Source organism: Dama dama, chromosome 2 (assembly GCF_033118175.1).
Source record: "Dama dama isolate Ldn47 chromosome 2, ASM3311817v1, whole genome shotgun sequence".
NCBI lineage: Eukaryota > Metazoa > Chordata > Mammalia > Artiodactyla > Cervidae > Dama > Dama dama.
This window is the reverse complement of record NC_083682.1, coordinates 7,190,547-7,259,333: the sequence shown is the minus strand read 5'-3', so window position 1 is coordinate 7,259,333 and position 68,787 is coordinate 7,190,547. Positions and strand designations below refer to the sequence as shown.

The 68,787-nt window shown below is 51.4% G+C and overlaps 3 protein-coding genes and 1 pseudogene across 6 annotated transcripts; 3 read left to right on the top strand and 1 right to left on the bottom strand.

The window, feature by feature from the left end:
• Window positions 1-23,232: 23,232 nt before the first annotated feature.
• On the top strand, window positions 23,233-23,716 carry LOC133065982 (large ribosomal subunit protein eL21-like; annotated as a pseudogene).
• Window positions 23,717-25,077: 1,361 nt separating this feature from the next.
• On the top strand, window positions 25,078-26,090 carry LOC133065976 (L-lactate dehydrogenase A chain-like). Its single transcript, XM_061156548.1, has one exon. It carries the CDS (start codon window positions 25,106-25,108, stop codon window positions 25,820-25,822), a length of 717 nt encoding a protein of 238 aa, XP_061012531.1. The 5' UTR covers window positions 25,078-25,105; the 3' UTR covers window positions 25,823-26,090.
• An 11,561-nt stretch (window positions 26,091-37,651) lies between these two features.
• Window positions 37,652-48,808, top strand: SCYL1 (SCY1 like pseudokinase 1). 3 transcript variants are annotated; one of them, XM_061163794.1, is made up of 18 exons: window positions 37,652-37,830; window positions 38,167-38,307; window positions 38,518-38,640; window positions 38,720-38,946; window positions 39,385-39,475; window positions 39,559-39,714; window positions 42,681-42,839; window positions 43,721-43,828; window positions 44,888-45,001; window positions 45,431-45,586; window positions 46,137-46,325; window positions 46,446-46,521; window positions 46,794-46,958; window positions 47,099-47,241; window positions 47,913-47,981; window positions 48,069-48,281; window positions 48,369-48,423; window positions 48,549-48,808. In XM_061163794.1, the coding sequence occupies exons 1-18, from the start codon at window positions 37,720-37,722 to the stop codon at window positions 48,671-48,673; spliced, it is 2,421 nt and encodes an 806-aa protein (XP_061019777.1). In that variant the 5' UTR covers window positions 37,652-37,719; the 3' UTR covers window positions 48,674-48,808. The 3 variants fall into 3 exon arrangements, with proteins under 3 accessions (XP_061019777.1, XP_061019768.1, XP_061019786.1); XM_061163785.1 differs by having other exon boundaries at window positions 47,910-47,981; XM_061163803.1 differs by lacking the exons at window positions 37,652-37,830; window positions 38,167-38,307 and having other exon boundaries at window positions 38,526-38,645; window positions 47,910-47,981.
• On the bottom strand, window positions 48,619-66,460 carry LTBP3 (latent transforming growth factor beta binding protein 3). 2 transcript variants are annotated; one of them, XM_061163765.1, is made up of 28 exons: window positions 65,732-66,460; window positions 62,553-62,882; window positions 62,192-62,394; window positions 61,915-62,020; window positions 61,627-61,719; window positions 61,393-61,515; window positions 60,736-60,894; window positions 60,460-60,645; window positions 59,895-59,911; window positions 59,746-59,818; window positions 59,478-59,567; window positions 57,311-57,436; window positions 57,095-57,226; window positions 56,847-56,975; window positions 56,486-56,608; window positions 56,151-56,273; window positions 53,491-53,613; window positions 53,126-53,245; window positions 51,825-51,953; window positions 51,359-51,526; window positions 51,093-51,176; window positions 50,660-50,788; window positions 50,425-50,562; window positions 50,190-50,330; window positions 49,883-50,044; window positions 49,703-49,783; window positions 49,490-49,621; window positions 48,619-49,339 (listed from the first exon to the last, which is right to left on the bottom strand). In XM_061163765.1, exons 1-28 carry the CDS (start codon window positions 66,051-66,053, stop codon window positions 49,188-49,190), a joined length of 3,894 nt encoding a protein of 1,297 aa, XP_061019748.1. In that variant the 5' UTR covers window positions 66,054-66,460; the 3' UTR covers window positions 48,619-49,187. The 2 variants fall into 2 exon arrangements, with proteins under 2 accessions (XP_061019748.1, XP_061019755.1); XM_061163772.1 differs by lacking the exon at window positions 59,895-59,911 and having other exon boundaries at window positions 59,746-59,819; window positions 60,459-60,645; window positions 65,732-65,931.
• Between the last annotated feature and the right edge of the window lie 2,327 nt (window positions 66,461-68,787).

Sequence of the window (68,787 nt, the reverse complement as noted above, 5' to 3'; positions counted from 1 at the left end):
CACAGGGAGAGTGCACAGCCTAGGAAAGGAAGGTCTGAAAGTGCTGGGTGAAGCCGGTGAAGGGCCCTTAAGCTGGGGATAAACAGGCTGAAACAGAGCTGCCTTCTGCCTCTTGTTGTCATTCTGTCCTCCTACATCCCATGATGCTACCGACTGGCCTTCCGGAAAGATCCACAAATAGGCTGCAGGGCCCAGGGCCAAGAACATTATGTGGCAAATAAATTAAAGAAGGGAACTAGCAGCATGGAGTTCTTGGACTGGAGACGAGAAACCTCTTTTTCAAGATACTTTCGCCTATATTCTCCCCCAGAAAGAGAATTCTATCCACACAGAATTCTTCCACTGCATCCTACACTTAAAGATGGATTCTTTTCTTTCTTGTTTAAATTATTTATTTATCTGGCTGTGCTGGGTCTTAGTTGTAGCATGTGGGATCTAGTTCCCTGATCAGGAAGCGAACCTAAGCCCCCTGCATTGGGAGCACAGAGTCTTAGCCACTGAACCACCAGGGGGTCCCTGGGTTCTTTTTTATTAATTTTTATTGAAGTATAATTGCTTTACAAAGGTGTGTTAGTTTCTGCTGTACAGCAAAGTGAATCAGCTACATGTTTATATACATATACGCCCTCTTTTTTGGATTTCCTTCCCATGTAGTTAGTTCACCACTGAGCTGTGAGAAGTTTCCTATGTCATACAACAGTTTATTAGTTATCCATTTTGCACATAGTGTAATAGCGTATATATGGCAATCCAAACTCCCAGTTCATCCCACCCTCTCACCCCTCTTTTTCCCTTGGTATCCATACGTTTGTTCTCTACATTTGTCTATTTCTGCTTTGCAAATAAGATCATCTATACCATTTTTCTAGGTCCCACTGTATTTCTCTTTCTTACTTCATCACCCTGTATGACAGTCTGTATGTCAAGTCACATCTCTGCAAACGTCACAATTTTGTTCCTTTAAGATGGCTGCTTTTCTAGGGAAGATAGGAGGAGAATGTTTCCCTTACTCTTCAGCCTAGTGATCTTCAGTGCCTGAGAGAGAGAGGCTCAGGCTTGCCTCTTCCCAACAATAGTTTGGGGAAGGCCGATGACACAGCCATTTTTAGTTTCTGTAACTTGTTTTTGCTAGAAATGCCCACAGTTCTCTGTGAGTTAACCGTGTCTGGTAGATTTCAGTGGTTGATTTTAGATTTTCTCTGGGTACATTTTTAGCTGTCCAAAATCCCCTAGAAAACAATGACCTCTCTTTTGCATAATGGAGCTCTGAGCTGCATCATCTCTGTGGTTTTTTCCTACAGTGGGAGTTGGCTGCTGTGCAGAGAGGAGGGAGCCAAACTTTTGCGCAGTCATCATTCCCAAGATCAGCTTGGGGAAGGTGGGCAGCAGGATGGAGCTGGGAACTGCAAATTTCTTGAGTCTTTAGAAAATGAGAAAGTTGTTCTCCGGGGTGGGGGTTGGGTGGGGATTCCCCTCGTCTTTTATCGTTGACTGGACTTCCTTGGTGGCTCAGATGGTAAAGTGTCTGCCTACAATGTGGGAGATCCGGGTTCAATCCCTCAGTCAGAAAGATCCCCTGGAGAAGGAAACGACAACCCACTCCAGTACTCTTGCCTGGAAAATTCCGTGGATGGAGGAGCCTGGTAGGTTACAGTCCATGGAGTCACGAAGAGTCGGACACGACTGAGTGACTTCACTTTACTTTATTGCTGATCAGCATTTCCAAAACTGTCTCTGGCAACAAAGGATTAGCTAAATAGCACAAGCTTAGAGGAAATAAAGAAAAGAGGTGTGGGGGGTTACCAGGTATCCCTGAAGACTCACTCAGACTGGTCTCTGAACCTTAGACCCAGAAAGAAAAGGCCTCAGAAACTTCTCTTGATTAAGCCCCTTGACTAAGCCCCACTGGCCTTATTAAAAAGAGGAGGTGGAGCAGATTCTAGCATTCTTTGGAGGTTTCTGACCTGACGTGATTCTGGAGGATTAGGTGACAGAAGCTCTAGAGGCCTGATTCTAAATTTGTGCTAAATTTGTCCGTCCTTTTCAGTGCCCCACCTCCTTGGAGCTACAGCCAGGAGGCCTAAAATCTTCCATGTTCCCTTCTCATCTCTTTGTTTACTGCATTTCATAGAAACCGCATCATCATTTCTTTCCTCGAATCTCCTCATTTTACACATAAGAATATTACCACTGAGAAGTTATTTGGGTTAGTACCCAAGGTCACACGCTGTCAGGAGAGTAATTGCCAGAAACCAGAACCAAGAGCCTCCTATTTTTAGCCTGGGCATTTTGAAGGTGTGGTGGGAGCACAAGGTGACCCATCAGCTAAAATGGATTAGCCCTCTTATACCTGTGCCCTTAGGCCCAAATAAAGACCAGGTTTCAGAACGAGGTAGAGGGGAATAAACAGGGTTTTGAGACCAGCTGCCTTAAAATGTTATGAAGTAAAAGGAACATGAACAAGGGCCAGAGAAAAGATGCCTTGAAGAAAATGTAGTTTTGTGTTAAAGAGAACCTTGGTTCAAAAGAATTGGAGAAAGGCTCATAATCAAATGTATTATCTCCTCACCAAAGAAAATGGCAAATCTAGGCCATCTTGTTTAAATTATCTTATAGAAAAAAAGAGACTCACCATGTCAAGAAGAAGAAGGAATTAGAGTATTTTGGAGACCTCTAATTTTGTGAAGCAAAAGCTAGGAAAGATGAGGGCAGTAAACCTTCAGGCGTAAATAGTAAAAAGGGGATCAGTGTTCATAACCTCTAAAATATTTTTTACTTACCAACTGGGAAAAAAAAAGGAAGAATTGTCTTTTTGGCAAGCCATACCTCCCACCGAAGTTTCCTGACTGCTGAGCTTCATTCAAATCTCCTTCCCCAAATTCGGGGGAATTAGTCAAATACAACACAGCCATTCTCACAGTATAAGGAAAATGCTACATCTATGTGTAAGGAGAATGGAAATGACTAGTTAGCTATGCTGACAACTACTTAAAGCACTTCAGGGCTCTTATTTCAGTGGCTCTAGAGTGGGAGAGAGATCCCAGACAAGACGGGGGCCTAGGTCTCCCATCCCCACCAAGACCTAGAGAAGGGCAGTCAAGGAGATTGACAGAAGCCCTTGGAGAAGGGGGGTTAGTGCTAAGAGGGAGTGGAAGAGAAAGGCAGGTGCCGCGAGGTTGGAATGCTTGGATTCAAGAATAACTACTGGTACTAATTAGCTGCGTCTTATTTTAAGCAAATCCCAAACTCCCCAGGCCCCCAAACCCCCACTTGTAAAATGAGGTGACCCAACTCACTTTTTCCTCCTTCCAGTCCTAAAAATCTACTAAAAATTTTCCAGTCCCTGAGCAAATATCAAAACTGCGTCTGAGGGGAACCATCGGCATCTCAGTAATATTCCACTGTTAGAAGGAAGAAGATTGCTTCAACAAGTACAGCTTCATTAACAACACTTTAATGCAGCCTCTTAAACTAACCCTGCTTTATTGGGGGGGGGGGGGGGGGGAGTCGGTAAAGTTATGAGATTAGCACAGGGTACAGAACCTTCACTTGCTAAAGGCCTCCAGGCCTGCTCCCTCACCATTCCACAACCAGTGCCCTTTGTAGGAACCAAAGGGGTTTTAAAAAAATACAGATTAGAGACTTTAAGAAGCCATCCTAACCTATACCGTGCCAACAGACTCCATTTACCTCTTTTGGAATGTACTGCCTGAACATCTGCACACATTCTAGAATTGAAAACCCTGGAGGTGAGAGAGGGCCAGAGAGTGGGTGTCACCCTGTCCTGGGGTCTAGGTTTTTTTTGGGGGGGTGTCTAGGTTTTAAATCACCATGTGCCCTGGAGCGCTCCACTTTATCTCACCACCACTATCCTCAAAAATAAAACCAACACCCCCTTCCAAAAAAACAAAAACAGGCAGCTGTGTTAGGTCAATCTCTGAGACCCCTTCTGTTTTAAGCAATCTAGATTAACAAGATTTGATGACGTACAAACACTCAATGGCTGTTACAATAAACAATTAAAGAGGAAGGATGATGTGCGAGAATTTTTAGTTAATGGATGACTTTGCGGTAATGAAGGAATGACAAAAGATGAAGGACGTGAAGGAAAGGCCCTTCCGGGCTGAAAATGAAGGCAACATCTCCCGGAAAAGAAGAGGAGCCCAAAAGTGGTGAAAAGTTGGAGGTGCAGCCAATAAACCCCGATCAGGGACAGCTGCCACCCTCCCCCACACACTTCCCTAGGCGAGGCATCTGCCTTGGTGGCGGGGCGCGCGCGCGCGCAGTGGCGCTCTGCGTCAACCGCCCCCGCCCCCGGAGGCGGCCGGGACCGGTTGGAGCCGGTTTGAACCGGCAGCACCGCCCGCGAGCCAACGCCTCACAAAGGGCTCACGGCCAGCATATCCCTGCGCCGTGCCGGCGTGGGGTGTGGGGAATCGAGCCCCACCCGCACCCGCACCCGCACCCCCACCCCGGACTCACTGACCGAGGGTTCTGGAGGTTGTACATCCCGCTCTGCCTCTCCCTAGTTTTTTGTCGCCGCAGTCGCTTTAGCTGCGTGGAAGGCGTGTCTGGAAGCCACCGGCGCCATTGTTTTTTAAATCCTCATCCCTCGCCCGAGAGACAGGTCCCCCTCGCAGTCGGGAGAATTGAGGCTTCTCTTCAAACATTAGAGACGCAACAGTACTCCTTTCCCGGTGCTTCCCTCTGATTTCCCTTTTGGTAGGACACAGGATGTGTTTTAAAAGTGGACTACTGGTTAACCTTCAGAAAAGGCTTTGAGTTTGGAAAAAAGATTTCTTTCTGGGCTCTGCTTTTTAAAGTCTTAAGGGGATCAAACCGGAGATAATACAAAATTTGTGGGGGGAAGAAAACCTAGTAAACCCTTAAGTAAAGGCTCACAAACATTTTAGAACACGTTCCTTTCCCGAGTGGTAGCCGAAGGTCGTTCTGTCTTTGACCGTGAAACCGTTGGCTTTTCCGGATACAGCACACGTTTGGAAAAGAACAAAAAGTCCAGGCTATGTCTAAACAGGCAACCAAAAGTGTAGGGGTCTAGCTGGTATTTAGTAAATACAAAATCAACAACAAAAGCCTGAAGCATGCCAAGTAACACAAGCCCACCCTAATGCCTAGGTTTGAATCAGCCTTTAAGATGGGTCCAGCACTATTGCAGGGACAACAGCAAACGGTGACTGTTGAGATATTTTCCGGAAGTGGATTTCTACAATTAGTAGAATTCTTAAGTGGATAACCCAGAGTAACTATATTTTACGAATAAGAGGCCAAATGAGCCGGGTGAGGTATAAACCTCAAAACCACCTCGCAGGACCTGGGACTGTTTTTTTTCGGGGGGGGGGGGGTAGGGGGGAACTCCCAAAACTTTACTTCTAAAATGGCTGCGGTCTGTAGTTGTGAGGCTGAAGTTCGGTTACCTAATGGGAAGGAAGGCTGTCAGGAAACTCAGTTTAACCTTCCTTCCAAAACCACTGACTTGTACCCAATGTACTCCAAGGAAACACGAAAAGTATTTTAAAAGCTACTAGAAACATTACCACGTAACGGCGCTTAGTTTTTATGAGCTATTCGATGTTTATTTAAATGTGATTCTCATTGTTTTTGCCCAAATTTTCAGCTCAAATCTACTTGCTAATAAGTTCTAAATATCTGGGTACAGGGCTTGCAAGCAACTTGCATAAACTGTTAGGAAAAATCCAGAAAGTCTTGTAAATAAGATTCTATTTTTACCTCTTCAGAGGAACTATTTTTGCTTGCCTCACAAAGGCGGCGGAGGGGTATTGAATACCGAGGTGTGAGCTGTCTTGTTCTATAAATACACCGCTGCGGACTGAGCGACAGGCATTGAGGCAGCCAGCGCAGAGGCGGCTTTAAGGAAGGAGATGCTGCTTGAGGAGTCCGCAGATAAGTTTTTCTATCATAAAAGATAGGAATTAGTATATTTCTTTAGTGATTGTAAGTAGTGAGAATACGGAGATATTGCTTTGCATTAAGTCCATAAGTTTTAGGGAAAACATGAAGACTTTAAAGAGTAGTTGGAGAAAGGAAGAGGGAAGAAAAAAGAATCTTAGAACCTGATGGAGGTTAAGAGCTGAAATTTTTTCATGGAGTGAAAGATTTTTAAGAGAATGGCTGAGGTAGGACTGCAAAGTTTGGATTTTTTTTTTTTTTTTTAAAGCCTTAAGTTGAAGGGCAACCTTTTACCTTAACATTAAAACGTTGGGTTATGTAAATCGAACCTAAACGTTTTTAAAGGTTGAGTTGTAGATGATTAAAATATTATAAAGGCCATCTTAAGATTTAACTGAAGGTGGTTTCAGAAATAATGCCTTCAGATTCACGGCGCAGTAAAAATGGCGTCATTTGAAGCCTACTTGATCTTAAGGCTTTGTTTGGCTAAAGTTGACGGAAATATTAGTTAGGAATGGTAGGAAAGAAAATTGGAAAGTTGAAGTGGAAAATTCGGAAGACAGAAGTACAGGAAGGTGAAAAGAAAACTAGAGAAGATAGAGATAACACGTTTTAGAAGACAAAACCTGAGCCTAGGAAGTAGGCAGAAGAAAAAGACAAATCTAGGAGAAAATTGAAAATACGGGCGAGTGCTTAAGATAGAATGAAAAGCAAGCTATTGGACGCAGACATACAAGATAGACGTCCAAAAATTTAGAAGATAATTCGAAGTCAATAATGTTGGATAAATTACAGGAACAAAAACTAAGAGAAATTTTTATACCATTGATAATCTATTGTAAAAGCCCATCAACTTAATTCTGGTGGTGCAGAAGTTAGATCTCAGAAGATGAGGGTTTTTTAAAACTACTGTAGACCAAGACCAACTTAGAAGAATATCCGGAAACTAGAAGGAAAGTCAGTTTAAAATCTCAGCAAAAAGTTACTAAAAGGGACTGAAGTAACTTAAAAGCTAAGAATGTGTTTGGAAGAGTTAAAAATTTGAAAGGCCTTAAATGCGGTAGCGTAGTTTCTTTTGGCAAATCTAAAGGACTTTATAAGTGAATTAAATTGAAGAGCAAGAGTAACCATCGAGTTATTGGACTTTGAGCTAAGATGAATGTTTAAATCCTGAGGACTAGGCGCTAATTAACAGCTGACGCAGGTGCTACACAGAAGTGGATTCAGTGAAGCTAGGAAGACAGGAGCGGCAGACAGGATTCCAGGAGCCAGTGTTCGGTGAAATCTAGGACTGAGGAGCCAGCGGCAGTTCGTGAAGATAGGAAAGAGAAGCCCGGGAGCCAGTGCGTCTTGGTGAAGGAAGCTAGGAAGAAGGAGCGAGCCCTAACGATTTGGAGGTGAAGCTAGGAGAGGATTCCAGGAAGGAGGAAGCCAGTGCGGTGTGGTGATGAAGTTAGCGTGCGGCGCGGCTTGGCTTGGCAACCACGCGGAGGCGGCGAGCAGGCTGAATGGAGGATAGATAGAGGATCCTAGAGCAGCAGCCCAGTGTGCGAGCCCTGCAGGGAGAGCCAGTGGTGTGGTAAAAACCGTGAGGTCGGCACTATCATGGGTTTTTTTTTTTCTCCTGTAACTCTGGTAATATCATTTCCTAATAGTAATGGGGGAGTTGTGTACTTAAGCATAAAGGGTTTTATTACGGGGATATAGGCCGGTTTTCGGGTGTCGTAGGTTTCTCTTTTTCAGGCCTATTTTCTCATGCATCTTGTCTGGAGCTTTTGAGGGCAGACTTCAAGGCCCGGAGGAATGGTAGATGGCAAGTGTTCTTGTTTTTAACCAATGAGGGATATCCTGAATTTGATAGAACAACTGTGAGACAACTTCAGCAAGCTTTGTAAACAGGTTTTATATTCAGTTTGGGGGTAATGAAGCATTTCAGTTTTGTGAGTAGAGGGTCTACTTTTCTTTCCTCATCCTGTATTTTAAGTTTTCTAAATATGTAGTTTCGGTATATAATTCTTGGCGGGGGGGGAGTTTTTTTTTGGGGGGGGAGCAAATATGTTTTGAGTTCTTTTCCCTTTAGGTCTGTCTAGAATTCCAAAGGCAAATGACTCAAGGTAACAGGCGAAAAGAAAATCCAGTATCAGGATAATCAGAACACCGCAGGTTTACAGTTTATAGAAACTCTAGCACAAGCAGCTTTCACTTTGAGGTCTGTGGCGCAGCTGTCCATTGGAGAAATGGCTGGTAGTTTATTCTTTTTTTCCCACCCCTTAATTAAATATTTTTAAAGTACGTAACTGGTTATTTTTACTCAAGTATTTTGGGGTGGTGTGAACAGGGAAGAGGGTGGGGGAGAAACTGTTTTTTTCTAAGATTTTCCACAGATTCTATAGTACTATTGACAAACTGAGTTAGAGAAGGATTGTACTGCTACGCTGTTTGGCACCAACACCTTCAGGGATTGGAGCAGCTTTTTTCCTTGGAAGAGTATTCCCAGTGAAGCTGAAATGTACAGCACAGTGCAGCTTTGGTTCATTTTCAGTCAACTCAGGAGAACTTCAGAAGAGCTTGACTAGGCCAAGTGTTGAAGTTAAGTTTTCAAATAACGACTTTTAAGATACCTTTATTAAAGGGGAGGGGCAAATTTTGGCAATTTGTAGTTGGCAGTGGCTTGTGATGATTGGGATGGGGGGGTGGGTTTAGGTAATTGTTTAGTTTTTGATTACAGATGAACATGCCAGAGAACTTAAATACTTAAGATGGAAAAACTAAAGAAAATCTCAACTTCCAAGTTGGCAAGTAACTCGCAATCCTCTGGTTCCGTTTTGCCCCAATTTTTGAGTTTAACAGATGGGGAAGTTCATGAAGATTCACTCGATTTAAGAGTAGGGTTTGGGAAAGGAAAATGACTGGGGGTTGGTCTGGCCCTCTGCGCTGACTTAGGTAAAAACTTGGGGAATTTTTTTTAAATGGTAAAGTTGTTTGGATATAGTAGTGTGTGGTTCTCTCTTGGAATTTTTTTCAGGTGATTTAATAAAACTTAATACTACTATAGGAGCTTCAGAGCAAAGGAAGTGGCTTAATGATCCTGAAGGGATTTCTTCTGATGGTAGCTTTTGTATTATCAAGTAAGATTCTTTTTTCGGCTGTATATAAGCAAGATTGTTCGGTTTATTTTTTTCTTTTTTAGCGTAGGAAAAGTTTGTTAAGATATGCTTCAAAATTATTGTAACTTGTATTTTGAATTTACATCTAAGTATTGTAAATCGTAACTGATAAGGGGGTGGGCTTTTGTTGATGAGGGAGGGGAAACCTTTTTTTTCTGTAGACTTTTTTCAGATAACATCTTCTGAGTCATAACCAGCCTGGCAATCTGATGGCCTAGATGGAGAGGGGAACAGCTCCTTGGTGAATGATAAGTAAAGGCAGAAAAGATTGTATTTCATACCTACATTGGGGAAAAAGCATAACCCTGAGATCCTTACTACTGATGAACACATTGTCTGCACATGCCAAAAAAAAAAGCAAATGAAAAACTACCAATTTAAAGTTAATGGAATCTACTACTATAAAGTTATGGCTTATCAAGCTGTATCCACAAAAATAATGAATTGATGAAAAATAAAATAATGATGAAAAATAATGATACAGTGAAGATCAAATGTCCATCTCAATACTGCTTTTACAAAAGCAGAATTAAAAGAGCGAAATGAAATGAAAATAGTGCTACATATTAATCCTGGAAAAAAAGAAGCTGAAATAAGTGAAAGAGTGGGATCAAGTGAATTGAGAGGAGGAAGAGGCTGTGCTGTTTGCCAATCTTTCGTTTGCCTCAGACAGGTTTTTCTTCATTATCAGAAGAGTTGCTTCATTTCGTCTGGGAGCAGAAAACAGCAGGCAGCTGTTAACAGATAAGTTTAACTTGCATCTGCAGTATTGCATGTTAGGAATAAGTGCTTACCTCTGTGAAGAGCTGTGGAAGTCCTAGGTTCCTTACCTAAGGGATTCCAGGATTGTGAGGCATCGTCCCATCCAGCCTTTTAAAATTAGACAGGACACCGTTCCTGTGGGCTTCAATGATGGGACAGCACATTTCACTCAAGAGGCAAGTAATTCCTTAAAGCCTCTTGAGATTAGCAAAGATAATGTTTAGAAAACTAAGAACATTTGTTTAGCCTTGAATCGGACAACCCTATTTAAGGGATAGTATTGTACTGCTAAGAATTCAGATTTTGTTAATCTTGCTAAAATTTAAATGTTATGTGTATTGTGCAGAAAACCATTAAATCATTCAAAATAAAATACTTTTATTTTTAGAGAATGTATGTTTTTAGGAAGCTGTCTCCTTATTTAAATAAAACATTGTTTGTCTGTAGTTAGTGTTGGGGCAATCTGGGGGGTTTCTTCTCATCTTTCAGAAACTTTGTCTGCGAACACTCTTTAATGGACAAGATCAGGAAATTGAGCAGAAGAACGAATTTAACTTAAGGCAGGAAAAAATTTTGTCCTTCGTAAAAGTGATGAGCATTTAATAATTCCAGGCACATGGCAATAGAGGCACTCTAAATAAGGAATAAATACCTCTTAGACAGGTGGGAGATTATGATCAGAAGAACAGGTAATTTAACACCTACAATGTTTACAGAAAGTCAGGAGTCTTGTCTAGTGGTTAAACTAGAGCAATGGAATATACTGTCCAGATATGCAGTTTGCATGTTAACTTTACTTACAGTCATCTCATCTGGTGTTAGCCAGTGTTCACACTATTGGCCTTTTTAGATATCTGGTGGGGGGAGGGTTGGGGTTTTTTTTTTTAAAGAATTTTCCTTTGCAGAGGCTTCATTTCATCCTTCGTGAAGCTTTTCAGGATTTTGACTTGCATATAAACGCTTGGCTCTGCCTTCTGTTCTCCTAGGGAGTGTGTCAGACCTTGCAGTGAGTTTATCGGCATATTTAAGTATAAACATTTTTCCCCCTGATTTTGGAGGGAAGGGAGGAGGAGAGGGTGGGGCTTACTTGTTCTAGCTTTTTTTTTTACAGACTACACAGAATGCAGTTGTCTTGACCTCAGGTCTGTCTGTTCTGTTGGCAAGTAATACAGTACTGTTCTGATCCGCTGCTATTAGAATGCACTGTGAAACGACTGGAGTATGAGTCAAAAGTTGTGTTTCCCCCAATGCTTGGAGTAGTGATTGTTAAAGGAAAATCCAGCTGAGTGATAAAAGGCTGAGTGTGAGGAAATTTCTTCAGCTTTTAAAGCATTCATGTTTGTGATTGGAGCAGAGTCCCTTTTGCTGTGTTTTTTTTTAGGTAAAATGCATTTTGTTCACTTCTGGTAAGGGGGTGGGGAGGGCACTGAAGCCTTTAGTCTTTTCCAGATGCAACTTTAAAATCAGTGACAAGAAATAATTCCACACGAGCAGCAGTCTTCAGGAAATTTCACTGGCAAGTGGAAATGTTTACCAACAGTTCAGTGGTCTTAGTGCATTTGTCTTTGTTCGGGTGTCTCTCTCTCCTCCCCTGGTCTTAATTTTATATACAGGAACATTCAAAACAACAGACGTATGCGAAAGGCCAGAGAAGCCAGACCCAGTAAGGAAAAATAGCTTATTTACTTTTAAAATCATAAACCAAACATTGCATTTTAAATGTGGGGATTGGGAACCACTAGTTCTTTCAGATGGTATTCTTCAGACTATAGAAGGAGCTTCCAGTTGAATTCACCAGTGGACAAAATGAGGACAACAGGTGAACAAGCTTTTTCTATATCTACATACCAAGTCAGATCTGTTATGAGTAAACAATTTAGTGTTAAATGACCTTTCAGCTTTACGCTGGAGTCAACAGCATGAGCAAGTTGTTCGTTGGCCTGGGGGTGGAGGGGTGAGGTGGGCGCTAAGCCTTTTTTTTAAGATTTTTCAGGTACCCCTCACTAAAGGCACCAAAGGCTTAAAGTAGGACAACCATGGAGCCTTCCTGTGGCAAGAGAGACAACAAAGCGCTATTAACTAAGGTCAATCAAAATGATGTCGGCCTCAACCCCATCTTCTGTTAGAAATGAGGACTTGACTCAGCCCCCTTGGCAGACAATGCATTGAACCTCTTTCTTTGGGGGAGTGAGCATTCAAAGGAATGCTTGAGTACCTTGTATATATATCCCTGTGCTTGTCCTAATATTTAATTTAGCTGTTTTCATAGCAGCTCTTAATGAAGCCGAACCTCAAGTGATGCTTGAAGGGGAGGGAAAGGGGGAAAGCGGGCAACCACTTTTCCCTAGCTTTTCCAGAAGCCTGTTAAAAAGCAAGGTCTCCCCACAAGTGACTTCTCTGCCACATCGCCACCCTGTGCCTTTGGCCTAGCGCAGACCCTTCACCCCTCACCTCGATGCTGCTGGTAGCTTGGATCCTTGTGGGCATGATCCATAATCGCTTTTAAGGTAATTGGTGCCAAGGTCTTCCGGTGGGTTGCATTACTAGAAAAGACCATTAATTTACCTGCGAACAGGTAATGATATTTAGACCACAATTAAAAAGCTTTTAAAGTGTTTTAAATGTGTGGCATTATTATCCAATGACTTTAAAAAAACATTTCAACCAGTTAAGTGGAGAAACAGCATCTAAGTAGAACTGTCATATTGGGTGGGAGAGTACACTTATGAACTGAAAGGTGCTTTGGCAGTTGAGAGGGCTATTGGGTGGGATTGCAAAAATTCTCTGCTAAGACTTTTTCAGGTGAACATAGCAGACTTGACCAAGCTAGCATCTTAGCTGAAGCAGATTCTCCAGTGCTCTTCAGTAGGGCTATTTATAAAGGTTTTTCTTTTCCTGAGAAAACAAAATCTTTTTTGTTTTCTCAGGTTTTGCTTTTTTGCCTTTTCTTATCTTAAAAAAAAAAAGCAAAAGATGCTGGTGGTTGGCACTCCTGGTTTCCAGGACGGGGTTCAAATCCCTGTGGCATCTTTGCTTGACTTTAACTTTTACTCTCCAGACTCTTTACTTTTTCCTCATCTTTCAGGTGCTAGGCCCTAGAGTTAGGGGAGGTGGAAGATAATAGCGTCAAACTCTGCCTTTGTGTTTACATGGGAATGTAATGTAATTTTGCCTGTAATTTGCAGGTATTCCTCATGCAATTCGTGTTTGGAGAAGTCTCACTATTTTGAAAACTTGATTATACATATTAATAAAAATTGAAAAAACCTCCTTGGTGTGATTTATTTACATATATACTAAACTTCTGTTCATGAATAGAAGATGGATGTTTTGTGGGTGTTCTGCCTGGTTCCTGTATAAGTATATGGTTCTGTCATGCAATCTGATCTCCAGGAAGAGCAGGAATCTAGGGAAGAAAGGGGTAAAATGGGTGAGTGACCTGAAAGACTTGTTTAAAGAAGCCTACTTTCTGCTGTTTAGCAGTTGCCTGTGAGCTGGGCTGGGATGAAGAGGAAACAACTGGGGAACATGGGGAGAAAGAGGTGTTACCGTTGATTCTATCAAAAGTAAGGCCAATCTAAGAGCTGACAATGGGTGACTAGGACAGTCTTTTTCAGTTGCCAATTCCCAAGCTACAAGTTGGTTATGTGGTCTGGTGTCCTGTGGAATGATCTGTATGCTCAGTCACCAAGTCATGTCCAATTCTTTGCAACCCTGTGGACTGCAGCATGCCAGCCTTCTCTGTTCCTCACCGTTGCCCAGAGTGTGCTCAAACTCATATCCATTGAGTCTGTGATGCTATCCAACCATCTCATTCTCTCTCCCCTTCTGCCTTCATTTTTTCCCAGTATCAGGGTCTTTTCCAGTGAGTAGGCTCTTCATATCAGGTGGCCAAAAATGGCCTGTATACCAGCAGATAATCCTTTATTTGCAAATGAAATACTCTCATGGTCCCACCCATTCTCTAAATGCCTAAAATGTCCTAGCTCTTCAGATTGTATTCCCTGCATGAGTAGTTAAAAGGCTCCATCCAGTAAACCTGGCCAGTGAAACTTAGGTCTTCAGACTTAGGTCTGAAGAAGATGCTGTACCTAGCACAGGTCTCCCAGCCTTGGCTATACCCTCAGCCCAGTGGAGGGCAGTGTTGTTTCTGACTCCACTAGCCCGTCAGGCTTCTCTGGCCATGGAATTCTCCAGGCAAGGATACTGAAGTGGGCAGAGGCTTTAGCAAATGAATCTCTGTCCTGTATTTCTGAACTCAAGTTATGTGTTACAAATGGGGAAGCAAGCTCTGACTGGGACACTGGCAAGGCGGCAGGGCTGGAATTTGAACCCTAGCCTTCAACACTTCAGCTCTATGGTCTACATAAGTGCACGAGGTCCTCAGGTAATTGTCCAGGGACTTCCTGGTGGTGCAGTGGGTACAAATTCGTTGGCCAATGCAGGAGACACGGGTTCAATCCCTGGTGCAGGAAGATTCCACATGCTGTGGAGAGCAACAGCCTGCACTCTAGAGCCCAAGAGTCACAACTGCAGAAGCCCGTGCACCTAGAGCCCACTGTAAGAAGCAGCTAATGCACCTCAAAGAATAGTAGCCCCTGCTGGCTGCAGCTAGAGAAAGCCCGCAGGTAGCAATGAAGACTCAGCACAACCAAAAATAAATTTTTTTTTAAAAGAATCAACTGTCCAACTATATGTAACAAGGACCTAGCATATATAGCACAGGGAGCTAGTCAATATCTTGTAATAACCTGTAATGGAAAAGAATGAAAAAGTATATAATGTATATGCAATTTATATACATATATATATACACACATATAATCTTCACTTGCTGTTCACCTGAAGCGCAACATTGTAAACCAAATATACTTGAATTAAAAAAATAACTGTCCAGTGGGTCAGCAGCAATCTAGTCTCCAACACGGTGGTCCGTGGACTTGGTTAAGTGCCTATTCTGAATTGATGCCATTCCAGTACTTTATGGAGAAGTCTTTGTTCTTCCAGAACTGGAGGACTCCCTGGAAGGACTTCCCTGGAGAGCAAAGGAGAAGAGTGGCTAGGGATTCACCAGGGGCTACATGGTTCCTGGCACTGCTTAGGCTCAAAATTGGCCAGGATCAGGAACTGGAAGCGCCAGGGTCAGCAATAAGAAGGGCCAGAGAAGCAGGCCGGAAGTCATTTCCTCCTTGGCACAAAAAGCGAATGCAGAAGGAGGCCAACATAAAACATCTCTGAAGTCTATGTCCAAGTCAAGGGGCTAGGTCTCAATAATATAAATGAACCCCAGGCAAGTCCTTTATATCCCCCTTCAGCTGTACAAAGGGCTTTCACACTGGACTTTTTGGGATTTCATTATCCTGATAATTCCAGTAGGTCTGTGGGTGCCTAACAAACATGGGTCCAAGTGAGATAGCTCCACCATTTCGTAACCTCTCCAAACTTGTCCTGAAGCCTCCCAGGCCCAGGGCTAGTTGGTTTGGACTTGGGAAATAGATTTCTGACCTCAGTAAAAGGGTGCAACTAGGAGAATGAGACTTTGAGAGAGGGCAGGGTATGGGGAAACTGAAAAATGGGAGTATCTAGCTGGGTTGCTGATTCAGAAGCTCTGAAAATCTAGGAGACGTGAGTCAGATCCTGGTTCTTGGCTAGCTCTGACAAGTTGGCAAACTGGGATGTCGTGTGCCCTTTCCAGGTCCTTGCTTTCCTGCTGGTTAAATGGAGATTATGTCCTGTCTACCTGCTATGGTAAGGAAGGATAGCCACAGGAGATGCCAATTTATGGAACTGGAAATGAATGTGCTTTGCCACCATCTAGTGGACTATAACAGTATTGCAACCCTGACTGTGGAGTGTTTCTTAATGCTACCCTTGTTTCTTCAACAAATTATTTTTATTGCTGACCATTCAGGTATGACCTAAATCAACTCCCTTACGATTATACAGTGGAAGTGACAAATAGATTCAAGGGATTAGATCTGATAGAGTGCCTGAAGAACTATGACTGAAAATTCAGGACATTGTACAGGGTGTGGTGATCAAAACTATCCGCAAGAAAAAGAAATGCAGAAAGGCAAAATGGTTGTCTGAGGAGGCCTTACAAATAGCTGAGAAAGGAAGAGAAGTGAAAAGCAAAGGAGAAAAGGAAAGATATACACATCTGAATGCAGAGTTCCAAAGAATAGCAAGGAGAGATAAGAAAGTGAGAGTGAAGTCGCTCAGTTGTGTCCGACTCTTTGCGACCCCATGGATTGTAGCCCGTGGAATTCTCCAGGCAAGAGTACTGGAGTGGGTTGCCATTTCCTTCTCCAGGGGATCTTCCTGACCCAGGGATCAAACCTGGTCTCCCGCATTGCAGGCAGAGGCTTTACCTCTGAGCCACCAGGGAAGTAAGAACACACAGAGAACTATACAAAAAAGATCTTCATGACCCAGATCACCACGATGGTGTGATCACTCACCTAGAGCCAGACATCCCGGAGTGTGAAGTCAGGTGGGCCTTAGGAAACTTCACTAAGAACAAAGCTCGTGGAGGTGATGGAATTCCAGCTGAGCTATTTCAAATCCTAAAAGATGATGCTGTTTAAGTGCTGCACTCAATATGCCAGCAAATTTGGAAAACTCAGCAGGGGTCACAAGACTGAAAAAGGTCAGTTTTCATTCCAATCCCTAAGAAGGGCAATGCTGAAGAATGTTCAAACAAGTACACAATTGTACTCATTTCACATGTGCCTCATTTCACAAGGCAATGCTCAAAAATCCTTCAAGCTAGGCTTCAACAGTATGTGAACCGAGAACTTCCAGATGTACAAGCTGGATTTAGAAAACGCAGAGGAACCAGAGATCAAATTGCCAACATCCACTGGATCACAGAAAAAGCAAGAGAATTCCAGAAAAATACTTACTTCTGCTTCATTGATTATGCTAAAGCCTTTGACTGTGTGGCTCACAACAAACTATGGACGATTCTTAAAGAGATGGGAATACCAGACCACCTTTCCTGCCTCCTGAGAAACCTGTATGCAGGTCAAGAAGCAACAGTTTGAACCAGACATGGAACTACAGACTGGTTCAAAATTGGAAAAGTAGTACGTCAAGGCTGTATATTGTCACCCTGCTTATTTAACTTAAGTGCAGAGTACATCACGTGAAATGCTGGACTGGATGAAGCACAATCCGGAATCAAGACTGCCGGGAGAATATCAATAACCTCAGACATGCAGATGACACCACCATTATGGCAGGAATTGAAGAGGAACCAAAGAGCCTCTTGATGAAAGTGAAAGAGGAAAGTGAAAAATGTGGCTTAAAACTCTACATTCAAAAAATGAAGATTATGGCATCTAGTCCCATCGCTTCATGGCAAATAGATGGGGAAACAATGCAAACAATGACAGATTTTCTTTTGCTTGGCTCCAAAATCACTGCAGATGGTGACTGCAGCCATGAAATTAAAAGACGCTTGGTCCTTGGAAGAAAAGCTATGACAAACCTAGACTGTATTTAAAAGCAGAGACATTACTTTGCCGACAAAGATATGTATAGTCAAAGCTATTGTTTTCCCAGTAGTCACGTATGGATGTGACAGTTGGACCATAAAGAAGGTGGAGCACCAAAGAATTGATGCTTTTTTTTTTTTTTTTTAGTTCTACCAGTTTACTGCTACCAACCCATCTCCCTCCACCCCATGGACTGCAGCCCGCCAGGTTCCTCTGTCCATGGACTTTTCCAGGCAAGAATACTGGAGTGGGTTGCCATTTCCTTCTCCAGAATTGATGCTTTTAAACTGTGGTGCTGGGAAGACTCTTGAGAGTCCCTTGGACTGCAAGGAGATCCAACCAGTTAATCCTAAAGGAAATCATTCCTGAATATTCACTGGAAGGACTGATGCTGAAGCTGAAGCTTCAATACTTTGGCCACCTGATGCAAAGAGCCAACTCATTTGAAAAGACCCTGATGCTGGGAAAGACTGAAGGCAGGAGGAGAAGGGGACAAAAGAGGATGAGATGGTTGGGTGGCATCAGCGACTCCATGGACATGAGTTTGAGCAAGCTCCAGGAGATGGTGAAGGACAGTGAAGCCTGGTGTGTAGCAGTTCATGGGGTTGCAAAGAGTTGGACATGATGGAGCCCCTGAACAACAGCAACAGTATTCCATTGCAAGGATATTGTAATTTGAGTCTTTTCCCATTTTTTCTAATTATGACTAAAGATGTTATGAACATTGCATACAAGTCTCTGTGGATATAAACTTTCCTTTTTCTTGGTATGTTGTATGGTAGGTATATACGTAGTGTTTAAGAAATTTCCAAACTATTTGCCAAAGTGGTTTATTGTTTTGCATCCTCACCAATAGTGTATGAAAGTTCCAGTTGCTCCATATTCACCATCATATGGTATGATCATATCTTTAAACTTTAGCTATTCTAGTGAATATGTAGTGATAGCTCATTGTGATTTTAACCTGTATTCTGACTCTTGCTCATTGGAAGGAATGCTATGACAAACCTAGACAACATATTAAAATGCAGAGACATCATTTTGCCAACAAAGAACATATAGTCAAAGCTAAGGTTTTTCCAGTAGTTGTGTACAGATGTGAGAGTTGGACCAAAAAGAAGGCTGACACCAAAGAGTTGATGGTTTTGAACTGTGGTGCTGGAGAAGATTCTTGAGAGTCCCCTGGACTGAAAGGAAATCAAATCAGTCAATCCTAAAAGAAATCACTCCTGAATATTCATTGGAAGGACTGATGCTGAAGCTGAAGCTCCAATACTCTGGCTACCTGATGCAAAGAACTGGCTCATTGGAAAAGACTCTGATGCTGGGAAAGATTGAAGCAGGAGGAGAGGGGGACGACAGAGGATGAGATGGTTGGATAGCATCACTGACTCAATGCGCATGAATTGGAACAAATTCTGGGAGACAGTGGAGGACACAGGAACCTGGGGTGCTGCGGTCCATGGGGTCCAAAGAGTTGGACATGAGTTAGCACTGAATGACAGCACAACCGATGATGTTTAGGGTCTTCTTTGTGCTTACTTGCCGCTTATATACCTTCTTAGGTGTAGTGTCTATTCAGTTTTCTTTGCCAGTGTTGTTATTGGGATGTTTATCTTTTTATTGCTGAGTTCTAAGAGTTTTTACATTTATCAGGTTCAAGTTCTTTGTCAATGTATGTTTTGAATATATTTTCTCTCAGTATGTGCCTTGACTTTTCATTTTTTTGTAACTGTCTTTTCAGAGTGGTGGTGGTTTAGTTGCTAAGTTGTGTCCGACTCTTGGAACTGCATGGACTGGATCCGGCTGTGCTCCTCTGTCCATGGAATTTTCCAGGCAAGAATACTGAAGTGGGTTGCCATTTCCTTCTCCAGGGGATCTTCCTGACCCAGAAATCAAACCCAGGTCTCCTGCATTGCAGGCAGATTCTTTACCAACTGAGCTACGAGGGAAGCCTGTCTTTTCAGAGTAGAAGTTTTAAATCTTCAACAAATCACTAATGTGTACAGTAACGTGGAGGAATTTCAAAATAATTACATTGTGAGGAAGAAGCCAGTTTTTAAAAAATACATACAGGGAATTCCCTGGCAGTTTACTGGTTAGGAACTTTCACTGCCAAGGGTGCAATTTCAATCCCTGGTTGGGAAACTAAGATCCTACAAGGTGCATGACGCTGTCAAAAAAAAAAAAAAGTACATACAGTCCAGTTCCATTTATACAAAAGTTTTCAAAAATAAAAACTAATCTGTAATAACAGCTAAGAAATTCCCTGGTGTTACAGTGGATAAGAATCTGCCTGCCAATGCAGGGGACACAGTTTCAATCTCTGGTTCAGGAAGATCCCACATGCTGCTGAGCAACTAAGCCCATGTGCTACAACTACTGAATCCAGGTGCTGCAACTCCTAAAGCCCGTGAGCCTAGAGCCTGTGCTCCGTAACAAGAGAAGCCACTGAAGTGAGAAGCCTGTGCACCACAGCGAAGAGTAGCCCCCACTTATGCAGCTAGAGAAGGCCCTCACATAGTAACAAAAACCCAGTGCAACCGAAAAAAATAAAAGAAATAATTAAAAAAATAAAATAGCTGACTAGGAGTTACAAAGGAAACCTTGGGAGTAATGAAGATGTTCATTGCCTAGATTGTGGGTTTCAAGGATGTACATTTATGTCAGAAGTTATCAAATTATATACTTTAGTTACTTGCAGTTTATTGTACATTGATAAACTGTAAAATAAAGTGCACACATGTGAACTAGCATTTCTTGCTCACTTGTTGTGTACCAAACACTGACAAGATGCTGGGGATGCAAAGAGAAACAGTGGACTGTCTTGAGCCCTCCTTGTCACTTCCCCAAGGCTGGGCTGACAGGGTATGTTCCAGACCCATTTCTGCTCCTTGCTCCTCTGCTTTTACTGACTCCCTGTTAGGGTTCCCTTGCCGATTCCAGCTGTGCCTACCTCACTGGCCTCCGAGACCCAACCTCTGATACCCATACCTACATCCCACTTGACCAGCAGTCTTTCTGTCCCCCTACAGGAACACATGCACACATCCTCTCCTGTCCTGTCTCTGGCCTTCCCTCATGTCTTTCCCCCTTTCTAGAATACTCTCTGTCCCCACCAATCTCTAGGGTGAATCCCACTCCTTCAAAGTTCAGCCCCCTCCCTTAGCCCTCGTCTGGGCTGTCTTGCCTGGAGCCCCGATCCCACGTGATCCGCAGCCTCCTGGAGCCTGTGTCCTGGTTCCCATCCAGCCCTACCTGGGCACTGACCCAGGACCATGCTCTGGCTCACTCCACTAAAACAGGAGGACCACGCCGTCCTGAACAGATGTGCATGTACACGTGTGCATGTGAGAGCCCTGGTCACAGCCCCTGGTGTTGCACACTTGCCAGAGCAGCTCTTACAAAATTAAGCAATTTTTGGACAGTGACTCTTTATTTTTTGCTGCACCATGCAGCTTGTGGGATCTCAGTTCCCCCATCAGGGCTTGAACCCAGGCTCCTGGCATTGGGAGCGTGGGGTCCTAACCATGGGCCCGCCAGCAAATCTCCTTTCTTTTTTATCTTCATAACCTTTTTGTTTTATAATGCGTTTAGACTTACAGAAAAATTACAAAAATAGTACAGTAAGATATAATGACTTTTTTTTTTTTAACCGAGAAACACATCAAACCAACACACTCCTACATTACAACATCAACAACTAATTCAACATCCAGGGAAAGAGACTCATTACTGAACTCAACACAACAGTTTGGAACAATCTGGAACAAATGGAATCATGGATCAGATTTGGTTGAGCCGGGAGTGCTCAGCTTTGGACGGCAGTCCTGCCAAGCCTGAGAGTGGGCAGAGTGGAAACAGAACGGGTGGTCCTGGACTTGCAGGCCTAAGGCAGGAGTCTGCCTTCTTGCTAAGTGAAGTGGGAACTGTTGGAGGGTCTTGAGCAGTGGAGTCAGGTGACCTGCCTTACCTTCTCTAAACATCTCTCTGGGGGCTGGAGAACAGGGGCTTGCAGGGGACATCAGCTGCCTTAGGACCCAGCAAGAGAGGCTGGTGGCCTGTGGCTGGGGGAGGGGCAGCGGAGGTGGCAGTGCCAGGTGATTGGAACACCAGTCCCCTGCTGGTGGCCTTCGTGGGATGGGAGAGGAAGCTTTGGGGTTACCCTGGCTTCTGGCCTGGAAGGGTGGAGTTGCTGAGCTAGCTGGGGACACGGAGAGCTGTTTAAGGAGTCTGTTAGACATCTGGGCTGGGCGAAGGGGAGGGTCCCAGCTGTGGTGAGGGATGCAGATGGCATTTAAAGCCCCAAACTCCATGAGATGACCTGGGATGACTTGCCCTGGCTAGACCAGCTGCCTGGCCTTAGTTCCTCAGCCTAAAATTCTTCCCTGGAAGCCACCCTCCTCCCTAGCCCACCTCAGTGCCTGTGACCAGGGATGGGAACTCGGAAGGCACCACTGGGATTCAGCGCCACAGACCTGTAATACGGACACTGCCAATATCCAGCAAACAGTGTGGTCATCCCTTCCTCTTCCCACCAGGGAAAGAAACCACACCAGCCCTCCTGGCAGCCCAAGTGCCCCTAAAGGGCATTAGTTGCTCAGTCATGTCCGACTCTTTGCGACCCTGTGGACTGTAGCCTGCCAGGCTCCTCTGTCCATGGGATTTTCCAGGCAAGAATACTGGAGTGGGTTGCCTTTTCCTTCTCCAGGGGATCTTCCCAACCCAGGGATTGAACCGCGGTCTCCTGTGTTGCAGGCAGATTCATTACCGTCTGAGCCACCAGGGAAGGTGGATTCAAAAGGGCTCTGCCTAGAACCTGGGATAATGGTAGTGGGGGTGCAGGGTGGTAGGGGGCCAACAAACTTGGAAAGGAAGATGCGAGCATGTAGAGCAGAGGGGGATGAGGGGTGCCTCACCCTCACCTGACCTGGACCACTTTCCCCAGAGAAGTGATGCTGGGGGAGGGTGAGGGTGGTGGTAGAAGCTGACAGGTTCCCAGGCCAGTGCTGAAATGGTGTTACTGGGAACCAGGCATTCCCTGGCCCAAGCAACTGACAGTCAAACAGGCGGCTCGAGCTGCACCCATTTCTGCCCACGTGGAGCCAGGCCACCTGCAGACAATGCGATCCCTTCATCCTGTTGCCTCACTAGACGGTCCCATCCTGCCTGCACTCACTCACTCATAACAATCATCCACACACCATCAGTAGTCACCGCGCTGAGGTTTGAACCCAGGCAGCCTGGCACTCACCCAACTCAAATTCTCAGCACACATTTGCCAGCCAGCTGGGCCTGGGCCTGGTGACAGAGTAGGCACGGGCCCTAACGCCATCAGCCCTGATATGCTCATGGACATTGGGTGCACAGGCCCTTAGGGTCAGGCCAGGAGCCTCGGGGCTGGGAGGAGGGTAGGCTTCCTGGAGAAGCAGGCATCTGAGTTAGATCTTGACAAAATATTGGGACTCACTTGTGCAAGGACAGGGGGAAGGTCACCCCAAGGGAGAGCCAAGGCAGGAGGCTGAAAGTCTGTCTGTGGAGTTATATCCTCAATTCCAGGTGATCGTGGTTCCCAACCTACTCTATGTCACCCCAGAGCTGTGCGGACCACCCCACCCCAATCCCCACTTTAGATCTTTTCTTGGGCCTCCCCAACATTCACTTTCTCTTGATTTCTTTTTTCTTCTCCTTCCAAAGCTTCAGGGCTTCCTTGGTGGCTCAGATGGTAAAGAATCTGCCTGCAGTGCAGGAGACCCGGGTGTGATCCCTGGGTTGGGAAGATCCCCTGGAGAAGAGAATGGCAACCCACTCTGCTATTCTTGCCTGGAGAATTCCACGGCTTTTTGGCCAGAACCGCCATTTTCCAGTAATTTGCCAAAATGACCAGCACAAAGGGAAAGAGGGGAGGCACCCGCTACATGTTCTCTAGGCCTTTTAGAAAACATGGAGTTGTTGTTCCTTTGGTCACATACATGTGAATCTACAAGGGTGATATTGTAGACATCAAGGGAATGGGTACTGTTCAAAAAGGAATGCCCCACAAATGTTACCATGGCAAAACTGGGAGAGTCTACAATGTTACAGCCTACTGTTGGCATCATTGTAAGCAAACAAGTTAAAGGCAAGATTCTTGCCAAGAGAATTAATGTGCGTATGGAGCACATTGAGCACTCTAAGAGCCGAGATAGCTTCCTAAAACGTGTGAAGGTAAACGATCAGAAAAAGAAGGAAGCCAAAGAGAAAGGGACTTGGGTTCAGCTGAAGCGCCAGCCTGCTCCACCCAGAGAAGCAAACTTCGTGAGGACCAATGGAAAGGAACCCGAACTGTTGGAGTCCATTCCCTGTGAATTCATGGCCTGATGGGTGTAAAAATGAAGACCTGGACTGTAAAAAAACAAAAAGAACTCCATGGACAGAGGGGCTAGGTGGGCTACAGTCCATGGGATCAAAAAGACACGGGCACAACTGAGCAACTAATACTTTTACTTTCCAAGACTTTCACATTATTTCTAGTCTTTTGGTGTCACTCATACAAGGGCTTCCCTGGTAGCTCAGCTGGTAAAGAATCTGCCTGTGATGCAGGAGAAACCGGTTCAATTCCTGGGTTGGGAAGATCTGCTGGAGAAGGGATCTGCTGGAGTAGGCTACCCACTCCAGTATTCTTGGGCCTCCCTTGTGGCTCAGATGGTAAAGAATCCACCTGCAACAACAAGAACAAAAATAATTTTATTTTTTTTCAAAAATAACTTTAAAAAGACAAAAAAATAAATAAATAAAAGAATCTGCCTGCAATGCAGGAGACCTGGGTTTGATCCCTGTGTTGGAAAGATCCCCTGGAGAATGGGAACAGCTACCCACTCCAGTATTCTGGTCTGGAGAATTCCATGGACTGTAGTCCATGGGAGTCACAAAGAGTTGGACACAACTGAGCAACTTTCACTTCACTTCATACATTTGTACCCAGGACACTAATTATTCACACTGGCCCACTTGTGCCCCAGCTGCTCAGCTCGCCATTGCTTTCTTGGATCCTGTTTCTTCCTTCTGGGCTCAAGGTCCTTTTTCTTTTCTTTTCTTTTTAATATTTATTTATTTGGCTGCACGAGGTCTGCACTAGTTGTGGCATGCAAAGTCTGAGTTGTGGCTTGTGGGATCTAGTTCTCTGACCAGGGATTGAACCCAGGAACCCTGCCTTAGGAGCATGGAGTCTTAGCCACTGGACCACCAGGGAAGTCCCAAGGTCCTTCTTCCTAAGGTGCTTCTGGAAGTTCTCTCAGCAAGGATTTCTGAGCGGTAAATACTTAGAGCCTTTGTTTGAAATATCTTTATTTCACTGTCTGCTTTCACAGCTAGTTGAGCTAGTATGGCACTTTCGGTAGCCTTCATTTCTCAGCATCTGAAGCTATTGTCTGGATTCAGTTGTTGCATTTTAGAAACTGCCTCTGCCCCACATTCTGCACCCTGAGTCCTCACAAGTTGCTTCTGGTTCCTCTGGGCCATTTGAGGAATCTCCAGATGGGAATCTCCCAAGGATGAAGCTCTTGGCATCCTACATTGCCCCAATTTCTGGGGCAGTCAGTCCTCAGAGCTGTCTGCCATTGAAGGAGGAGAAAGACAGAACAGGCTCCATCTTGAAAGCAGGACTCCAGTACCTGAGCCGCTGCCGCCAAGTCCGGATCCCACGCCGCGCGCCTCCGACACTCGCCCGTTCGACAGTCACTCCCGATTTCTTTAGGTTCTAAGTCCAAGATGGCAACTCTCAAGGATCAACTCATTCAGAATCTTCTTAAGGAAGAACATGTCCCCCAGAATAAGATGACAGTTGTTGGGGCTGGTGCTGTTGGCATGGCCTGTGCCATCAGTATCTTAATGAAGGACTTGGCAGATGAAATTGCTCTTGTTGATGTCATGGAAGATAAACTGAAGGGAGAGATGATGGATCTTCAACATGGCAGCCTTTTCCTTAAAACACCAAAAATTGTCTCTGGCAAAGACTATAATGTGACAGCAAACTCCAGGCTGGTTATTATCACAGCTGGGGCACGTCAGCAAGAGGGAGAGAGCCGTCTTAATTTGGTCCAGCGTAACGTGAACATCTTTAAATTCATCATTCCTAATATTGTAAAATACAGCCCAAATTGCAAGTTGCTTGTTGTTTCCAACTCAGTCGATATTTTGACCTATGTGGCTTGGAAGATAAGCGGCTTTCCCAAAAACCGTGTTATTGGAAGTGGTTGCAATCTGGATTCAGCTCGGTTCTGTTATCTCATGGGGGAGAGGCTGGGAGTTCACACATTAAGCTGCCATGGGTGGATCCTTGGGAAGCATGGCGACTCTAGTGTGCCTGTATGGAGTGGAGTGAATGTTGCTGGTGTCTCCCTGAAGAATTTACACCCTGAATTAGGCACTGATGCAGATAAGGAACAGTGGAAAGCGGTTCACAAACAGGTGGTTGACAGTGCTTAAGAGGTGATCAAACTGAAAGGCTACACATCCTGGGCCACTGGACTGTCAGTGGCCGATTTGGCAGAAAGTATAATGAAGAATCTTAGGCGGGTGCATCCGATTTCCACCATGATTAAGGGTCTCTATGGAATAAAAGAGGATGTCTTCCTTAGTGTTCCTTGCATCTTGGGACAGAATGGAATCTCAGACGTTGTGAAAGTGACTCTGACTCATGAGGAAGAGGCCTGTTTGAAGAAGAGTGCAGATACACTTTGGGGGATCCAGAAAGAACTGCAGTTTTAAAGTCTTCTAATGTATCACTTCACTGTCTAGGCTACACAGGATTTTAGTTGGAGGTTGTAACTCATATTGTCCTTTATATCTGATCTGTGATTAAAACAGTAGTGTTAAGACAGCCTAGGAAAAAATCAATTTCCTAATGTTAGAAATAGGAATGGTTCATAAAACCTTGCAGCTATATCCTGATGCTGGATGGCACTTACCTTGTGTGGTCCTAAATTGGTTTGTCAAATAATTCAACTTCCTCAAGAGGTACCACTGCCCATGTTGCAGATGCTGCAGTTGCCCTTCAAACAAGATGTGTATTTACTGTGTTATATAACCTCTGGTTCCTTTAGCCAAGGTGCCTAGTCCAACTTTTTTCCCTCCAGTGAATCACATCCTGGGATCCAATGTATAAATCCAGTATTGCATGCCACGTGCATAACTGTTCTAAAGAGTCTTGCGTACTATGTGAATCAGAATAGTGTACACTGCCTTGTAATGTAAAAGGGAAAAATTACATAAATAATGCAGTCAACTAAGTGTTACACCAACTAAATAAATAAAGCTTGAACAGTGAAAAAAAAAAGAAAGCAGGACTCCATCTTGGGCCGTACTGTGGACTTTGAGCCATATGCCCAGTATCTATGGAAACGACATACCAGATGGAAAACCAGACCCCCCAGATGGAAGAGCCCCAGGGCTTGTATCTAGACTCTCCGTAGCCTGAAAGAATACCCTAATTATCTGTGTAACCTAATAGAAACATAAATTTCATTATGCTTACTGAGGTGTGACCACAGGCCTATTGATAATTGTCCACTGTTAACTACTTAGGCTTAAGGCATGTGAATCACCGGTTAACTTTGATTGTATCTTTCTTTTCCTTTGTTCAGACTACTTTCAGGGAATTTGGGGAAGTGGGTTTGGGTACATACACTTAGGGTACATAAGGTTTTCATAAAAACTGGTTGGGGTCCTTGGCTAAGAGGAGACTCTGTCTTGGGCCCACTGGTGTAATAAACTGCACTCCACTATCTGCACTGTCCTTCTGAGTGAGTTTGTTTCCCGAACATGTGGTTACAACACCATCACCCCGCTCACAAAGTACCCCACCTCTCTGCCCCATGTGGTCCTGCGGCCTGTCTCCTCCTGTGTGACTCTCCCCTCTCCTGCTCCCTACCCCAGATTCCCTTCTTTCTCCTGACTCTCCACCTCGTGCCCAGCTTCAGCATCACCCATGCCTCCCACTGCCCACTGCCTCTGCCCCAGTCCAGCCACCAGCTCCCTGCACTGCACATCTACAACCCTTCCTGAGAGTTCTCTACATGATAATTTTACTCCTTCCAGTCCTTTCCCAGGCTGTGGCCTGATAGATGCTTCTAATGTGCAAATCTGATCATGCCACCCACCTCGTTTTCTCCCAGAGTCAAGCTCCATCACCTGACTGAGGGGCCTCCATGATCGCCTGTTCTCACTTCCTGGTTCCATTTTCCCCACCTCAAACCAAGGACTCCTTCCAAGTCTCCCACAAGAAGCAGTTGGGAAACAATTTTATCTACAGACAAACATCATCAGATAAGCCAAAAGCAGCTACATTGGCACTTTGTCATACACCACAGTCTATTATGGGTAAATGTAAAACCCCTCTGGCTGGGTGAAATGCTGAACATTGTATTGTATTTTGGTTTCTACTTTGAACCAGGAGGCATTTTTTTTTAAAACTCAACTCTATGTTTATATACAATAAAATTCATGTCTTTTAAAGATGTAGATTGATGAGCTCTGACAAATTACCTGTGTAACCACCACCACAGTCAAGGTTTTTCAGAACTCTTAATTCTATTCCATTTCTCTGTATGTTTATCCTTATGACAGTACCACACTTTCATGCTCACTATTGCCTTGGAGTAAGTTCTGAAATCAGGAAGAGTGATTCCTCCAACTTCATACTTTTTCAGGATTGTTTTGGCTGCTTTGAATCCCTTGCAATCACATGTGAATTTTAAAATCAGCTTGTTAATTTCTGCAAAGAAGCCCTATGGAATTCTGGTTGGGATTGTGTATTTGTCGAGAATTGATATTCTTTTTTAAATGCTTGGTGAAAGTTACCAATGAAATCATCTGGGCCTGGACTTTTCTGTGTGTGCAGGGTTTCTTTTTTTGTTTTTTTTCTGACCACACCACACAGGCAGCTTGTGGGATCTTAGTCCCCTGATCAGGATTGAACCTGGGCCCTCAGCAGTGAAAGTGTGGAATCCTACCCACTGGACTGCCAGGGAACTGGTTTTGTTTTGATTACTAATTCAATCTCTACTTGTTATAAATCTATTCACATTGTTTATTTTGTCTTGGGGGCTCCCCAGGTGGCACTAATGGTAAAGAACCCACCTACCAATGCAGGAGAGACATAAGAGATTCGGGTTCAATCTCTGGGTCAGGAAGATCCCCTGGAGGAGGATGGCAACCCAGTATTCTTGCCTGGAGAATCCCATGGACAGAGGAGCCTGGTGGGCTATGGTCCATAGAGTTGCAGAGTTGGACACAACTGAAGCAACTTAGCATGCATGCACACATTTCTTCTTGAGTCAATTTTGGGAGTTTGTATCATCTAAAAATTTGTCCATTTCACTTAAGTTATCTAGTCTATTAACATAAATTACTTATAGTATTCCTTTATAATCTTTTTTTTTATTTCTATGAAGTCATTAATACAGTCCCTTTTTTCACTTTTGATTCTGTTAATTTGAATCTTTTTTTTTTCTTAGTCTACCCAGATAAAGGTTTTTCAAGTTTACTGATATTTTCAAAGAACTAGATTTTGGTTTCATTAATTTTTCTCTTTTGTTTTTCTGTTTTCTATTTCATTAGTTTCCACTTTTTAAAAAAAAAGTTAAAAATTTAAAATCTTTTTCTAGTTTTATTGAGAAATAGACTTAATTTTTTTTGTTTCCGATGTACAACATAATAATTATATATACATAGCAAAATGATCACCACAATAGTTCAGTTATCATCCATTACCATTGTTATTCAGTTGCTAAGTCGTGTCTGACTCTGTGACACCATGAACTCTAGCGCATCAGGTTCCTCTGTCCTCCACTATCTCCTGGAATTTGCTCACATTCACGTCCATTGAGTTGGTGATGCCATCCATCTCATTCTCTGCTGCTCCCTTCTCCTCCTGCCTTCAATCCTTCCCAGGATCAGGGTCTTTTCCAATGAATTGACCCTCCGCATCAGGTGACCAAAGTATTGGAGCTTCAGCTTCAGCATCAGTCCTTCTAATGAATATTCAGAGTTGATTTCCTTTAGGATTGACTAGTTTTATCTCCTTTGCTGTCCAAGGGACTCTCAAGCATCTCTTCCAGCCCCACAATTTGAAAGCATCAATTCTTTGCTGCTCAGCCTTCTTTATGGTCCAACTCTCACATTTGTACATGACTGTTGGAAAAACCACAGTTTTGACTATACAGACCTTTGTCAGCGAAGTGATGTCTCTGCTTTTCAATATGCTTTTTAGGTTTGTCATCACTTCCCTTCCAAGGAGCAGGCGTCTTTTAATTTCATTGCTGGAATCACTGTCCCCAATGATTTTGGTGCCCAAGAAAAGAACATTTGTTACTGCTTTCACTTTTACTCCATTTGCCACAAAATGATGGGACTGAATGCCATGATCTTTGTTTTTTTAATATTGAGTTTCATGGAAGCTTTTTCATTCTCCTCTTTCACCCTCATCAAGAGGCACTTAGTTCCTCTTCATACTCTGCCTTTACAGTGGTATCAGCTATTTGCAAATACTGCTCAGACAACCAATTTACCTTCTTGCATTTCTTTTTCTTTGGGATTGCAAACCATTTTTTCTTGTGACAAGAATTTTCAAGACCCATTTTCTTACCTACTTTCAAATATGCCATACAGTATTATAAACTATAGTCACCATGCTCCACAGTATCTCCCCGTAGCTTATTAATTTTATAGCTGGAAATTTGTACCTTTTGACCGCCTTCAATCAATTTTCCCACTCCCTACTCCCAATTCCCACTTTTATCTTTATTATTTCCTTCCTTCCACTTGCTGTAGGCTTAGTTTTCTCTTCTTTTCCTGATGTTTTAAGATAGAAGTTTAAGTTATTGATATGAGATATTTCTTCTTCTTCTCTTTTGAGTGAGTAAATTAACTTTTTTTTTTTTTAGGCTATGCCACATGGTATGTGGGATCTTTAGTTCCCCATTCACTGATCAAACCTATGCCTCCTGCAGTAGAAGCATGGAGTCTTAACCACTGAACCACCAAGGAAGTCCCTAAATGCTTTCTTTAATTATCAATTTTTAGACTTAATACAAAGCACAATTGAAATACTTTCTAAAACGACATTTGGGTAACTGCCACAAAAAACCCACCATTGTTTAACAGAATTTTTTTCTTCTGTTTCATGACTTAAATCTCATAAAAGAAGTAAAAAGAACACAACTGATAGTTTTATCCTGTGGTAAGTCATCAAGAAACAAAGCATGGACCATCAGCAAGTAGCTCTTGGGATCTTGCAGTGAGTTGAACAGGAAATAGTTACCTCTGAAGTCTTTGGATCTCCATTAGTTAAAGTTTCTATTGTGTTGTAGGGGAAGATACTACTACTGGCAAAGTCAGTTGGACTTCCCTGGTGGTGCAGCAAATAGCAACCTGTCTGCCAATGCAGGGGACATGGGTTCAATCCCTGGTCTGGGAAAATCCTACATGTCTGTGGAGCAATTAAGCCCATGCGGCACAGCTACTGAAGCCCGCGCCCTAGAGCCTGTGCTCCACTACAAGAGAAACCAGTTCAATGAGAAGTCCGCACACCACAACAAAGAGTAGCCCCCGCTCGCCACAACTAGAGGAAGCTCACGCACAGGAATGAAGGCCCAGTGCAACCAAAACTAAATAAATAAATAAATTTTTAAAATTAAAGAAAAAGAAAAGAGAGAGAGACAGTTGGAGGGGAGACTTTCCAAAACCTACATGTATGCACAATATGTACCTTTACATCAGCTGGTAAAGAATCCACCTGCAATGTGGGAGACCTGGGTTCCATCCTTGGGTGGGGAAGATCCCCTGGAGAAGGGAAAGGCTACCCACTCCAGTACTCTGGCATGGAGAATTCCCTGGACTGTATAGTCCATGGAGTCGCAGAGAGTCAGACACAACTGAGCGACTTTCACTTTCACATTATATATGTTTTTATAATGAAAAATATATAATTACACATATACAGTGAAATTATATGTATACACATATGTATGTAAGTATACACGTACATATACATACATACATAATTTCCTGTTTACAAAAGGAATTCACGCATTGTGAAAACTTCAAACATCACATCTCAGAAATAAATATTATGTTGCACTTATAAATTTACCAATATTTCACTATTTTTTTTTTTATAAAGACAGCGATTTCCTACTGTCAACCTAAGAATATATGGGAGGACTCCCTGTAATCCTTGCGTCCTGGAGGAAACCACTGGCATTCAGTATACATTCCTTCATGCTGGAGAATAAGTCTGTGCACGTTTAAGGTTAATGGAGTTATCACCACAATGACATAACGTGGATAATTTTGCAATCTGCTTTTTAATCACTTTGTAGAACAAAGCAATATTCATTGGAAGGACTGTTGCTGATGTTGAAGCTCCAATACTTTGGCCACCTGATGCAAAGAGCCAACTCATTGGAAAAGACCCTAATACTGGGAAAGTTTGAAGGCAAAAGGAAAAGGGGGTAGCAGAGGATGAGATGGTTAGGCAGCATCACCCACTCAATGGATATGAATTTGAGCAAACTCTGGGAGATAGCGGAGAACAGAGAAGCCTGGTGGGATACAGTCCTTGGGATTGCAAAGAGTCAGACACGACTTAGCCACTGAACAACAAGAGCAAAGCAAATCCTAGCACTGGTTGTGCCGTTTCCCTTCGCTGGAGCCTCAATTTCCTTACTTGTAAAACTCAAACTAATGATTCCGTTCCAGTTATTAATTTATTAACTCTCAGCTCCAAATTTATCATGTTTGCCTTCTCTATGAATATGAATCCAGGCTCTTTACATTTTTTTTCCTTTGCCAGATGGCAGAATGTTAAATTTTGCCAGTAGACGGCGCTAACAGACACTGCTTGAGGAAAAGGTTTTACTTCCGGGTTTTGATGGGCATGTCGGCGGACTTCCGCAGGGGGGCCCAGCCTCCCCAGCTCAGCTTCCTGAGGCAGCTTTTGCAGCAGCGGGTCTCTGCAGTGCAGGTGGTCAGCAGCCCTTAGCCTGCAGCCTGGGAGGAGTGGAACGCCTCTAGGGAGACTCTTAATTCCCAGCATTGTAGGGGGCGGTTTTCCAGCAAGTTTCACGGGGCGTGCACAGCATTTGAGTAACTTCTCTACTGTCCAATGAGCCCCAGTCATTCCCTCTCCAACAGGTCTGCATCTCAGCCCAGGCCTGGGGATGGGAGTTGCTACTTATATTCGCTATTGCTGTGCCCTTTAGAGCTCTCTTTGCTTCTTACTAGTCAGTTCCTGGTTACCCCAACCCCCTGTAGATAATTCTTCTATTAGACTTTAATATAAGTCTTATATGGGCTTCCCTTGTGGCTCAGCTGGTAAAGAATCCATCTGCAATGTGTGAGACCTGGGTTTGATCCCTGGGTTGGGAAGATCCCCTGGAGAAGGAAGATTCAGTACTTCAGTATTCTAGCCCAGAGAATTCCATGGATTGTATAGTCCATGGGGTCACACAGTATAAATAATATATATTTATTAAAGTATAAATAAATATAAATATTATAAATATATTTATTTAAATAAATATACTTTTAAATATTTTAAATATATTTTTAAATAAATATATTTATTTTAAATAAATATATTTATAAAAATGTAAATAATTCTTATATTATACTTTAATATGTCTAATATAACAGTTAATAATTCTTTATATTAGACTTTTCCTGTTCAAATCATTTGTGGTTTTTCTCTGGCACAGATCCCCTACAACATTATTAAGATCAAATTGCAGGCAGATTCTTTACCAGCTGAGCCACCAGGGGAGCCCAAAATTACTGGAGTGGGTAGCCTGTCCCTTCTCCAGCAGATCTTCCCAACCTAGGAGTCAAACTGGGGTCTCCTGCATTGCAAGCAGATTCTTAACCAGCTGAGCTACCAGGGAAGCCCAAATAATTCTTATATTAGACTTTAAGTCTAATATAAACAGTTAATGATTCTTTATATTAGACTTTCCCTGTTCAAATCACTTTTTTTTTTCTCTGATTGGCACAGATCCCCTACATTGTTACAAAGATCAGACGAGATCCTGCAGGGAGAGCTCCTAGCTCAGTGCCTGCTGGGCAGCGAGCACTCAAAACAGCTGTAATATCTCTACCACAATCATCATTTCTCCATGTCAGTACCTGTAGAGCAGCCTCTTTCTTACCAACTATTGTGGTTCTATAGTGTGGATGGAGTTGTGAATCACTCCATTCCTGATGGACATTTGGATTATTCCAGTTTTCCATGACTACAAACAGCCCTGTGATAGCTCCACAGAAGAGCTATCATTTATTGAGCTGCAGCAGTTACACATATTAACTCAGGAATCCTCACAACATGCCTAGTGTATTAGCTCCTATGGCTGCTGTAACGAATTGCCACAACCTTCATGGCTTAAAATAACACACATTTATTACCTTACAGTCTGGATGTCAGAAATCTAAAATGAAGGTGTGGGCAGGGCTGTGTCCTTGTGAAGGCTGCAGAAAAGAATCTGTTTCCTTGTCTTTTTCAGCTTCTGGAGGCCACCTGCCTTCCTTGGCTCATGACCCCTTCTTCCCATCACTCCACCCTCTTGATCCTACTACTCACTGTGATCCTCCTGCCTCCCTCTTACAAGGACCCTTGTAACTACGTCAGGCCGGCCCAGATAATCCAGTATACTCTCGCCATCTCAAGGCCCTTAACTTAATCAAAACACTAAAGTCCCTTTGACTGTATAGGGAACATATTCATGGGTTCCAGGGATCAGGATGTGGATATCTTTGAGTGGGCATTATTCAGCTTCCCACACCTATGAACTTGATACTACTATTCCACTCATTTGACAGATGAGAAAACCGAGGAACAAGGAGAGTAATGAACTTGCCCAAAGTCACACAGCTCTCAAGCAGCAGAGTTAGGATACAGGCAATCTGGCTGGATAATCCAAGCTCTAAGGATTACATAGCTTTGTTATAAATCTTTGCATACCTGTATAAGCATCTGTGTAGGATATATTTCTAGAAGTGGAATGACTGGGCAAATTGTTTAACAAATTGTTTAAGAATTGCCAATTCTTCCTTCACGACAGCTGTGCCAATTATTTCCCACCAGTAGTGCCTGAAATCCTGGATTGTTACTCACCCCAACTCTTGATGCTCTAGGGTCAGAATGTTACTTGCACACACAAAATCAAAGGATTTTTACTGCTTCTTATCAACTTAGGGACTGAAAAGTGTTTCTCTTCATGAGAGGAGAGGAACGTTCCTTACCTAATAGTAACCAAAAAATTACAGCTGGAATAAAGAAGCATCAATTTCCTGGGGAAAAGAAAATCATTTCATTACCTTAACATATTGTAAGACTGCAAATACTGTCCTAACACTGATCATGAAGACCAGCTTCCTGTCTTCACCAAGACTTAACTGTTCTACCTTGTCAGAAGCACTGCTTCTGAGAGTTTTATTTTCCACCTAAATGGGCTGTTTTCATTTCCCATGTCATCTCTTGAAGATCTCTGGGTAATAAATCACTTCCTTCATTGAACCTTTTCAATCACCCCCTTTTGGGAGGCGGGTCACACTGGCAGCATGGAGGATCTTAGTTACCCAGAGGATGGAACCTGTGGCTCCCAAAGTTGAAACACGGAGTTTTAACCACTTGACCACCAGGGAAGTCCAATCACCCCTCTTTATCTTGCATCCACGTCACACGTGTTATTTATAGCTTGCTTTTCAAGGTTTTCCATTTCCCTTCCCAGTGTATGGCACCAAATACTTCACTAGCCCCAATGGCAAACACTTAATATACTTTTAGAGTCTTCATTTTACAGATGAGGAAAAGGAGTGAAGTGACTGGTTCAAGTTCCCACAGAAACGGGATTCAAACAGGCATCTGCCTAAAGATGCTCCTGCTTGACATCCTACCATGTCTCCTCTGGAGCAACTGGCCTCCTGGTGTGCCCCTGAACCCCAGGCCTGCCTGCCCTGGGACTTCCCTGGGTCATGGCCGAGCTTGAAGGGCTGCTTGCACTCATCCTGGCAGGTGAGGGAGGCAGCCAGCAACACTCAGGCCCTGCTACTTTCTACTGCGTGAGCCTTCAGAGCCTCAGTTTCCTCATCTGTAAGATGGGAACAACATTGATCTCCCTCATAGGGCAGTAATGAGGAGCTGGTATTATTCTCATTTTGAAATGGAGGGGTCCCACTGTGAGGACAGGCTGTTCCCTGCCTAGGCTGCTAGCCTCTGTGTGCCAAGCTCTGCTGGAGAAGCAGAGTTACAGAATTTGGGAGGCCAATCCTTTATCTGGCTCTTCTTTTGTAACTCTTCCTGGTGTCCCCTGTCTGTCCTGTTATATCTCCTCACTGTTCTGTGCACTGGGACTTCCAGTTGCCCACCCCCCCACCCCAGCTCAGTGACCCTGCCCTTCCTGCTCCGGTTTCCTCTCTAGGTGAGGCCCCATGCATGGCACAGGACTAATGTTTGGCAGGTGCTAAGAGAATGTGCCACTAACTAAACACCACCACCGGACCCCTGTGTTGTTAAACCCTCCTCTCCAACCGTGATCTCTACCCCAAAGCATCACTCCACCCCAGCCTGCTACACTCCATCATTCCACAAACACAGTTCAGGCTTCAGTAGGGCAAAGTTCCAGACTCTGTATTCTGGTATTCAAGCCCCCTACTTGCTCCCTTTTCATGACAAGATTCTCCCCACCCCCAACATTGCCAAGTCCATATTCACAATGTTGTCGCCATCTTTCCAGGGAAGTCAGAAGAATCTCTAGTTAATATTTCTGTTCTGCCCCAAGTGGCCAGCATTGTGTGATCCTTCCTCTGAGTGCCCTGCACAAGTATTTGGATGAGAAAAGGGACAAGTCTCTGTTGAGCAGCTGCTCTGTGTCAGGTAAGGCACCCCAGTTTACAGATGGGGGAACTGAGGCTTCCAGATAATATGAGTTCCCACAGGCAGTGATGGGGGCTGGGCCAGGATTTGAACCCAGGAAATGGCAGTCCACTGCAGTACTCTTGCCTGGAGAATTCCATAGACAGTGGAAGCTGGTGGGCTATAGTCCATGGATTCACAAAGTCGTACATGACTAAGTGACTAATTTTTATCAGGTTTTTTTTTTTTTTTTGATCTACTGACTTTAAGGGGTGTGTCCCTGGTGGCTCAGAGGGTAAAGAATCTGCACGAAATGCAGGAGACCTGGGTTCAATCCCTGGGTTGGGAAGATCCCCTGGAGAAGAGATGGCAACCCACTCCAGTATTCTTGCCTGGAGAATTCCATGGACAGAGCCAGGCAGGCTACAGTCCACGGGGTCGCAAAGAGTTGGACATGACTTAGTAACTGAGCAACAACAACTACTGACTTGGGCATCCCTTCCCCTTGAATCTGCTCCCAAGGGCATCCCAACCAGACATTTCATAATCAATCTCAGAACTCTCATCCAAGCTCCATAGGGTGTGGCCTCGGGTCCAGCTAAGGGGCCAGGTCTCCATCAGTGTGAAAGGCATTTGAGCTGCTGACAGACCCTCTCTGCACAGACACTGGAGGACCTGGATGCTATGCTGGTCCTAGAGACAGAGAGCCAAGTCTGCTGGGCTCAAGGGAGCAGGGGGCCCTCTTGACCCCCTGGCTTCTTCTGGACTTGCTGGGCTGTTCCTCCTCTACCCTTCTCCTTTCCTAGGTTCACTGTCTTTTCCCTCCCTAGGCTCCCTCCCTTGTCTCAGGGTTCCTAGACCTTCCCAGGACCTTTGCTTCACTCTCTGCTTCCCAACCACGCTCCTTTTCAGAGGTTCTGCTTCCTTGTGCCTCTCTCCCCTGGTCACTCCATCATTCCACCGACACGATGCCTCACTGGATCCTAGAGGTGCCCACGGGCAGGTGAGTGCGAGAGTCTGGCTTGGGGACAGTCGCCCTCCCCAGGTTTTTTCCCCACTGAACACTGCATCCTTTCATATCTGTCTATCGACTTCCTCTTCCATTTGTCTATCTCTGCTTCCTTGCCTCGGTTTCCCTATCCTCTGTCTCTTCTCAGGCTCTCATCCTTATATAACGCTGGGAGGTGGACTCTGTTACCATCCACATTCTAGATATAAGGACACAGAGGGGCTGAGAGTTTAGGTGACCTGCCAGGACGGCAGAGGTGGTAACTGACTGCGCCCGACCAGCTGCGCCGAAGGTTGGTCTCCAGGCTGCCGGCCACCCTCCGACTCCTACTCCACCCACCGACCACGCCCACCGACCAAAAGCCCCGCCCCATCCGGTTATGCCCCGCCCCCGCCCCGCCCCGCCCCGGCTCGGGCTGCCGGAGGACCCGGAGCTGAGGCGCCCGAGGCCGCCGCGGCGGCGGGGACGATGTGGTTCTTTGCCCGGGACCCGGTCCGGGATTTCCCGTTCGAGCTCAGCCCGGAACCCCCCGAGGGCAGCCCGCCGGGACCCTGGATCCTGCACCGCGGCCGCAAGAAGGTGAGAGCGGCCCCACTCTGCAGGCCGCGGCCGACCTCGGTCTCGCCTAGCCAGCGCCGCCGGCTCCGCCGCGTCGCGCCCGCCTGACGTGGCTGTGGAGCCTCTTAGGAGTACGGGCCGAGGGAGGGGGACGGGCAGTGTCGACGTGGCGGGAGGAAGGGCCGAGGGACCCACAGGCGGACCCAACCAGGGTTACGTGGGCCGGGTTCAGTCTCTAAGGGCTGACTTGGGGAGAGACCCGGCCGGCGGCCCTTCTCTTCCGGCACTGAACCAACTCCGGGGACTATCTCGGAGGTGGAGTGGTCAGCAACGTGAGGCCCCTCTGCTCTCCCCCAGGCCACAGGGAGCCCGGTGTCCATCTTCGTGTATGACGTGAAGCCCGGTGCCGAAGAGCAGACCCAGGTGGCCAAAGCTGCCTTCAAGCGCCTCAAAACTCTCCGGCACCCCAATATCCTTGCCTACATCGATGGGCTGGAGGTACCTACCAGCTGCTCAGTCTACCCCACCTCTGTCCCTCACTTTCTCCCAGTCCTGTCTTCTGTCTTCCTGTGGATTTCCAGCCCTTCTGCGCCAGCGCCTCACCCCCCAGATTTGACTTCCCCTTCTCTGCCCCTATCTCTATCATGTCTCTCATCGCTTCTTCCTCTCCCCCTATCCCTCCCTGATACCCCGTGTTCCCTTCTTCAGACAGACAAATGCCTCCACGTAGTGACAGAGGCTGTGACCCCGCTGGGAGTATACCTCAAGGCGCGAGTGGAGGCCGGTGGCCTGAAGGAGCTGGAGCTCTCCTGGGGGCTACACCAGATTGTGGTGAGGTGGGGGGGCAGTGGGGATGAGAGCAGGGTGGGGGCTGCAGCTCCTGGGCTGTGATGGATCCTTCTGCCCCTAGAAAGCCCTCAGTTTCCTGGTCAACGACTGCAGCCTCATCCACAACAATGTCTGCATGGCCGCTGTGTTCGTGGACCGCGCTGGCGAATGGAAGCTTGGGGGCCTGGACTACATGTATTCAGCCCAGGGCAATGGTGGGGGACCTCCCCGCAAGGGGATCCCTGAGCTTGAGCAGTATGATCCCCCGGAGTTGGCTGATGGTAGTGGCAGAGCGGTCAGAGAGAAATGGTGGGTGCCTAGGGGGAGTATGCACCATCCTGCCCTAATCTGGAAGCCTCTTGTAGCCTCAGGACCCCTGGACTAGCTGGCACTCCCTCCATTCCCTGCTGCTTGGCTGGGGAGGGAACCAGGGTCCTCAGGGTGGAGCCCACCCCTGGCTCCCAGGATCCTCAGGGAGGAAGGGCAGGATAAACACAGGCTTTGGGGTTAGGTGGTTCTGAATTTGAATGTTATGTCACCTGGGATGGATGTCCTTGCTTCTCTGAGCCTCAGTTTCCTGATCTGTCAATGGGGGCTAATGAAACCTGCTTCTTGAGGCTGATGGGATGATCAGCTAAGGAACACAGCCCAGGGTTTGCCATGCAGTGAGTGCCTGGTGCCCAGGGTAGGTTGGAGGCCTATGCTGGCAGGTGGCAGAGCCTTGAGCAGCTCTGGTCACTGTCTCAGGTCAGCTGACATGTGGCGTTTGGGCTGCCTCATCTGGGAAGTCTTCAATGGGCCCCTACCTCGAGCGGCAGCCCTGCGAAACCCTGGGAAGGTGAGTGTCCGACCCCACCCGCACCCCAGCCCCTCTCCCCCAGCCAACCAGCCACTGCCCTGACCCTGGCACTTCTCCCGCAGATCCCCAAATCACTGGTGCCCCATTACTGCGAACTGGTCGGAGCCAACCCCAAGGTGCGTCCCAACCCAGCCCGCTTCCTGCAGAACTGCCGGGCGCCCGGTGGCTTCATGAACAACCGCTTCGTGGAGACCAACCTCTTCCTGGAAGAGATTCAGGTGAGCCCCTTGCCCCACCCTGGGCTCTGGCCCTACATTCCTCACCTCTGTACACCTCCCCACTTTACAGGCTCCCTGATAATTAGACCCTTGGAGACAAGCACAGATGATGGAGCTAGGCTCTTTGGGTTCATACCCTGCCTCCAACTATTGCTTATTTAAAATACTTACCTATCTATTTATTTGGCTGGGCCGGGTCTCAGTTGTATCTTGCAGGATCCTCCATCTTCATTGTGGCATGCCAGATCTTTAGCTGTGGCATGTGGGATCTAGCTCCCTGACCAGGGATCAAACTCTGGCCCCCTGCATTCGGAGCTCAGAGTCTTAGCCACTGGACCATCAGGAAAGTCCCTCTAGTTATTATTTGTGTGTGACTTTCCTCGGCTGAAGTTCAGTCTTATTAATAGTACCTACTTCAGAGGAGGAGGGTGAGGAGTCAGTGAGTCTGAAGTGCACAGTACAGGGTCTGGCACATAGTGGGTGCTATGTGAGTACTCCTGGCACTCTGTTAACTACACACAGACATTCCAGCCCTGGCCCTGATGTTGACTGCAGGGTGGGGAGGAAGAGTCAGACCCAGACCCCTGCTCTCAAGGCTCTAGCATGGGGTGAATGATCCAGGTGTCCACCCTTGGGGACTTTCACTGGGGAAAAGGGACAGAAAACATGTAAATGAGGAAATGTGCTTGCTGAATGCAGACAAGTGCCGGGAAGGGAAAAAGTGAGGATGATGCCTAGGGAAGGGTTCTCTCAAGGGTGACGTTGAGCTGTGACCTGAGGGTGTGAAGGTGGGAGTCATGGGGATACTAACTGGGGAAGAAAGTTCCAGGCAGAGGGAACCTCTTTGTGAGGAGGGAGCCCTCAGCTTAACCTCCCTGAACCTCAGTTTCCGTATCTGTGTGGTGAGGATAATGGCGGTGTCTGCTGAACCACAGGGTTGTTGTAGGGAATGCAGAAGGGAGGCTCTGCCCCCTGACCTGGCCTTGTGTGGGGCATAGAGAGGTGATGAGAGTCTGGAATGGGAGGAGTGACAGGGCTTCCATGGCCCTCCTTGCTCTGTGGAGTCTTGACTCAGATGGGGCTGGGGGGCCGTCAGAGGATGGGAACCTGTGCTGAAGGAAAAGGTGCTGGAGAAGTTGAGCCTTGCCGCCTCCTGGGCAGTGTGGGGCAGCAGGAGCTCCATTACATGGCGTTCCCACACGGCTGGCTCTGCCAGGCTGCCCTTCTCCTTAGTGTGCGCCCCATAGGAAACAGGCTGTTTCTGGAGGGTCCCGAGGAGAATATGGGAGGGCCGTGCCCAGAGGCCCCCGTTCCCATCAGAGAGCAGAGCGGTGGAGGACGCCAGCTGTGACTCTGTCAGGGGGCAACCTTGGATGTGGCTTGGCCTCTCTTTGGAACTGTGCTCCCCAAACCCTGTGTCAGAGCACCAGGCCTGCCTCCCACGCCAGACTGAGCTGCTCCAGCCCAACCAGGTCCTCCCCAACCCGAGTTAGAGGTCACTTCTGGGCCAGGCAGTGGCTGTGGCCATGAGGGTACAACCAAGAGCACAGGAACTTTGGAAGCACACCGGACGGGGTTGTAATGCACACCCGGCCTCTCTTGCCTGGTGACCTTGAGCCTCAAGCCTCCTCCTTTATAAATGGGGTAATGACAGCACTTCTTCACAGGGCACAACACAGCAGAAGTGCCACACCACTGGGCCACACCTTTGTATTTATTTATTTATCTGTTTTATTTGGCTGTGTTCAGTCTTGTGATATACAGGATCTTCATTGCATCATGCAGGATCTTCCGTTGAAGAGCACGGACTCTCTAGTTGTACGTGAGCTCAGTTGCTCCACAGCATGTGGGATTTCAGTTCCCTAACCAGGGATCGAACCCGCATCCCCTGCATTGTAAGGTGGATTCTTAACCACCGGACCACCAGAGAAGTCCCCACACCCTTCCTTGACTGCGGCTTACCTGTGTGACTTTGGACAAGCTCCTTGCCCCTTCTGTGCCTCAGCTTCCTTGGATTATTTCATCTGTGTAATGGTTTTAGAATATAACCCTGCCTGGCCATGTGGTCTGTGCTCAGGAAATGTGAGTTGTGGATAGGACAGCCTCGGGCAGGTTAGAAGGATGGAGGGAGACCGTTGAGCTGACAGTGTGGGCTGTGTCGGCTCAGTGAGAGGACCAGATCTGGGCGTAGATGCACCTCATCCCTGCCTTCCGACAGCCTGCCACGGTCTCTACCGCAGAGCTGCCGGTGAGTCCAACCCAACGGGGCCAGGCGGCAGAGTAAGCCCTTATTCCCTGTTTTCTTGTGCCGTGTGTTTAATGGTACACGTGGGTTAGTGGTGTCCTCTGTGGTCCTGAGGAGCTAAGGCAATACTGATAAAGGGCTTGATCCCCTAGTGGCCGCTTTCACAGCAGCAGGTCAGGTGGCAGGCATGCTGGGCGCCTCCAGCATGGCAGGCGCTGTGCTAGCAGCTTTTGTGTGCATTTTCTGGTTGAATCCTCAGAACAGTTGTGAGGCAGTACAGTTATTACTCCATTTTACAGTTTGGGGAACTTGCCTAAGGTCATGTTGTTGTTTAGTTGCTCAGTCTTAACACTCTGTAGTGAAAGTGAAACTGTTAGTCACTCAGTCATGTCTGATGGACTGTAGACCGCCAGGCTCCTCTGTCCATGGGGTTTTCCAGGCATGAATACTGGAGCAGGTTACCATTTCTTTCTCCAGGGGACCTTCCCAACCCAGGGATCGAACCCACATCTCCTGCATTGGCAGGAACATTCTTACCACTTAAAGCCACCTAAAGTCACATGGCTAATAAATGGGAGAGTTGGGCTTTGAACCCAGGCAGTCTGGCTCTGCGGGCTTTTTTTCCTTCCTGTTGGAGGTAACCCCATGTCCTGGCCCTTGGCTGAAGGGACCGTGACCAGGATGATTTCTTGTTCCCTGCCTCCTGCCCACTCTCCCCCAGATCAAAGAGCCAGCTGAGAAGCAAAAGTTCTTCCAAGAGCTGAGCAAAAGCCTGGACTCGTTCCCCGAGGATTTCTGCCGGCACAAGGTGCTGCCCCAGCTGCTGACTGCCTTTGAGTTTGGCAACGCGGGGGCCGTGGTCCTCACGCCCCTATTCAAGGTGAGCGGGGCCTGGAGCCTCTGGACCTGTGGGGCCCAGAGACTGGCTGGGTGGTCTGAAAGGCAGAAGAGAGGGCCGTGGCTGGGGCGGGCCAGCCTTGCCAGCGTCCTGTGAGGGGAGTCTGGTCAGGGGGACCCAAGCCCACTTGAGGATCTCTGACATCGGCGGTTCAGCAGGCCATGGCCATGTGACCAGCTGTCAGGGAGACAGAGACTTCCTGTCCTTGGTGACGGGAAAATCTGTGCCTCCAAAATTCTTTTTCCAAAGACCCTTTGCTTCAGAATCTACAGCCCTTCCTCCATTTCCTCAGGACAGCCTCCCTGGTCTGACCCGGGCACTCTGGTTCCCAGGGCCCAGGGGTCAGCTGCTCACCGCCTCGCTTTCCTTCCTCCCTCCTGACCACTCAGCACTCAGCCGTCTTGGCTTCTTGGGGCTGGATCCTCTCTCCCTCCTCAGATCCCAGCCCGCCAGTACCTGGGCACCTGCCATTCCCTGCTCAGTGGGAGAACCCCTTCCCCAAAGGAACCTGGCGTGAGGGGAGGTGGGGAAGACAGCAAGTACATCCTGTGTAGCTGGGAACCCCCAGAAGTTATGGGCAGAATCCTGTGTGCACGTGGGATCTAGTGCCTGATTACAGGGAAAGGCCCAGAGCTTTCGCGAGCCTCCTAAGAGAGGCCTGACTCAGAAAGGATAAGGGTAGGGCTAACTTGACATGGAGTCCGGGCAGAGGGGCTGCTGAGGAAATGCCCGCCTCATCCCACCACCATCACCCTGTTCCCACTTCGAGAAATCAGCAGGGAGCCCAAGGAAGTTCACTGAGCCCAGGGATGTCATCCCACTCGTGTGGACGTGGCTGAGCCCCTCTTCCTGCTCCTTCTCAGGTGGGTAAGTTCCTCAACGCTGAGGAGTATCAGCAGAAGATCATCCCTGTCGTGGTCAAAATGTTCTCCTCAACTGACCGGGCCATGCGCATTCGCCTCCTGCAGCAGGTAGGGGCCGTGGGGAGAGCCTGCCCGCTTCTGCTCCACCCAGACCTCACCCTGGCTGCAGGGGAGGTCCCTGCCTCACCTCCAGCCCCAGGCAGATAACTCGAGCCCTTGCTTTGGCTGCATGGGGACCCCAGAAACCCCTCCTCGAAACATACACAAAGGTGAGGGAGCAGAGGCTATGCTCTCAGGAAGTCAAGATACTTACCGGGCTCATTGGAAGCCTAGGGAACTCCCCCCACCCAGGCTGCATGGCTCAAACATTTCTCCCTGTGCCGCCCAGTCTCCCAGGTTGAGCCTGTTGTTCTGTTGTTTAGTCACTAAGTCACATCCAGCTCTGTGACCCTATGGACTGCGGCATGCCAGACTTCCCTGTTCTTCACTATCTCACAGAGTTTGTTCAAACTCATGTCCATTGAGTCAGTGATGCCATCCAACCATCTCATTCTCTGCCACCCACTTTTCCTCCTGCCCTCAATCTTTCCCAGCATCAGGGTCTTTTCCAGTGAGTCGGCGCTTCACATTAGGTGGCCAAAGTATTGGAGCTTCAGGATCAGTCCTTCCAATGAATATTCAGGGTTGATTTCCTCTTGAAGGGGGATAGCGTCTCTCTTGCCAACCCCTGGGCAGTTGGGAGCATCAGACAGGGTTGATGGGATTGGAGATGGGGGGCCACTGGTGCACTAGGTATCCAGGTATCATCAGTCCTTCTCCAACTCCAGACACACCAGCCTCCCCAGCACTCCTCTAGACCGTGGTTATACCCTTTTTATAGAAAAGGTCGGGAGGTTCCAAGATGGGGTATGACCATTCCACCTGATGAGCAGGACCAGAGGCTCAGCTCTCCGGCACCCAGTCCCTGGCTCTTCTCAGCCCCCTCCCTCGCCCCCAGCACCCTCTCCATTCCATTTGAGCCTGAGACCAGAGGCACAGTGCGGGGTTCAGGAGACTCCCTGGCCAGCCAGTGCCTGCTGGGTAGAGAAACCATGCAAAGGGTGGTCCCCTGGCTCTGGTGAGGGGTGGAAGGCCTCACTGTGTTCTCATGCCCCAACCGGGCCGCAGATGGAGCAGTTCATCCAGTACCTTGATGAGCCAACAGTCAACACCCAGATCTTTCCCCACGTTGTGCACGGTTTCCTGGACACCAACCCTGCCATCCGGGAGCAGACGGTCAAGGTGGGTGTGGGCATGCCCAGAGGGGCCACCCCTGGTTTTCTAAGGCTCAGAGGGGGCTCATCAGAGGACACAGAGGCCTTGGTTTTGGTCTGTGGGTCAAGCAGGGTATTGGAGGGGCAGGCACTGTTCTGCATGTGGGTCCTGGCTGTGGGTATAGCACTGCAGGTGGTGGGGGGAAGAGGGTGGGCATGGCCAATAGTCCTGAGTTCAACAGACACAGTCCTGAGTTCAACAGACATTCACGGAGACAGGAGTGCAAACAGGGGTTCCCCTTCCGAAGCCTTCTGGGTGAGGCCCAGGACCAGGTTGGGGAGGGCTCTGGCGGGTCTCCTCAGCACCCAGGGTCACTGGTGCCCTCCCAAAAGGCCGCCCCCATGTGTGGCACCCTGCCCGCTCCGGCCCACACTTTTGCTGTCTCCTGCCCTGCAGTCCATGCTGCTCCTGGCCCCAAAGCTGAATGAGACCAACCTCAACGTGGAGTTGATGAAGCACTTTGCGCGGCTGCAGGCCAAGGACGAGCAGGGCCCCATCCGCTGCAACACCACGGTGTGCCTGGGCAAGATCGGCTCCTACCTCAGTGCCAGTGTGAGTGCCCCGCACACGTGGCAGGAGTTCTGTCAGCGTCACAGCCACAGCCCCCAGGGCCAGGTCCCCTGGTGTGGGGGCTGTCACCCCCCCACACACACACACAGACCCCGGCCCTGGGTGCTCCAGTCCCCATGTCTGAGGGACAGAGCAAGTTGTGCCAGGTCACACAGCCGGTAGGTGGTTCCTAGAACAGATCCTAGGTCTGCTCACCCCCTCGGGCTTGCATCCCTCGGGCTCACATCCCCTCCCTTCAGCCAGGGTCTGTGAATGCAGACACTGCAGCCTCCAGGCACTTAGCAGGAATGATTGAATGGGTCAGCAGGGCAGGCAGGAAGGGAGGCGTGGCCCAGCGCCGGGGCAGCTTCTTCTGGCCCCTGTCACTTTGAGCCATGGGCCGGTGATCTGGAACGACAAGCCAAGATCCAGGGTTGTCGTTAGTGTTTAACTCACACTTGTTAGACTCTGGAGGCCCTGTGGTTGGCCTCTGTTGTGGCAGTTCTGGGCCCCAGGATGGACCCTATACTCAGGAGCCCTCTTCCTGCCCCAGACCAGACACAGGGTCCTCACCTCCGCCTTTAGCCGGGCCACAAAGGACCCATTTGCACCGTCCCGGGTCGCGGGTGTTTTGGGCTTCGCCGCCACCCACAACCTCTACTCGATGAACGACTGCGCCCACAAGATCCTGCCTGTGCTCTGCGGCCTCACCGTGGATCCTGAGAAATCTGTGCGAGACCAGGTGAGGTGTCGCTGGGGCTGGGCCCTGGGGCTGGGTCTCTGGGGGTACCTGGGCCCCAGCTGGCCTGGCAGGCTCACAGGAACCTCGGAGGCCCCAGCTCTGCCCCTTGCTGCCCCACAGGCCTTCAAGGCCATTCGAAGCTTCCTGTCCAAACTGGAGTCTGTGTCAGAGGACCCCACACAGCTGGCCGAAGTGGGTGAGTGGCCCACGCTCGTGTTCCCTGTTCCTCTTGCCACTTTCTTGACTGTGGCCTGTTGTGGCCCCCGTCTGCCTCACTGGAGCGTCTGAAGAGCCCCAGGGGACAGACTGTAGAGCACCCTTCCCACCTCCCATTTCACAGTTGGGAGAGTGCAGGCCTGGGGAAGGACGGCGCCCACTCTAGGCTGCTCTGTTTCTGTTGGTGCCTTCCTATCACCCTCCCCATGGAGGCCTGAGGTGTCTGTACCTGTCTTTCCTGTCCCTGCCCAGAGAAGGATGTCCACGCAGCCTCCAGCCCCGGGATGGGAGGAGCCGCAGCCAGCTGGGCAGGCTGGGCCGTGACGGGGGTCTCCTCGCTCACCTCTAAGCTGATCCGGGCACATCCCACAGCTGCCCCGGCTGAGACCAATGTCCCCCAGAGACCTGCACCTGAGGGTGAGAGTTCTGGACTGAGAGGGCTTGGAGTTCCCCCCCGGATGCTGATGGGGACGCCCCCAGCCCCAGCAACCTCTGCCCTGGGCTGAGACCTTCCTGGGGCTCAGTGGGCGGGAACTCAGCGAGCCTCTGCTCCCCAGGACTTCCTGCCCCGGCTCCCACCCCTGTCCCTGCCGTGCCTACGACCTCAGGCCAATGGGAGACACAAGAGGAGAGCAAGGACACCGAAGAGGACAGCAGTGCTGCAGACAGATGGGATGATGAAGACTGGGGCAGCCTGGAGGTGAGTGGGGCTGAGGAGAACTCCCTCAGGGGGACCCAGCTTCAAGGTCACAGACTGCCATTCAGGGAGCTCACGTGGGCTTGGCTGGAGTCAGATCTGTCTTCATCTGCAAGTATCCTAAGCAGGAGTCACGGAGCAGCCATTGTGGGTCAGAGCCGACAGCTGAGCCCCATCACAGCTCTAGAAATGAGAGGCCAAGGTCGTGGTGGTTGGGTCTGCCCACTTCTTTTCCTTGCTCCCCTCCCCATCCCTCCTATGGCTGTTCTGGGGCTCACCTTGCCCTGTGGTTAGCAGAGAGAGGTTACCCCCAGGCCTACAACCAACCTGTCCTCCCTGAGGGTGGGCTCAGGATGGGCTGAGGCCAGAGTGGGGCTGTCCTAAAGGGAATGCGGGCAGAGCTCCAGTCACCAGCAGTCTCTGCCCCTGAGGCCACAGGCAGGGGTGTGGAACTCAGGATCTCATTCCCCACCTCACAGAGGAGTGACAACAGGCCTGGTTCAGCGTGTTCAGTTTATTGATGGGACACAGGTCTGAGGAGAAAATGAGATGGAAGACAAAAGAAGAAAGGGTGGAGCCCACAGCTAGCTGGGCAGAGACTGGGGGGCTTCCTTGGCCTTTCGGGTGGAGCAAGAGGGCTCTATGGTCGTGCTTTCCTCCCCACCCTGCAGCAGGAGGCTGAATCTGTGTTGGCTCAGCGCGATGACTGGAGGACTGGGAACCAAGCCAGCCGGCCTGGGCAGGTGAGCTGGTGGGACAGAGGGTGTGTATGGGGGGCGGGCTGGCCCCTGCTCCTCCCTCCCCTTCTCTAGCACTGTCTCCTTCTGCAGGCTAGCAACCCTGGCCACAGATCCCAGGAGTCAGACTGGAGCAGCTGGGAAGCCGAGGGCTCGTGGGAGCAAGACTGGCAGGAGCCAAGCCCCCCAGAGCCACCCCCTGAGGGCACACGGCTGGCCAGCGAGTATAACTGGGGTGGACCGGAGCCTAGTGACAAAGGCGACCCTTTTGCTGCCCTGTCAGTGCATCGGGAGGCTGGGGCGCAGGTACTTGGTGCCTGTCCAGTGGGAGGGTGCAGACCTGGGGTCCTCAGCTGAGTAGGCCTCCACTGCAGCCCACACCTCCCTTTTCAGTCAAGGCCAGACTCATGGGGTGATGACAACTGGGAAGGCCTGGAGACTGAGAGCCGTAAGTGTTTCTCCCCAGCCAGTCGGCTGATGGCCTGGGCCTACCCTCCACCAGGGCAGGCATGGGAAGGGAAGCTGAGACCCAGGTTGTCCTGACACCTTCAGCCGTCCCCTTCTTGTTCCCAGGACAGGCGAAGGCAGAGCTAGCCCGGAAGAAGCGCGAGGAGCGAAGGCGGGAGATGGAGGCAAAACGCGCTGAGAAAAAGGCAGCCAAGGGCCCCATGAAGCTGGGAACCCGGAAGCTGGACTGAACCTCGAGTGTGGGCCCTTCCCAGCCTCGGAGGCCCCACAGATGTATTTATTGTACAAACCATGCGAGCCTGGTCAGCCTGGCCAGGCACATCTCACATGTACATAATCAGAGCCACAATAAATTCTATTTCACACCTGTTGTGCTGGGCTCAGTCCAGCGCCTCCAAGGAGGCTGGAGTCTGGCGCTGCCCTTTGGAGTCTGCGCCCATCATGGACATGAACATCAATTTACTTCGAAAACCAAGAGTAAGAGAAACGATCTGATTTATCAGTTTCTGGGAAATGCCCTCTGGAAGGAAGGCCGGCAGCGCCAGAGACACCCAACGTCTGCCTGTGAGCCAGGCGGAACCGGCAGGGGCGCCCTTGGAACATGGGGCGCGGGGAAGGGGTCTACGGGCCCGAAGGGTCCCTGGGTCCGAGCCCCATGTCGGGGCAACAGCGAGAAGCCGAGCTCGCCCCAAGTGTTGGGCGGAAACCCCTCGGTGATTGCGAAGGTCCAGGCGGAGGGTGGTGTCAGCGGCGGCGCTGGGGCACGCAGGCTCCATGCGTGCGGCTGCGCGCGAAGCCAGCTTTGCAGACGCAGCGGTAGGAACCGCTCGTGTTCACGCAGCGCTCAGTCTTGCATAGTAAGCCGCGCTGGTTCAGCTCTCGGCACTCATCGATGTCTGGAAGTGAGGGTGACAAGTGAGGACTTCACGAGGGCGCCAGAGCTGTGCTACCCGTTGGTTTCTGGTCCGAGCCGGGCTTCTGCAGGGCCCGACCCCGCCCTGCCCCGCCCACTTGCCCTCTGGCCCCGCCCCCTCGGCGCGGCTCACCGACGCAGCGCGCGCGGGACGCGTCCAGCTGGAAGCCGCCGGGACACTCGCACACTGCGCCGCCCGGCCGCGGCACACAGCGGCCGCTCACGCAGCGACACTCGTCCGAATCCTCCTCCGAGCTGTCCTCTTCTGCGCGGGCGGAGAGAATGAGACGTCAACACTGCCCCCGGCGATGGCCGCGGACCCGCCTGTCCCTCCAGCTATACTCACCTCTGGCGGGCTTCCCTAGCAGCAGGGGGCTCGTGTCCCAGAAAGAATTACTTTCACTCTGCGACGTCGGGCATTGGGACCCTGAGAGGGGCAGGGGGCGGTCAGCAGTCAATGGCCTTGATTCCCCTCGGCTCCCGCCCCCAAACTCCCTCCCGGCCAACCCCTCTCGGGCATGCTCACCAGCGCCGCGCGGCGGGCACGGACGGCACTGGGCTCCCCAGCCTCGACCCTGGCGACAGCAGCAGTCATCGAAGGTGAGGGCGGGCCCGGCCAGGGGGCCTGCACACATGCCGTCGTCTCCGCGCTGGCCCCAACACACGTCCCGCCGCTCCGGGGCACGCTCTGCGGAGGAGGACCCGGCGTCAGGGAGGAGCCCAAAGCAGGGACCGCCCTCCCCCGCTCCAATCTACCCTCGTGGGAACGGCGGCCCCGGGCCTCCACGCGGCACACAGGGCTCTGGAGAGCCCAAGATGACCCTCGCCCTCACCGGCCGGGCTCTCGGGGCGCTGGCAGTCGCGGCCTGAGGGTCCAGGTACCCAGGGCGGGCGGCACTCGCAGCGGTAGGAGCCGGGCAGGTTGACGCAGCGGCCAGGGCGGCAGGCTGTGGGGTCCTGGCACTCGTCCACGTCTGCGGGCAGCAAGTGGATGGGTGGGGGTGGAAGTCACAGCTTGGCTCGGCTAGCTTCCCTCCTCTTTCCCCAGAGGGCCGACCCGGGCCTCACCCATCTCTTCTGGGCTCAGACATTGGCGCTGCACCGGGCTGTACTCGGCTGGGGGAGTGCAGGCACAGCGGTAGCCACCGCGCGTGTTCTCACACACTCCGTTCCGGCAATTAGACTCGTCCAAACACTCGTCCACGTCTGAGGGGAGGAAAAGCGCGAGTGGTAGGACCCGGCCTGGAGTCGGGTGGTTGTGCTTGTCTCCTGGCTGCTTTCCCACGGGGGCAGCTGCACTCACCCACGCATTCCAGCAGGTTCGAGTCGTAGTAGAAGCCGTGCTGGCAATAGCACTCGTAGCCGGGCTGCGTGTTCACGCACTTGCCCTCCTTGCAGATCTCCGCCCCAAACAATATGCATTCATCGATGTCTGCAGAGCGACAAGCCGTGGGCGCCCGCACCCTCTACCTGCCGGGCCTCTAAGGCCCCGTAGCAGAGGACGTGGGGGTGGCGCTTACCGTGGAAGGGCGGAAAAGTCTGCTATGGCCTTTTCCCAAGTCCTACTTAAGGTGGTGGGGCGGGGCTTGGCAGAGGGGCGGGACAGTCGGTGAGAGAGTGGGCGGGCCTTACACCAGTACCCGCAATTGACTAGCAAGCACTGGAGGGATCGGGGCGGTCCAAACCAGAGGGCGGAGCGGGGCGAGCCAGGTGGGCGGAGCCATGTTGGGGCTTACCACGGTGGGCTGGGATGCCATAGTTGACAATGTTGTTGTCCTGGGTATAGCCCTTCCCGTCTGGGCAGAGGCTGTGGAACTCAGCTACGGGAAGACAGTGGCCGTGGGGACGGAAAGGAGCAGGATTGAGCACGTGCGTGCTGGCCCTAGGGCCGGAGCTCTCACCTCATTTCCCACCAACTCAGGAAGGGGCCCTCTTCCCCAATCCGGTCCCAAATGAAGAAACTGAGGTTCAGGAAAGGGGAAAGGCCCGCCAGGCTCCTGACCTGAGCTGTAGACTGGGCAGGGGTAGATCTCACAATGGTCTCCCCAGCCAGCCCCCAGCGAGCAGCAGCACTCCTGCTGGGTGACATTGGTGGCCAGAACACTGTCACAGAACACGGTGTCATCGAAGTTAAGGTAGCACTCCTTCTTGTGGTGGGGCTGCTCCACCTCTGAGGGGAGGGGAGAGCAGCTCAGGGCCCGGCACCATGTCTTTGCCTGTCCACACTGCCCACCAACCTCTTCCCTCTGTGCCCCCCCATGGCCTGGCTCCCCGTAACTGCCACATGAAAGCCAAGCTCCACCCTCAGTGTGGCATTCAGGGGCTGCCTGACAGAGCTGGTCCCGCTGGGCTCTCCCAGGCAAAAGAAATTTCTTCCTGTTCCTCATATTCCGGAGGGTGGGACCAGGTACAACTCTGAGCCCCAACTGCAGTATCTAGATTGAGGAGGGAGCCGAGAGGGCACTCACCCTCACAGCCGTGTTGGTCCTGGGTGGGTGTGAAGCCCTCATCACAGATGCAAACGTAGGAGCCCTGCAGGTTCTCACAGACCCCATGGGGAAGGCACAGGCCTGGGTCCTGGCTGCACTCATCTATGTCTTCAAGGAGGAGAAGAGCAGAAAGAATCACTCAGAGGGAAACCAGACCCTCTCTCCCTGGGGGTGGGCCTCAAGGGCCTCACACAAGCCGAGAACCTGAATTTCCACTTTGACTTCAAAGCACACACAACAGGAAAGCCACTCGTGTAGGTCTGTGCATGTGGGTAGATGTGTACACATTCAGTGCATTGTTCTTCAAAAACCCTAACAGAATGAAGCCCTGGCTCTCAGCTCAGCATCTGGGACTTTCAGTTTAGTCTCCCAGTATCTTTGTCTCATTACCCTTTGCTCTAAACCACTAACACCCTCAGCTCTATGTCTAGGCCACAGGTATCTACTCACCCTAAAAACACAACTAGCTCTGCTTCCAGATCTCTGTGCTTTGCAAATACTCTTCTTTGGGCCTGGTAAATATCATCCTTTGCTTTTCTCTGCTTAGGGAATCTACTTATGCTTTAGGGAAGCCTGTTTATAGTTCAAGTTCCAATACAACTGTCACTTCTCTGTTGTAATTAATCACTAGCCCAGACCTCTTTTGGCACTGAGTGCTCTGAATTGTAAGAATCAATTTACCCATGGCTCCGTGCTAGGGGAGACTGTCTTCCTAGCAAGGAGCCCTGGGTTACTGCTCAGTATCTAGCATATAGCATGCTGCTACTGCTGCTAAGTCTCTTCAGTCGAGTCCGACTCTGTGCAACCCCATAGACGGCAGCCCACCAGGCTCCCCCGTCCCTGGGATTCTCCAGGCAAGAACACTGGAGTGGGTTGCCATCTCCTTCTCCAATGCATGAAAGTGAAAAGTGAAAGTGAAGTCTCTCAGTTGTGTCCGACTCTTAGCAACCCCATGGACTGCAGCCTACCAGGCTCCTCCGTCCATGGGATTTTCCAGGTAAGAGTACTGGAGTGGGGTGCCATAGCATGTAGCATAGAACCTGGCAAATATTAGGTGCTCAGTAAACTCTTGTTGGATAAATGCATTGAGGGGTGAGTTGGCATATAGTAATAAGCATCATCTAATTACTGTCATTATTACTGTTATTATTATTTTCTGTGAAAGAGTAGGATGAATGAGTGGATGGATGGATGGATGCAAAGACAGATCAACAGTGTGTCTAGGAGATGACTGCTTACTGCCATTGCTCCTTGGGAGTTCTCAGCCAATCCCCCCATACCTTGGCATTTCCGGCCGCCTACCAGCCGATGCCCCTGGGGACAGAGACATCGATAGGAGCCATTGGTGTTGATGCAATCACCCCCAATGCAGGCTGCAGGGAAGTCACACTCATTGATGTCTGTAGAGAATCAAAGGGGTGGAGAATCTCAGGGATAAAGCCCACTCACACGACCTAAGACTGCCAAGGCTTCCGAAGAGCCCTGGCTAAGGCCCACCCACCATGGCCCATCTTGGATCTGGATCGGGGCTGGCCATGGGAGTGGTAGCCTTGTTCACAGGTAGCTCCTGGGGTTGGGGCCTGTGCAGTGAAGGTCTGGGACAGGGAGGAACAGGCCAGCCCCCCAGCTTGAGGCCTCCCCTCACCCTCGCAGCGGCTCCGGTCCCTTGACAGATGGTAGCCAGAGAGGCACTGACACTGGAAGGAGCCTGGCGTGTTGGCACAGATGCCGTTGTCGCACACGTCCCCAGCCTCACACTCGTCCACGTCTGTGGGGCACAGGGGCCATCAGAGGGCTAGGATGGGGTGGTCCTGGGTCTCTGCTCCCCTCTTCCCACTCCTGCCCACGTCCTGGAGCACCAGAGCTGAGGCAGGTGGAGCTGGGGACAAGCATGGGCCCCTCACCCCACCCCTGTGTGGCACACCATGCCCTAATCACCGGGCCAGGTGCGGGCAGGAACCCTGGGCCATCTCTGGCTCCAAAGAGCTCAGGCCTCCCATGCCTCGTCCATTCTCACCAAACAGTCCTCCCCATCCGCTGCTCTCGCCCTTCCCCTCCCCTCTGTAAGTAAGCTCCCCTATATCTTCGTTTTCCTGGAATAATTTCTTCCGCTTGTGCGGCACGCTTCTGTGCAGTCCTTTCTGGTGGGAGTTGGTAGTCGCCCACACCCCAGACTCCTTCCAAACCACGCACTTCCTGAAGGACACCTGAACCCCACACCAGCCTCCCACCTCTCTGTTGCCATCAGCACCCACCTTCCTAGCGCTTCTCCCTTTCCCTCTCCTTTCCTCTCCATCCTGGGCATTTTCAACATCCACCTGGCCAACCAGGCCCAGCCTCCGATCCAACAGTCCTCCCTCCCTCAGTGTCCGCGACCTCCACTTCAACGCCAGCCACTCGCTCTCAGTACGAGCGGCTGGGAGCTGCCCCCGCCATCCCCACGCCCGCTCCCTTTCCACTGCCTCCGATGCTGGTCTCCGGTCCGCTCCTCCGCCTCCTCTCCCCAAGGGCCCCTGAACACCTCTCCTGCTTCCTCTCCGCTCTGGCAAAGTCAGAGCCCTAGCCTGCTTCTCAGGGTGCCGGGTGCTGAGTGGGGCTGAGGCCGGCCACCACCCGGAGCACCAGCGGCCGCTCCACTCCAGGTGGCCTCCAGCTGGGCCAGATCCTCGGCGTGGCCGCACCGCCCTCTCCTCCTCCTCTCAGGCCTTGACACGAGGGAGGCCTAGGGAGCCCCCGTGCCCTTCAGCAGGTCCAAACTTTGCCGTTCTCCTCAGCCCACAGCCTCCACCCCACTCACTCTTCCTCACCTGCTGCCTCCGTCTTCTGGCCTGACCCTGCCAAGGCCTCCTTCTCGTCTCCCCGGTGAGTTCTTAGTTACAAGGACCTCTCTACTGCATTTAGCGCATCCTCCTCTGCCCTCGATGCCTGCCCTCCCCAGCTTCTCAGCTAGTGCTCCCTGGGCCCCCCATGACCCCTGCTCCCCCATCTCCCGCTCCTATCCCCTGCCTTCTGCCGACCTGGCAGTGTCCACAATGCTCCCCTCACGGGACTCAGCCTCCTTGACTGCACCCCAGGGCTCCACAGCGCCCCCTAGTGTGCACCCCAGGGCTCCACAGCGCCCTCTAATGTGCACCTGGAGGCTCCACAGCTCCCCCTAACATGCACCCCAAGGCTCCACAGCCCACAGTCGCAAGTGGGTGTGTCTGGCCCAAGGCTTCCAATCTATACCGCCTGCCTTCTGTGGGCATCACCCTCTGAGAGACCCACAGGAACCACACACTCAACTGTCCAATGTGAAACTTAATGTCTTCCTTCTCAAACACGCCTCACCCCCAGGGACCCTATCCCAGTGAGCAGCACCCAATGAGTCACCCAAACTAGAAACCTGGAGACCCTTTACTTCTCTCTCTCCTTCACCTTGACATCCAGTTAACAAGCCCAGATAAGTTGTTTTAATATTTCTCTAATATCACATAGTCTCATGACCATCTTTGAGGCCACTATTATCACATCTGCCACTGTCTCTGTCCTGAGTCTCCACCAGACCTCCAGTCCCTCTCCACAATGGGCATCAGGGAACTTTCTGGAACAAATAGCAAATGTTGTCATTCTTCCCCTTAAAATGCTTCAGGTACCTCCTAATAACTTCAGGGTGAAGTTCAACCTCCTGGGCAGGGCTTAAGTGGGCCCTTCAGGCGGTGGGGGCCTGCCCCTCACCAGCCAGCCTCGACCCCACCCGCTACTTACACCTTACTTTCCTTAGACACTCTGTGCTGGTGTTCACAGAGCCTGGCACGCTCTTCCCTCTCTCTTATCTTTGCTTGGCTAACTCCTGTTGATCCTTTAAGACAACTCAGGCCTCGCCTTCTCCCAGTCCCCCTGAGGTTTCCCAGAAACACCCAGACTCCACTGAGGCCAACAGTCCTGCGCTCTACAGTCGGTGTCTACGGTTCTCCAGTTTCTCTGACTCCCATCCCTCAGTCCATCTCCTGATGCATAAGAAACATTATTGTCGGAGGGGAGGGAGGGGACTACTGACACCCCCTTTCTTTTATATCTCTTCCACTCCGTATTCAAGTAACTGTGCTTTGCAAACGCAGCTTCAAGCCTTGCCTACTAAGATCCTTCCTACCTAGAAATTCCGCAGCCCCCTCCTCCGCCAGGTTGCGGAGAAAGTGAGTGGGTCAGTGAAGGGAAGGTGTCCGTGAATTAACTGTCTCCCGTCCGACAGATGGGGTGACCCGGTCCCCAACCTCGACTCTCGAGTAGGTGGCGGGAGGCAGGGCGGGGAGGGCCGTAGCTCACCCAGGCAACTGCGGCCGTCTGGCGCCGGCGCATAGCCTTGGGCGCACGTGCAGCGGAAGGAACCCGGAAGGTTATCGCACCAGCCTGGAGAGCAGGGGTTGCCCTCGGCGCACTCGTTCACATCTGCGGCGGAGAAGGCTTGCCTCGGACCCGGCCCCACTGGACGAGGTCCTGTGAGGGGATGGGAGACCCTCCTTCCAGGATGGGGGGGTTCCCCCGCCCCTACGCGGGGAAAGCCGGGTTCTGGAACCGAAACTCCCGAAATAGCCCAGCCCCATCACCGGGGCAACTCCCGAAGGGCCCCGCCCCCACCCGGACCCCAGCCCCGCGCGCACCGCGGCAGGCCCCGCCCCCCTGGCTGCGGTAGCCGGGCAGACAGGCAATGCACTTGAAGCTCCCAGGTTTGTTCTCGCATTTGCTATCCGGGCAGGTGCTAGGGTCTCGGCACTCGTCGATGTCTGCGCAGGAGGGAGGAAGAAGACTTGTTTGGGGACAACGTTGCCGGCCAGATGCTCAGGGGCCTCGGCAGGGCCTCCCTCTGTCACGGATTGACCAGGGGAAGCGGGCCCTCTGGGTTCCAGACCGAAACCTCCGAGAGGCCCAGGGCTGGGCAGAGACGGGAGTGAGGCCCTCCGCCCCCACCCCAGGCCGAGGCACCACTGAGGACCCGCGCCGGTCCGGATGGGTCTTCCCCACCTTCGCACACGGGAGGTCGGGAGGCTTTGAGCCGGTAGCCGGGGTAGCAGTTGCACTTGTAGTGTCCCGGAAAGTTGATGCAGAAGCCGCCGTCGCCGCACAGGTGGGGCTTGGCGCACTCGTTCAGGTCTAAGCGGGAGGAAGGGGGCGCGAGGGGAGTGCAAAGTGGCGGAGGGGATGACACGCAATGAGGAGAGCTCCCCGGCTCTGCCGAGCCCCGGGCCCGCCCCCGGCCACTCCGTGCTCACCCACACACGAGCGCCCCCCGGCGCCGACGTGCAGGCGGTAGCCGCGATTGCAATGGCAGTTGTAGGAACCTCCGGTGTTCATGCAGATGCCCCGCCCGGCGCCGCACGGCTCTGCCTCGCACTCGTTCACGTCTGAGAAGAGCGCGCGGGTGGGGAGATGTCAGAGGACGGTCCGGAGCCAGGGCCGCCCCCGCGCCACCCCCTCGCCACGCTCACCCACGCAGTAGCGGTGCTGCGGATGCGACCGGTAGCCGGGATTGCAATGGCAGGAATAGTCCGAGGGCCCCGGGACGCACTCTCCGTGGCCACAGATGTTCTGGTTCAGTCGGCACTCGTCCGTCTCTGAGGGGGGCGCCCGGAGGAAGGACGGCAGGTCAGAGCGGGCAGGAAGGGAGCATTAGCTTTCTGCCACGTTCCCAGGGAAGAACTGGACACTCCATCACTTTCGACGCCGATACCTGAGCCTGGTCGCACTGATTTCAGATCTCTGTACAGCCATTACCCCCTCATCCTAGGATTCCCTACACCTCCATCACAAATACCGCGACATCACAACCCCAAGTAGCCCCAAACCATGATCCCAGGTCCCCGGCATCCCCATCTCCCCAGTCCAGGACCCTTCATACTTCTCTCCCCACTTACTATACTCTGACTCCAGTCACCTCAACATCTCAAACCCTGCAGCCTCAGTCACACCAATATCCTCTAGACCAGCGAACCAACACCCCTTGCCTTAGGGACCTGCCGGCCCCGCCCCCCCCCCCCCCCATTCCAGAAGTTTTTCTCCCCCTCCCAAGGCAGGCAGGAGCTGGTTTCCTGGGAACCCTGGCTGACACAGGTGATCAGACCCAGGAAGCCTCCTTACCTTCTTTCCTAGGATTCACAGTACTCCCTGCCTCCCACCTCTTTCTCCTAGGGCCCCCTCCCCTGAGCCCTGCCCCAGGAAGCCATAGGCAGCCCTGGCCTCAGGTTGAACTCCACTCCCTCCCAAACACACCTGGCCAGTGGGCTCTTGCAGGCTGTTCTCTCTGCTTAGAGTGCCTCTCCCTAGGCTCCTTAACACCCCGTCCTCTGATAAGTCTCCCCAAGTGCCTCTTTCTCCACATTCCCACAGCCCCCAGGCTGTCACTGGGTGATCCCAGCCTGGGCAGATTTCCTGGGCTGCCACCTTCCACCAGGAGCTTATCTAGGCTCCAGTTTTCAATCGGGTTGGTGGCTTCCTTGCAGCTGGAGTCCAAACAGCCATGGGCTTGAATCCGGCTCAACTGTGTGACCTGGGATCAGCTACTGAACCTCTCTTAGCCTCAGTTTTCTCATCTGGAAAGTGAGGCTAACCGTGCCCACTTCACAGAGTACAAGGAAAGTAAATGGTATTTAGTATGTAAAACTCTCCAGTCAGTGCCTGGCCCAGGGCAACGGTTCAGCCATAGCTAGCAATTATTATGATGCCCCAAACCATGCAGACACTTCCCACAGCCTTTGGGATCAAATCCAAGCCTCTTAAAGCTCCCTGAGCTGGCCCTCTCCTAGTTCAGAAACACTGATCTGTGTGTGGTGTCTCTCTTCTCCATGAAACCAAGGTTTCATGTTTCCATGCCTTTGCCCAAACTTCTGCCCAGACCGGAATGTCCTTTTCCCCAACCTGCTAGCCCATTTCTTTCCCACATTTCATCGTTAATTTCTAACACTCTTAAAAGCTCTGTTCAGAAAGCCTTCTCTCATCGCCATTCTACACATGATCACAATACCCAGACTTTCTTCCTTCTTCTCTGATTTACTTTTGCATAACCCTTATGAGACATACTGTGGCTCAGAGGTTAAAGTGTCTGACTGGAATGCGGGAGACCCTGGTTCGATCCCTGAGTTGGGAAGATCCCCAGGAGAAGGAAACGGCAACCCACTCCAGTACTCTTGCCTGGAGAATCCCATGGAGGGAGGAGCTTGGTAGGCTACAGTCCACGGGGCCACAAAGAGTCTGACACGACTGAGCGACTTCACTTTCACTTTATGAGACACACTAGATTTGGACTCATTGATCTGTTTGCTGTCTACTCCACAAGGACCGGGAATTTTTGTCTGTTTTGTTTACTATTATGTCCCCAGCACTTAAACAGTGCCTGCACACAGTAGGTGCTCCATAAATATTCATTGACTGTAAATGCCTTCAGACTGGCCTGACCACCACCACTCGCATCAGTTGAGGGCAGAGTGGCGTCTCAGAGTGCTGCACCCCGAGGCTTCCCCAGCCCCCAGCCCAGGGTCGGGCACACAGTAAGCCCTTGACGGTGTTAGCCCTCCGGAAGGACTGGAGGGGTGAAGGAGGAGAAACCCTAAGTTGGAGGCGTGGCTTACCTGGGGCGTGACCTAGGTGGGAGGGTCTTACCTGTGACTTGAGTAGGGGCGATTTCCACCGCACTGCGGGACGGGGGCAAGTCGGGCAGGAACTGGGGCGGCGGGGGCCAGGAGATCAGCTCTGCGGGCAGCAGCAGACGACTATTAGCGGGTGAGGAGGCTGAGAGAGCCGCCCCTCTCCCCGCAGGTCACCGAGCCGGCAACTTCACACCCAGCTGCACCGCCCCCTGGTGCCTAAGCTGTGAACTTCCCCGACAGTGACAGCCCTTGAGGACTGGTGCCTACAGAGCCCAGCTCACCCGGGTAGGGCCGGGCAGGAGATACGGTGACAGTCGGGTGGCTCTGCTGCGCTGACTGCTCTTCAATCACTGGCTGCGGGCGACAGCAGCATGAACCCTCTGTGTCTCCTTGGCCTCCCTGCCCCTCCCACCTGGGTTCTCATACTCACTGAGTCTGTGCTCACCCCTACAAGGGAAGAAGATGGGGCATTAAGTGTTGGGCTGGGAGAAGGGAGTCAAGTCTGGGATTGGCAGTTGGGCATGTGTGGTCAGAGTCCCTAAGAGTTCAACGACCATGTCTCTGGGTCAAGCATCAAGGGTTAGATCCTGATGTCTGGGGATGTTTTCATCACAAGTCAGTGAAGCGATGGCTAGACAAGGTCCTCAGCTTGGGAGGTTATAGCAAGGGTCAAATCCCTGGGTCAGGGGTCAGAGGGTCAGATCTAGAGGCAGCATTTGAGCTGCATTAGTGCCCTGATCTGGAAATCAAAGGTGTGCTGGTTTCAGAGGATTGAACCTGGAGGGCAATAAATGATCAAATCCCATGGATCAGGGGTGACATCCTGGGCTTAGTTACAACACTGGTTAGGGGTCAGAGTGTCAGTTCCAGGGGTCAATGCTAGTCTGGGATTAGGAGTTAGAGGTTAGACTCAGGTCCTAACTGTGGGTCAAGGGTCAAGGTGTCAGACCTAGGGGTTCTGCAACTGTCAGGAAACAGGAGGGATCGGGCCAGACCTCTCTCTTCCTCTGTGTCCTCAGGTGGTGGTGCCCGGCTGGGGCTCTCAGGCAGCTGCTGGGGCTTGGGTGGCCCGTCGGGGTGCAGGAAAAGGGAAAAGTCACTTTCGCCCTGAATGGTGAGCGTCTGGTGGGAGGTGAGGATGTGGTACCCCTTCCCAGCTGGGCAGATCTCCTTGAAGGCAGCTGTGGCCAGAGCAAGGGGCAGGCAAGTGAGCCCTTCCTGGAGAGGCAGGCTCACAGACAGCCCCCCGGCCCCAAAGGCCTCTGGCTCACCAGTGCCATCAGCCGGGCAGCGCTGGCACCTGGCACCCCAGGCCTTGCCGACGCTGCAGCAGCAGAGTTGGCGGGTGAGACGTGTGGTCAGGGGGTGCTGGCACTGGTGTTCAGGGCTCACCAGGCGGAAACACAGGCTCTTCTCCTCTGGCTTGTCCGCTGCAGGGGCCAGTGATGGGCATGGGCATCTGGGCCTGAATGCTGCCCACGTCCCTCTTCCCAGCTGCTCCAGACCTCACCTCTCTGGCACAGGAGGCCTTGATTCTCGTGTGGTCCCTGACCCCACATGACCCTGAATTCATTTGATCCCTGAAACCTGTATTATTCTGATCTCATTGTAATACTTGAAACTTCTGTGACCACTGAACCCATTGATCCCTGATTCTAGCTGTTCTAGACTTTATCCCTCCCACTCATTAAGCCCCTGGTCTCATATGACTCTGCCTCCTCATAACCCATGACGCTATGTGACCTGTTACTCCAGATCTCATGCAATTCCCTGAACCCACTGATCCCTGACCCCATCTGCTCTAGGTCTTGCTCCTCCAGCAGTCAACTCTTGACCCCACTCTGACCTCCGTGACCTCTGATCCTTACTGTTTGGAGCCTTACCCTCCCACCCGTGCTTCATGACCTCCAAGGACCCCCGAGTCTCACCAATGCACTGTGTGCGGGAGGGGCCCAAGCTATGGCCAGGTGGGCAGACACAGCGATAGGAGCCAGGGTTGTTGAGGCAGTCGCCATGGCGACACATGCCTGGCATCGCGCACTCGTTGATGTCTGCGGTAACAAGTGAGAGTTTGGGCCCTCCAGGCTGGGTGACAGCGACCTGCTCCAGAAACCTCATGGTTCTACCCGCCCCCCCCCCCTCAAGTGACAACTGGCCCGTACCCTGGCAGTGCGTGCTGTTGAGCCTCTTGTAGCCCTGGGGGCAGTCAGCGCCCACCTCCCCACGAACAGGCCCTGGCTTCTGCACCCCTGTGTCTGTGGAGAGAGGACAGCATGGCAGGAGAGGACTCGGGGGCTGCAGAGAGGGACGGGACGGCACTGAGGAGGGGAGTGGGTTACTGCGGGGAACCGGATGGGAAGTGAGAGGCTCAGGCTGCAGGGCTGGGAGGGGCTGGGGGAGGGTGTGCCCCGTGGGGAGGGGCAGAGATCTCACCGAGCCAGGGCACTCACACTGCAGCTGGGGGCACTTGTGGCACTTGCTCTGGCCCCAAGCGGTGCCGATGCTCCCGCAGCAGTCTTCCTGCTTGGTGAGGCCCGGGAGGGGGTTGCTGCCACACTAGGGAGAGGAGCGTGGACAGGGGTCACAGGCTGCCCAGCCCCCACCTGGCCTCCCTCCTCGGGCCCTTTCCCTCCTCCCCCGACTCAACCTGCAGGACCCACCCAGTTTTGAGCAAACCCGGTGGACTGGAACAGGGAGGCCCCGAGCGGCGTCTGTGGGTTCACTCACAGGCTGCTTGGGCAGCGTGTCCTGGAAGCAGCGGCCCAGGGGCTTCTGGGTGGGTGGCCGGGGATGAGGGGGCTTGGGGTGCGGCAGCAGGTGCTGGGAGGGGGCAGGGCCCTCGGCGTTGGGCCCTTCGATGCGGTGCACTTGGACCGAGGCCTCGGGCGGGTGGTGGACGCGCACGTTCACCACAGGGGGCGGGGCCTGCACTGGGGGGCGGGGCACGGCAGCTTCAGGGCTGCCCCACAGCGCCGGGTGGCAGGTGGCGGCGAGGAGCTCCTCCAGGGCTGGCCCCCGCCCGGGTCCTGCCCACCCCCTCCAGTGCCCGCCCACCTCGGCCTCCCGGGGTCTGCCCATTGCCTGGTACCTTCCGCTGAGATCTGTCCTGGCCCGAGGGGCACCAGGAAGGTCGCATGCTGGGCAGGGGGCCCCTCCCCGGGCCCTGGCGGATCGGCGATCACCTGGACCGCGTACATGGCGTGCTTGCTGGCCACAGACTCGCCCTCTGGAGCCAGGGGCGGCAGCGCGCCCGTGGACAGGGCCCCGGCCCGGCCAAGCCCAGGGCCTGAGCCGCCAGCGCCTCCGCCAGCTCCTCCAGCCGGCACCTGGCAGAAGCGACCCGTGAAGTCCGGGGGACACAGGCACTGGTTTCGCGAGGAGCACTGGCCGCCGTTCATACAGGGCAGGGGGCACACCACTGGGGAGGAGAGGTGGGTCAGGGCCCAGGCAGACCCCTGTGGCCAGTGTCCAGACCCAGTCTCTCACCCACATCCTGTCTCTTCCCTCCCCTCCTCCCTACTTCCAAGCCACCCACTGGTTCTGTTCTCCCTGGGAAGCTGGCCTTAGTAACACATCAAACACACACACACGCTACCCTCTAGGTCCCCCAACATCCTTATACCCTAGGGGCCACTGGCATCTTGAACTTACATCCTAGCTAGGAGACCCTGTGCCAGCTGTGTGACCCTGAGTGACAGACTTCAGTGGTCTGTCACTTCAGAGGCCTCCCAGGCCTCAGTGTCCTCCTCTGTAGGGCAGTCCCATCTATTAAATGAAGCAAGGCCTGTCCAAAACTCTGCACACTGCCTAGTACACAGAGGGCATTTAATAAGCAGTAGCAGCTGATGATGATGGTGGTGGACTAGCCTTTCCCTCCCCTTGGGCCTTTCCTGGACATTCAGTCTCTATCTGGTGCTTCCTTCCCCTTGCCCCTCAATCCTTTCCCTGACTCAGCCCTCTCTGGGCTCTCCCTTTCTCTGTTCAGCCATCCCAGGGCCCGCACCTCACTGCTGCCAACTTGAGCTGTGCCTCCCTGGGACCTCTCTTAAGCAACTCCACCCAGGGGACCCTGTCAGAAAGCAGCATTCTGCCTCCCCACCTCTTCTTGGCCTTGAACCACCACTGGGATCCCTGCCTGCCCAGTCATTCATAACTGAGCTCTGAGGCTCCAGTTCCGGCCTCTGTAATGTCTCATAATCCATCTTCCCTCCTCCCCATGCCCCCTGCCCCTCCCCTGCCTGTCCACATCCCAAGCACCCCCAGAGAAACTTGCCTCAGGCAAAGTTCCGGCACAGCCACAGCCCTGCTCCCAACTAGCTTCCCTGCCTGCTCTCCGTGGCCCAGAAGGAACCTTCTTTCGGCCCATCCCGTCTGCTCTTTCCATATGCATCCTACGCTCCAGGACTCATCTCCTATTTCCTACAAGCATGCCACGTCTTTTGCTTCCCTGCCTTGACCCATGCCATTTCTGCCCACTCAGAGCCTAGTCCCCATCTGTGCATATTCACATCATATCCTTCCAGCCCCTCCCCCAGGAGGAGAGCCTTTCCTCACATCCCACCCACCCTCTGCCTCAGCTGAGTGCCAGAGGAGGTGCTGGGGGAATGAATGAAGGAGTGAATCAGGGAGCTGATGGGATGTCTGTCTGTCTGTCACACACTCACATCTGAAATCCAGCCTTGGGGACCTGCGCTCTGCACCAAGCCCAGCCCCTCTCCGGCCCCTCCCCCAGGACTGCCCTCACTTCCCAGGATGGGGAGGTGGGGGTGCTGCCCCCTGGACACCTGGAGGGCCTTGGAGGGACGGCCCATATGCAAGGTCACCGGGGCCTGGCTACGAGCAGCCCAGCCCAGCCCAGCCCATCCTGCCCGGCCTCTGGGGGCCAGACTCTCAGGGCAGAAGGGGTGTGTCCTGGGCTAGGGGAGGCAGGATTCTCTCCTTCCTGCCTCCCAGTGAGTCACCCACAGCGGTGAGGGTGACCTCCCAGTGACACCCGCCCACTGTGGCCTGGGCACCGAGCCTGAGGGATGTGGGCAGCACGGATGGAGACAGCAGCCTGGGCAGGATGGCCAGGGGGCTTGGGAGGCTGGGCCCAGGGACACTCACATGCATAGTCATCTCATCACACACACACATGCACAGACTGATTCTGACACCAACACAGGCTTACATAAACACTCCCATAGTCACTGCAGACATGCACCCAAGATAACACAAAGAAACCTGTGCTTGAGCCCCGTGTGCCAGCCCAAAGCCCGAGCATACCCCTGCATGTATGCATGTGCAAGCACGCGTGCACACACAGACCCACACACACATCTTATGAGAACCGTGAACCGCATCTGTGGGGTGCCTCAGATCTGTAGTGGCTATGTGAGTATCGGAGTGTGTAAGAGGGGCTGTTTGGCTGGTGCCATCCTGGGCCTGGCCTAATTACCCTGTCCGGGAGGGTAATTACTGCTGGGACACCTCCCCCAGCCTGGCCCACAGGGCCCTGGAGGAGGAGCGCTGAGCCACAGGCCTGGCCCTTTGAAGAGGGATGTTGGGAGAGGGGTGGGCTCCAGGTAGAACGGGGGAGTTTTCAGGGGTTGGGGGGTTGAGGGGAGACTCTGAGGCGGAACTGTTCAGAGCTTCTGGGGGAAGCACAGATGGGGCATCAGGAAAAGGAGAGACCGAGGACCCAAGCCAGCCCCTGCCACCAGGCCTGCTCCCCACTTGTTAGGCCTCAATGCCCCTCCCCTCTAAGACCTCGCCAGTAACTAATTCCCTCACTCCCAGCCTGAGCCTGGCTCCTCCTCCCAGGGAATGCAGGTGTCTACCGCTGGCAGGCCCTACTTGAGACATTTTTTAAAGACTTTTCCTGTTTCTTCCAGAGAGTCTGTTTCTAGGGGGAATACTTAACCCTTCTCTGAGACCTGCATCAGCTTGCATCCCCGCAAAAGCCCCTGCCTGTCGACCTCGACTCCCTCTCAGAACCCAGCACTTTCCTAGAAGCCTGTGCCATCCAGGGCGCCAGCATGACCCCACACCTTAGGCCTCAACCCCAAGCCGAAGCTGTGAAGTTCAGGCTTCCACGCAGCCCTCCCCACTCCGGCCCCAGCACTCCAGCCTCTCAAGCCCCCTGAAGCCCCTGGGGCCGGCGGCCCTCCGGCTGGGCTCTCTGAACCCACGGTCGCCAGGGTCACAAGGCCTGTGCAGCCATGTCTCCTGCGTGGGCTCCCGGAGCTGGCCTTCCCCGCGCCCCCCGCCCGCGCCCCCGGCCCTCACCCACGCGGAAGCCGGAGCCCGTGAGCGTGTCGGTGCTGTGGCCGTTCTCTCCGATGAGCGTCATGTTGGAGCCCTTCTGACAACTGTCCCGACACTGGCCCTTGAGACAGGTCCGTTTGCAGATCACCGGCGCAAAGACCACCTTGAAGCGCTCGCGGGCCAGCGCCCCGCCCCCGCCAGCGCCCCTCTCGCCCGCCGGCCCCCCCTCGGCCCCGCCGTCCGGGCCCAGCAGCAGCAGAAGCAGCAGCGCCAGCAGCCCCGCCGCCCCCGCCCCGCGCATCTCAGGGGCCAGGCCGCCAGCAGCCCCACGGGGCCCGGGCATCCGGGGCCGCAGGACCCGGGGGGCGCGCCCGGGCGGGGGCGATGGTCCGGACGCCCGAGGGGGATAAGCAAGCCGGGAGCCCCGGGAGAGGCTCAGAGAGGGCAGCGAGGGACAGGATGGGAGGAAGCGCGCGGGGAGGGGACTGCAGGCGCGGGCGCGGGCCCAGTGAGAGGCAGAGAGATGGAGGCTGGACCGCGGGGAGCCCAGAAACTTCCACCACCCCGGGAAGGAGCCCAGCCACGAGCCCGGGCCGGGGGCCTGCGGAGGCCCTAACGTGAGGCCGGAGCGAGGAGGCCGGAGCAAGTTGAGGCGGAGAGGAGGAGCGAGGGGAGAGGAAGGCCGGGCGGCCGGCCCGCTCCGCGCCTCCCCCGGCCGGGCTGGGCTCCCGCGGCCGCCGGGAAGCAGGGAGCGCGCGGGGCGGACGCAGGGAGAAGTGAGCAGTTGTTTTCCCTGGCTGGAGCGCGGCGCGGCGGCGGCGAGGGGGGCTGGGACGCTGGCCCCGGGCCAGGGAGACAGTTTTTTTCTGTTTAAAGCGTCGTCGCTGCCGCCTGGGGGAGCGAGGGTGTGCGGGCGGGTGGAGGCTGGGGGGGGGCGGTCCCCGCCCCAGATGCCCGGCCCGCCGGAACCCGCCGCCGCCGCGCTGGGCCCGCTCCAGCGAGCCCTCACCTGGGACCGCTGGCCGCCCCGCCGGATTCCTCCGGGCGGGGCCGGGAGGCCCGCGCCCACCTCCGCCCCGCAGCACTCAAGTGGGAAACCGAGGCTGGGGGAGGAAGATGGGCCGGGCCCGGGGGTCGCGCGGCTGGTGGGAGGCCAGGTGGTGCTGGAACCCAGGGCTCCCAGCCCTGGCCCAACCTCCCTTGCACATGCGGGGTCTCACCACCCCTCAGTCACTTCTCATGAGTACCGGTCCACCCCTGCCCACTAAGACTCAAGGAGGGGGTACCCCTTCACCAGGGCCTCAGTGGGGTCCCAGGAAGAAGTTCCTGGGGCCCTGAAGAAGAGTAGACAGAGCAAAGTTTGAAATCCAACTTGCCTGCCAACCCCCAGTAAATGGCTTCCCGGTGCCCACCCTGCCCCCGCCCCTTTGCCTTGTCTGGCCGGGCTGGCTGGGCTGGCTCTGGGCCTCAGACACTCTGGAATCGCCAAGGTCTGAGCTCAGGGCCTGGCCCCCTTCCCAGGCTAACAGCCAGGAGGAGGGGGGTGATGCCTGAGGGCCCCAGGGCAGGGGCTGGCAGGGACTGGGGAAGGGCCCTGAGTTGGGTCAAGGCTGGAGAGGAGCCAGGCCTGCCCACTGGTCTGGAAGGGAGGCCCTCGAGCGCTGCAGTGGCCTGGTGCCCAGGCCATATCACCGGGGGCCTGGCCAGGGGAGACCCCCGGATTCAGTCTCTGACCCACAGAACTCAGCAGGGGGTGAGTGTGACCAGGGTACCTCCGGAGCAGGTCACAGCCAAGACAGGGTGACACCCTCTCTCCGAGGGGAACAGGGGTTGCAGTCTGAGGGAAAGGGGGTTCAGGTACATGACGAGGTACAGCTGTGTAAGGGACTCATGGCTTTGACTTTGAGGGTGGGCTTATTTGGGGTGACTGAGGGAGACTTTTTAGTGGACCCCTGCCCAAATTGCTCAGTGGGCTCAGGTCCTGTTCAGATAGACAGGTATTGGAGGAGTAAGATGGGGGCAGTCCCGTGTCCCCAGGAGAGAGAGGAGGGTGTGTAAGTACGGACCGCCCCCACACTCCCTGAAGGGGGTCTCTGGTCTCACACTGAGGCCGGAGCGGTACTGATGCTCACCACCTGCCAGGCATAGGGCTAAGCATTTTCCGATCATTTTTCCCTCGTACTCGTCTGAACCTGACCCTCCTCCACCACAGCAGGGTGTGACTCACCTTGGAACACATTACAAGCAGACCAGGGTTAGAGTCCTCATCTCGCTGAGCCTCAGTTTTCTCACCTGTAAAATGGAGATCTAGTCATTCAACAAACTAGGAACCTCTTGCGTGCTCTTTTTACAAAATTAATTAATTAATTAGGCTTCGCTGGGTTCTACTTGCAGCATGCAAAATTTTAGTTGCGGCATGTGGAGTCTAGTTCCCTGACCAGGGATCAAACTCAGGACCCACACATGGGGAGCATGGAGTCTTAACCACTGGACCAGGGAAGTCCCCAACATGCACCTGTTAACAGATAGAACCAATTGCTGCTTTCCTGGAGCTTCTGTCCTGGAGGAGACAGAAACGCAACAGATCAATTCACACCTGACTGAGGCTGTGCCAGAGGTTGGTGCTAAGACAGAGAAGAGGAAGGAGCTGGGAACAAGAGCAGTGGTGAGACCTGAGGTCCAGGAAGCCCTTCTGACAAAGGGACTTTTAAACCAAGAGCTAGAGGAGGAGCAGGAGTTAACGGGTGTGCAGTCTGCCCTGCGTGGGGGGAAGGCTGTAGGAGGCCTGAGGGATTGAGGGGAATCGCGGAGGGGACAGTTGACACTGTCATGCAGGGGTAGGGGGTAGGAAAGAGATTCATTTCTTCCAGGAGCTGAGACAGGGCCAGCGGAGCAACAGGGTGGGGAGGCAGAGAGAGAGAGCATCCGGAGGCGGAGGCGGGAGGCCACAGTGAGGAGTCTGAGTTTTATTTTCATCGCAGTGGAACTGTATCAGAGTAAGAAGGGTGTTCTTGCCATCTTCCCAGGACAGACGATACAACCTGGACGCGGTAGAGATGTGTTTGGGGGTGGAATCT

What these genes read in the sequence shown, in the direction of transcription:
- LOC133065976 (XM_061156548.1), top strand. Translation starts at nt 25,106, where the DNA reads ATGGCAACTCTCAAGGATCAACTCATTCAGAATCTTCTTAAGGAAGAA.
- SCYL1 (XM_061163785.1), top strand. Translation starts at nt 37,720, where the DNA reads ATGTGGTTCTTTGCCCGGGACCCGGTCCGGGATTTCCCGTTCGAGCTC. An exon ending in TCCGGGAGCAGACGGTCAAG is followed by an intron (nt 45,002 to 45,430) that starts GTGGGTGTGGGC and finishes CCTGCCCTGCAG; the next exon opens with TCCATGCTGCTCCTGGCCCC. An exon ending in AGAAATCTGTGCGAGACCAG is followed by an intron (nt 46,326 to 46,445) that starts GTGAGGTGTCGC and finishes GCTGCCCCACAG; the next exon opens with GCCTTCAAGGCCATTCGAAG.
- LTBP3 (XM_061163765.1), bottom strand. Translation starts at nt 66,053, where the DNA reads ATGCCCGGGCCCCGTGGGGCTGCTGGCGGCCTGGCCCCTGAGATGCGC. An exon ending in CCGACCTCCCGTGTGCGAAG is followed by an intron (nt 56,609 to 56,846) that starts GTGGGGAAGACC and finishes CCTCCTGCGCAG; the next exon opens with ACATCGACGAGTGCCGAGAC. An exon ending in AGGCGGCCGGAAATGCCAAG is followed by an intron (nt 51,954 to 53,125) that starts GTATGGGGGGAT and finishes TCCTCCTTGAAG; the next exon opens with ACATAGATGAGTGCAGCCAG.